At 38.3% G+C, this 53,568-nt stretch overlaps 1 protein-coding gene across 1 annotated transcript; it reads left to right on the top strand.

The window, feature by feature from the left end:
• The first annotated feature begins 2,138 nt into the window (after positions 1-2,138).
• Positions 2,139-39,847, top strand: rnf152 (ring finger protein 152). The gene is made up of 2 exons (XM_015013413.2): positions 2,139-2,506; positions 37,803-39,847. The coding sequence occupies exon 2, from the start codon at positions 37,908-37,910 to the stop codon at positions 38,556-38,558; it is 651 nt and encodes a 216-aa protein (XP_014868899.1). The 5' UTR covers positions 2,139-2,506; positions 37,803-37,907; the 3' UTR covers positions 38,559-39,847.
• The last annotated feature ends 13,721 nt before the right edge of the window (positions 39,848-53,568 follow it).

Below are 53,568 nucleotides of genomic sequence, written 5' to 3'. Positions count from 1 at the left end.
TTAAACTCCAAATTCTGAAAAATAATCAGAATTCAGAAGGAAAAAAAGTTTGAATGCAGCGATTAAGTCAAAAGTCAGAAACAGAATTTTGAGAAAAAATCGAGGTTAGTCATAATCCTGAAAAAATGTCAAAATTCTGAGAAAAAGACTGATTTCTGAGATACAAAGTCAGAATTCTGAGATTAAAGTCCAAATTCTGAATAAAAATGTCATAATTCTGGAAAAATTTAAATTTTGAGAAAAAGTCAGAATTCTGAAAAAAGCAGGAATTTGTATAAAATGTCAGAATTCTGAGGAAAAAAATGTCAGATTTTTTTAAGTAGCACTAATCCGTTTCCGTACATGTAGGGTTTGATCACAGTCATTTTTTTTTTGCAGGATAAATAAAAAAAAATTGATAAATAAGGACAGAGAGAAACTTGAAAATGACCCCAAGAATCAACTTGTTGGTTCCTGTAAATCAATTTGTCTCTGAATGATTCAGAAAAAACATGTCTGTGAGGTGGAGGCGATAAATCTTTCTAACAAACAGCGTGACGTTCTCTGAAGCAGGTTCCCCAGAGCTGCCGCCGCATTTAGGCACCAAAAGTCAACATTAGCATTTCAGAGGCTTATCTATTTTCATTAACTCACTCTTGGAGAAGATTTCCCAAAGTGTCCTGCAGCCTGAAGCAATATCAGACATTTATCGACTCCTGGGAAGGGATGCCATATTTGAAGCTTGATGCATGAGAAATTTAAATCCATTATCCTCCTTAATTAAAGCTAATATTTCAAAGAGTGCTTACGTTGCTGCGATATAGTCGGTGAACTCAGGTAGCCTCTAAAACATTAAAGCACATCGATTTTTACTCACCAGTCCCTGCATGTGTTGTTGCTGGTTTCTTATTAAGCATAATTGCTTCTGTTTTTAATTACTTTTCAATCACAACATGTAATTCTATTGTTTAATGTGATGGTGGTGAAATGGAGCAAATCCAAACCTCCTGCAGGAACACTCAGAGCAACACAACGCCGACTGTTATAGTCTTAATCTCCTTGGAGGGATTTCACAATTATAATAATTTTCATACCAAGACTTATTCTTTTTGATATTAAAAGTTAATTTAAAGAGCAACGGAGTGAAAATGCATTACAGAAACTTTTAATATTTCAAATTAAATTAGATTTGCCAATAAAACAAAAAGATAATTTAGCTTCTTATGCTGCAACATTACAGGAAATAAACTATTAAACAGAACTGAGATGTTTTTTAAGCTTTACTTATAATTTAATCTGTTTGATTTTTTAAAGTTTCATTCTCTGTTAGTGTTTCTGACTCCTGGTTCTAGTATTTGAATTATCACACCTGCTGTTTGTCACTTTACTGTTGAGGTGAACACTACCTCAGTTTTGCTTAAAATATATTATTTTCTTACACTAACAGGTTATGAATAAAGTATTTACACCTTTGCACTGAAGAGATTGTAATCAGCCAGAGGAACGTATTTTTACGTTTTTTAACAAACTACATTACATCAATTATGACTGTAATTTAACACCTTGAAATTGGGCCTCTGTCTCTTTAAGAAGCTCCTGCTCTTTCTGAAGCTCCGCCTTCAGGAAGTCATCCCAACATGTCTCCTCCACTGAGCAGCAGCTCCTTATAATGAGCTCAGCAGTTCATTATAAGGTGTTTGCTAATTGCTGCTGGCTAGTCTGAAGGAGCTGAGCGGGGGAGGAGCTTCGTCTTGAAGACGGGCTTGGCCCATCCAGCTGAATGGTTGCCATGGAGATTAAAGGATTTCTGAAACATGCATAAAATAATCAAATCAGCTCTCCAGGAATGTTGTTGGTGAGGGAATAGCATTAGAAAATTATGTAAATCTAAAAAATAAATAAATAAATAAAAATAATAATTTTTAAAAAATCGATTTTAAATAATACTGAACCTTTAAATTCACTTGTTTTTATCTACAACTTAAAAGAAGAAAATATTTCAGTATATAACAGACATATATATAAGGGTCCGGTTGTGGAGTGAGCTACCTTTTTGATTTGGATGCACCTGAATCAGAGCTGAAACTAGGTCATTATTCACGGCTGTTTTCAGATGGAAACCTTAAATTTGAGCAGCGAGACCCGCTCTGAAGCATGCAGTTCCTCAACGCCCCATCAGGATGGACATTTCTTCCTTTTCCATCCAGCCTGCCAGCCTCCGGAGCGCAGCGGTGCAGCAGGGGTCCAGGCTGCCCGCCGGAGCCGCTCTCAGCTCCGCCCGCTTCCTGTCTCCGTCCGCAGACGCGTTTTAGCGCATTAAACCCGGCGGCACAAACAGGAGGAGTGGAAGCAGTGGGAGGGCTCTCTGCTGTGTTGTTGTGATTTTTTCTCCCCTATCCTCTCCTTGTGGGTGGAAAACACTGGTGAGGAGCCACGCCGCCCACTAAACAAGCCCAAACGCGCACCAACTGGTTCCCAACCCGGAGCGGAGCCCCGACACACGGCCGGCTGGACGGACCAGAGGACGGTGAGTGCTCATGTGTTCACATTTTATCCGGAATCTCAACAAACAAGTTGTCTCTGCGTCGTTTTGCACCCAACGTGACATTTAGTGGTTTTGTCTGCAGACTTTTGCATGTGCATCCTGTTTATTTGCTGCCGCGCAGCGCGGTGGTTACACTCCAGATATTAAGATGCATTGGGACGCAGTTTTAATCTCTTTGTTTCGCTGCTTTCAGGCTCCTCATAACCTCAGGTCCTCTGACCATGTTTCCACCCTGATTGTGGCTTTCATAAGCTTCATCTCTCTTCCGCCACTTTGCAGACGCCTTCCCCTTTTAAGACAATCAGCTTTTTGTTGTAAAATTGATTTAGATTGGTTATTTCTTATACGTTTATGCCACAGGGAATATCTGCGATGCTTATCTTAAGATATAAAAGCTTATTTAATGTGAAATCTGCTCATATCTTGGTTTCTGGATCTTCTTCCTGATATCTCTTTGGCCCCTTTAACAGCCGCCGGACTCCATCCAATATTTAAGACACTTTAATTCTCAGTCAGAGTAATAGGCTGCAGGATTAGTGTGTTCTGATGAGTTTGAGCCCATTTCGGTCCTTGTTCTACAAGCTGTAAACCTTTACTGCTTGGTGAGCACTTTCCCTCTTCCCTGGGTTTTCTTTGTGTCCCTCTGTGGAGGCGACAGTCAGCAGGTTGCTCTCTATCAGATGGAGCAGTTGCTCGGTTGTTTGGACAAGATGTGCTGTTTGAAGATTCAGGTCAGTGGCGCAAAAAGTGCGGATGCGCTATATGCGACGAATAAGGGCGCCATGCTAGAGGGGGCGCCACAATATGGCAGAATAATTAGTTCTAGTTGGCATTTTATGTATTTGTTCAATCCAGATAAAGAATTTAGCTTTTGATTTCCTACCAATGTCTCTTTATCCCTTCAGCAGTGGGAATGTTATACTTACCTCTTAGACTTTTATTCCTATTTTCATAATTTTGTCTCAAATTTCAAGCTTTGCACAACCACAGAATTTGAAGCTAAAGCTATTTTTTTCTGCAAAATAGTTCAAATTTAATCAGGTTAGTTGGAGAGCATCTTCAACAAGACTTTTTAAGTATTGTTACAGATTCCCCTATTGAATTTTAGTTTAGACTTTGACTAGGACATCTAACACATGAATATAATTTGATATGAACCATCTGTTGTATCTCTGGTTGCATGTTTAGGGTGGGTGTGTTGCTGGAAGGTGAACCTCCACCCCAATTTCAAGTCTTCTGCAGCCTTAAGGTTAATTCATAGGAGGCTGGTTTAGTTTACTTTAACTGAACTCCAGTCTGTTTGTGGAGCTGTGAACTCTGGTCCGCCTACAACTCTAGGACTCGGTTTGGTTGTAGTGAGCTCCGATGTGGTTTGAATGTATTTGTGAACGCCGCCCGGACCGGCAGCTGCTTCAAAAGCAGGAAGTGGACTACAGTGCAGGGCATTCTGGGTAAATACAGGAAATGGCTTGTGGTTTTTTACCAAACACAAAAGGAGAAATCCTCCAACCACTAAAATCTAGCTCTACTCCATTTTTGTTTGCATTTTAAGAAGGAAATTGTGCTCAGTGTCTTCTTCAGAGGTTTTCATGTTTCCTTCAGCGGTTCTTGGTGCAGCGCCCCCACAGGCGAGGAGGGGAACAGGTTTTTCAAAGGGTGTTTTTGATTTGACTCAGTGCAGTGAGAAAACAAACTGCAGCTTCTGAAAATGTAACAAATGTTACAACTTGGGTCCCAAATCAAACTGAGTCTGCTTGGCTACCAGGTGGAAAAAAATATTCTTACAGGATATTTTCTCTTACCTGCATGTGGGTTTAGTGTATAATAAAGTGGCTGCTTTAGTTTTATATGCAGCCTGCAAATTTTCATTCTGGTCACGTCTGAGCAGAGGACGTTCTTTTATTTGTTTGCTATGGCAAATCTTCAGTCAGAATTTCATCTGCATTGTGACTGAGATTAATTTACAAACTTGTGAACTCTAGTTACTAAATAGGTCATTTTAACAATTGTACCTTGTTTTTTTCTCTGAACAAGTGGTGATAAGACAATAAATTTAGTAGTTTGCAGTGAAAAGTATGAAAAAGTCTTAAGGATCTAAAAATGTCTGTAGCGATGAATCATGATTAATCAATAATTGTCAACTAATTTAGTAATCCATTAATTGTTAACTGGACTTTACAGACCTAAAAAGCAATTTTTCTGAAAGAACAACCCATTCAGACCAGTAAGTAATCCAAAACTGTACAAAAAATATAAACATTTTGGACTTAAGATGAAAAAAATCCCTTTCAAAAGTAGTTTTAGCTTCACATTTTTCAAATTCAGTAAAAAAAAAAAAATCACCTATTAAGCACCTTTTGCTGTCCAATTATTAATCAGTTAATCAAAAAAATATTCAACAGTATCGTATATTGATTTTAGGAGGATTTTTTAGCTGCATCATTTGCTATCAAGCATTCACTGAAGGAATGGTGTTACTGCATTTTTGCAACAAAATGTTTCTTTTCTTACTTAAAAAATAAGTAAGAAAAGGGGTTTAGTTGTTTAGTTGTTTAGTTTATTTACTTGTTTAGTTGCATCTTTTAATTTATGTCTAATACTGCATAAAAAAATTGTGGTTAAATGAAAAACCAGCAGAATGTGCCCATTTTTGTCTGATTAATTGATTAATCATCAGAATAATTGATTAATTGTTAGTCATAAGGTGTTTTTGTAAAGAAATGCAACACTTGAGCTCCAACATCAGGCTAATAAAGAAGCTGTTATACTGAATTTACTTTTAAAGTCTTTTGCTGTTTGGCTCTTTGTTGCTCTCAGTTGGACCTAATGGATTCCACTTCACATCAACACCATTTACCTGCTTCAGTACTCTGTTATCGGTGATCAATAATCTATAGGAGAAATCTGCTGCTACACAGAGTCTTTGTTTCCAAATGAACTTCCTAATTTTCCTTAACATCATGATTCTGCTAGAAAACACAAGCAACTTGCAGTAGATTTGGATGTAGATTTTTGCAAACCTCATCCAGGCTCTTCCTTTATTTTCACGTCGGTCTCCGAAACGCTCCTGATTATGCAGATCTACGGGATTCTGAACTCTCAGGAGGAATATGTCTCTTAATATCGCCCACACTTAAAGGTATTTGCTTTATCTCACTGCTGCCTGACTTGTGTGAGGAGCCAGAGGATGTAAAGACAAACATTGCTTTTAAATTTTATTAAGGAGCCGAGCTGAAGATGCGTTTGCTGCTTTAAATTTCTCCCGCTGAGGTTAACCTGTCCTGGCATCTTACCCACCTGTGTTTCTGTTTTTGTTTGTTTTCTGTCTCTGTTGGATAATGAGGAAGATTCAGTTTTACTGTGGTAGAAAAAAACAAGATTTTAGCTTCTGAAATTGTATTACACTGAAAAATATATTACTGTTTAATGAGATTAATCGTGATTAATCGATTATTCAAATAATCGTCAACTAATTTAGCAAACGATTAATAGTTAACCGAGGTGTTCAGACTCAAGGTTATTTATTAAACAAACAACACATTCAGAGCAGCAGGTCAGCCAAAAATGTACAGAAATACTTTTTGTAAATAAAATAAAAGTTCTTTCTTTGTATGTGAATCTGTTCACATTTAACAGGATGAATAAAAAATAAGCAGAATGATGCAATTTTTTACTCTGATTCATCGATTACTCTGACGATTAATTGATTAACAATTAGAATAATCAATTACTAAAATAATCGTCAGCTGCAGCTCTTTTATTGTTTATTTATTTTATTTTAAGCATATTTACAATCCATTTGAAGTTTAATGTAACGTTATGAAAATGGTTAGCCTGTAATGCTAACGAAACGGGATGCATCAGTACAATCCACACAGAAATGACAACAGGCATGTCAGCAAAAGTTTTTATTTAATGCTCAGGCTGTCCGTCCACTCGGATGTGGCGTCTTGGAAGACCAGAAATTATACGTATTAATTGTCATTGTAGATAAAAATCAGGAGTAAATTTCCATTTAAAAAACTCAGAAATGTTGAGATTAATATTAGAACTTTTCTAGCAAAGAGTGAAAATTTCTAAGATCCAAAAGTTTAACATTTTTGAGAAAAAAATCTCAGAAAAGTTGTAGAAAAAAAACAAACAAAAATTTGAGCTCGTAAAGAAAACATTTTCAACTTTTGGAGATTTTCTGAGTTTCAAAATATATATATTTATTTATTTATTTACTTTTAGAGCTCAGTGATTTCCAAATTGTTTCTGGAAAATTTCTGACAATCTAAAAATTATTGCTTCCTGTTTTTGTCACTGTTGACTGTGTGCTGTGTTTCTTTGACTTTGTATTTTTGTGTTTTTATGATTTAATGCATTTTGAACTGCCTTGTTGCTGAAATGTGCTACACAAATACACTTGATTGATTGATTGATTGATTGGCCCTAATACACCATTGTATGAAACACAACCTGACTCATTAATTCTTTATTTTGTATTTGTTTTTGCCACCATGTCATTTTAAATTACCACTACATCGTTGTTGTCTGGAAATGCTACAGCGCCACCACTTGGCGTGGTGGACCTTCTACACCATTTGAGTGCATTTTTAGTTAAAACTGTGTTGGTTTCTGTGTGAACAAAAGCTATAGGAAGGTTTTTTGATGTCTGATTTCCAGTTGAATTTGTCAGGATTTAGTTTCTGCCCTCTGCTGCTTGTTGCGTTAACCTTTCTGGGTCTTCAGTTCGCTCCTCCTTGCTCGCCATACATCATTTCCTGCTTTATTTCGTCCCTGTTTTACAGAAGTCTTCCTCCTTGTCCTCCTCCTCAGTCTCCTTCATTAATTTCTCCTCTCCCAGGATGCTGGCAGGTCCACTTCCACCTTCCTCTGGTGATTCATTTGCATCTCGGCTCCACACGGCTGCCCAAGTGTTTTCTGGGAGTCAGGTGGCTAATTGGTTCCCATCTGTTGGGAGAAAACGGCCTTTACGGTTTCTTGGGTGATTTCTGTCAAGAGTTTTTAGCATATTGATTGAGTTTGTTTCCTCTCTACCGAGATTTAGTCCCATTTCTCCCTGGAGTGTTTATCTTTTTTCCTGTTTTAGTTAAAGGTTTTGAACATCCATCCATTTTCTTCCCTAGTGGGTCGGGAAAGGTTTGGACATTTCTTGGTTATTTCACAGCGTCTTAAGTTTCTCTTATCTAAGTTGTTGCTCGCGTGTTTTTATGGTTGTTTTGAGCTTACGAGAGCATAAAAGACTCGTACCTTCCCTCCGCTATGTTTAATAATTTCACAATCCTTATCTGTGCTGTGAGTTTCGCTCTGCGTGAAGATAAGGCTGAGAGAAGGAAGTTGTTTAGTCTCGCTCAAACCCAGCAGACCAAAACAGGAAGTGACAGGAAACCCTGAGTCGGTGCATGTGCAGCAGACAGCCAGTCAGAATGACTACAGACAAATCCTCATGACGGATGTTATATGAGAAAGTCAATATTTACAGTGTTGACTCTTAGCTTTGCAGAACAACTCATGCTTGTTGAAAATTTTCATATTTTACCTTGTCACAACGTCAACTGTCAGTGTGTGCTGTCTGCTAGAGAGGTGGAGGATCGATTATTCTGACGATTAATCAATTAATCGGATTAAAAATTGGCCTTTTTAAAAACAATGTGAGAAATGCCTTAAAGTTTGCTAATAAACAAATGATTAAATTCTGTATTTAAATAACTTTATTGCCAATAATGCGATCATGTAGCACTCGCTTAGTAAATCTGAACCAGGTGAAGCTTTAACTGCTTTGCAAGGAGATTTGGGTGAAACGTATTTACAGACAAAAGTGTTTTTATCTTAAATGCAAAATGTAAATGCTTTAAACTTCTCCCGCTGAGGTGAACATGTCCTGGCATCTGATCCACCTGTGTTTCTGAGGAAGATTCAGACTCACTGTGGTAGAAGAAAACAAGATTTTGACTTCAGAAATTGAAAAACATATTACTGTTTAATCAGATTAATCGCGATTAATTGATTGTTGACGTAATCGTCAACTAATTTAGCTACTGATTAATTGTTAACTGGATACACAGACTCAAAAAATGGCAATTTTTTGAAAGACCAACATATTGAAAGCAGTAGTTAAGCCAAAACTCTACCAAAAATACAGACATTTTGTATTTAAAATAAAAATCCCTTCTTTGTCTGTAAATCTGTTCTACCCATAAGGTGACAGTTTTAGCTTCACATGGTTCAAATCCTGTAAATGCAAAATGTATATTTTTCTACAGTTTTGGCTTAACTACTGCTGTTGTTTTTTCTGTCTGTTAACGATTAATCGATTACTAAATTAGTTGACGATTAATCGTTTCAGTCGTATCTGCATGTAACTTTGCTCCCAACTATTCAGCCATTCAGCTGCTTTTTAATAACTTTGGTTAAGAAGTTTTTTTTTTTTTGCATTTTTCCAGTTTTTTATGGAATAATTGTATTAACACTGGAACTGGACGATATTTTAAATATCCAGAATAAATAAACAAAACATCAGAAAAAACTAATAAAATGAATTATAAATGAAACTGTCCTGCATAGAAAAGGCAAGTTGAGACCAAAACACCAGACTGAAGAGTTTTATCATCCAGGTTTTGATTGGGAAAAGAAAATCGATAAATCAGACAGATAGAAACGATTGAATTTGTTTTAACTTATCATTCAATTAATCAATTAATTGCTTTATTGTGACGGACTGAACTGAAACAGACAAAATCAAACTGTAACAAACCTTACAAATGGAAAGAATTTATAATGTAAAACAAATAATAAAACATAGAATTAGACTGTCAATATCAGAACCGATACAGATATTGATATCGGATCGGTTCATCTCTGAATTCAAGACATTTGTGCTAGAAACTAGACTAAAATTACTTGGTAAGACTTTGTGTTTTTGCAGTGTAACGTCTTTGTTCAGCTTTACATTCCCAACTTCTCTAACGGATTGTGAAAGCAAGGTAAATGATTTGCCTCCGACAATACGCCACGCATTAGCCCTCACCATTCGTCACTGTTTACAATCCACCCAGCAAGCGGAAAATAACGGCATCCATCATCAGCAGAGACGCTGCCCTCTAAACAACAGGGCCACCGGGAGCGACGGTGATGGATTCAGATTGGATCCTTTTCAGGAATTCCTTGTCACAGGTTCCCTGCGTTCATCAGAAACAGAGTCATTAAGGCCCGGTGGATGCGGCTCTGCATACTTAGGATTACAGAGGCTGGATGGAGAGCTGGGAGCAGGAATGAGAAAACAGCAGCAACAAATCCCCGTATGAAGACACTGGAGCTGCCTTTCAGAGGCTGTTGGTGCATTTTTACAGGAAGTGTCTCCGTTTTTGAGAGTTTTTTTCTGCCACTATAAACCTCGTCTTTACCTCATTGTTCCACGTTTCTGGCTCTCCCTCATGGGAAATTAAATTTATCCAAGTAATGCAGCGCTGAGTTTCAGTCTCTCTGTGGATCACAGAAGGTCAGCTGGACAGCACAAATATTTCACTTTTTTTTGCAAATAAAAACCTGAAAAGTGTGGCATGCATTTGAGTGAATACTCACCTTTCACTGCAGTTTTAACTGGCAGATGTTCAGTGATTTTTAAACTTACTTTGTTTTTCTTTGCAAGAACAAAATATTACCAGGTATTTTTGTTTAGTTTCTAGTGCAAATATCTTCATACTCTTGAAATAAGACAAAACTAACTTACAAGTAACTTTTCAGAAAGATATAGGAGCTTGTTTTAAGTCAATAATTTCTTAATATTGATACAAAAAATGCTAGTTCAACTGCCAGATTATTTCACTTACAACAATAAATTTTCCCATGTTATAAATTAAATAATGTGCCAGTTTAAATCATTATTTATTTAAAACAAGCAAACATCTTGCTAAAAAATTACTTGTAAGTTAGTTTTGTTTTATTTCAAGTGTAATATCTAGCAATGTGATAATAAAACAGCTTAAATTTTAGCACATGCTGAGTTATTGTTTTTTAAAATCAGTTTTTTTTCTGTTTGGTTGATGAAATCACTGAATCCTTCATTAGAAGACGATTCTGTTTGCAGTTACCATGGAGCGATTTAATAAGGCATTCATAAACGTTTCCCAAAATGTCTGAGCGAAGGCGGCGCTTCCAGAGTCACAGTCTAATGATCCGGGGATGATTGACGATCGGTCTGAAGGTGTGTGTCGCTAAGCAGCGGGATCAGCTGATGATCCATGGGATTTATATCTGAGCCAGGTGTGAACGCTGATTGATGTTTGGTATTTCAGACTGCGTTCGAAAGCCTGTGAAGGTCTTCATCATACAACATGGCCCTGCAGTCGTTCACTTGGCCTCTTGACCTTTAATGGACTGCAAACGCTCACCAGTTAGCTTCGCTTTACAGGTCTGAGCAAATTCTGACCATCTGCTTCATGGTTTAGACAAAAGTTAATCTTCCTCGTCATGTCGCAGTTTGATCGGGCATCAACTAGACACCTGACCTACTTATCTTTTATTCCAACATCTGGAGCTGTCTGCCTCGCCTCAGCGGCGCACACAGGCCTTCATTATTTATCACGACTTCCCACAGTCGGTTACAGCTGCTCTTCATGAAATCATCAGAGAAAATGACTGCAGCAGCAGCACATCACGGCTTTTATGGAAGCAAACACAAGCACTTTTTCATAATCGTTTGATCCGCAACGTATGATGGCATATTAGGGCCGCTGTAAGATGGGGTAAATTTCCATCAAAAATAATCATACATTGAAATTAATCCCAGAAATGTTCAGGAAAAACTCTGACATTTCAGAGTTTGAAAAATCGGAAATTTCCAAGAAGAAAAAAAACCCCTCAAGTTTTGAGATTAATATCAGTACTTTTCTAGAAAAAAACATGGAAATTTCTGAGAACAAAGTTGAAAATTTGCAAAAAAGAAAAAAAAATCCTATATTTAAGGTCTCATCTCCTTAAATGATAAATCATTTAAGGAGATAAATTTCCTCAATTTCTTTTACAATTTTTTTTCTACAAAAAACCCTCATTTTCTAGAATAGAAAAAATTTGGAAATTTCTCATTTCAAAAAGTTGAAAATTTGCAAGAAAAATACTTGTATAATTTCAGATTAAAAAAAAAAACCCTGTGGAGATTTCAAATTCACATTCTGGAAATTTTTGACATTTGAAATTCATTAATTTCCATGTTTTCGCAAGAACATTTCTGAGATCTTATAATTAAATATAATTTTCTTGTAAGTCTTTGACATCTTTTCAAATAAACATTTCTGGGGTTTTTTTGTTTTTTTTTACAAATTTTTGACACAACGACCTCCAAAATTTCCATGTTTCTTTTTGAATTTTTTTAGATTAATATCAAAATTTCTGAGTGAAAAGATTGGAAGTGGGTTTTGGGGAACAATAATTAAATTTGGGTCGCATTTCCCTGCTGTAGCCCAAGTTACATAATCTGACCCGTAACCAACAGATCGGATCATTTTGTCAAAAACGGCTCTGGAGTTTCATTATTGTCTGTCTTGATGCTAGCTGGCGGCGCTGGAGCTCTCCATTATCATCTCACTATATTAAAAACTTTACTCCTAACAATGTTTTCACTGGAAAAACTCTCTTTATGGTTAAACTTTAGAAAACTGGCTAAAAATACAGCCTTTCACATGTGGTTTTATTTGATAGATATTACTAATTCTTCCAATCTGTTTGGCTGTTAGCCTGTGAATCCATTACAAAATTGATCCATTTATTTTCAGCAAAAATATGCAACTCCAGATCCCTGTAATGACCTCAGCATTGCAGCCTGATAACAACGGTGAACTGGAACAATCCCAGCTCTGTTAACAACAATGCCTCAAAACTGAACATTATGTCTCAGTAGGGAGATTTGCATGAAATTGTGGTTATGTCACAGTGGAAAGAGTTGTGGAAATCATTGTTTATATTTCAGGATGACCTCAGCTTTTCTGGGAGGACGTTTTGTAGAAAAGTATGAGTCACAGCACACCTGCTGTCACTGCTGCTGCTTCGTTTTCAGCGTTGGAGAGCAGGAACCCAGAGGGGTGTGGTGTGACGGAGGTGAGCCGCAGCGAGGTGGAAGTGAGGATGAGTAATCAGGAAAAGTTTAGACGAAGGGCAGATGAAAGGCAGACAAGCTCTTTGACTTTTATTTAAATTTATTTGAAGCACAGCATAAAATCTGAATATCTGGATGTCAGGTTTTCTGATGTTTTTGAGATTGTCATCTTTGGAAATGTTATTTTTTGTACAGAATTCTCTAATTTTGCTTTTTACTTTTGTATTTTTGTTCAATGTGATCAATAAACCTCGTCTTTATTTTCTGTTTGAATATCAGTTATTTTTGTTTTGTATATGTTTTTTATTTTGCTAGCTAACTAGCTAAAAGTAATAGTTCAGATTATTCCACATATTACAAAATATTTTTTCCATGTTACGAGTGAAATGATCTGCCAGTGGATCGAGTATTTTTTCCTCAATATTTATTGACTTGAAACAAACTGAAAGATTACTTGTAAGTTAGTTTATCTTATTTCTAAGATATTTTCACTAGAAACTAGAACAAAAATAGTTTTTTGAAATCTGTTTTTAACTTTTCTTGTAGGTCTGTAAAGCTGATGTACAAGATACATCACGACAAAGCCACTTTTGCCCATTAGGGGTTAATTTTTGCTTCAAAAAAGCGATGTGATTGGACGCTGGAAAAGACTATTGTTGTGCTAAAAGGAGTTAGCTTATCAGCAAAGCTATTCAAGCCTACAATAGCATCTCAATGCTAAACATGTAGCATCAGCACATACAGTAATTTAGTAGGATTAAGTCTCTTAGAATTGAAAATGTTGCTTATTTGGTCAACATTGTCACAAAATGTGTGATTACTTGTAGACACTATACTTATATTTATGTATATCAGTGCTGTTATTCTCTTTCCTTCTACCACTTATCTTTTATTTCACCACTTCATATTTCCAGCCGTGTCTTTGTGAGCTTCGTCCATTTGCACCATAATAAAGACGTAGTGTCTCTGGATTTACCACCGCTCAGCGCTGCCAGTGATTCTGTCCCCTGCTGTCAGATTTATACACTTGGCATTCGTTCCACAGATCATTGCTGGACATAAAACAAGCGATGGGTAGCGAGGATGTAAGAGGAGAAGGTGCTAAGATGAATCATTTTTCTTTTTTCTTTTTCATTTTCATCCGGAACATGATTGCTGCATGTATAGCAGATTTAAAAAGCAGTTTTCCTAACGGCGATCCTTCAGTTGTGTGTCTTTCTCAGCACTGAAGAGGTTTTTCTGACTTTACCTTTGTTGTTTTTGCTCTACTTGGTATTTGGTCTGAATCAGCACCAAGAGGATGACAAACTGGGCCGTGCTGCGTCCCCTTCTGCTACATTAGGCGCCTCAGTGGCTGTGGATTTCCATGGAGGCCGGCGCTGTCTCGCCAAGCACCTTGCTGGCGGGGAGGTTGACGGCAGCATGTGGCACCAGTTGACCCCTTTGAGATGCTTTAATTAACCCACACACAAAGAGAAACACACAGATTCAGCTACATGTGCAGAAAACCTTTAACGAGGACGCACTGAAAAACTGAGCCGATATCTGATATTATTTTACTGAGTGTTGTAGGGCTGAGCAACAAATCGATTTCATAGTTCAGAGTGATGTCAGCGCGCCAAGGGCAACCATTTATTTGGCAAGCTTGTTTTACAGCTTCTGTTTATCACACTTTGAATTCAGGAATATGTCAAAATATAACAGTCAGGCTCAGATTTCATTTTTTAATTAATTCAGAATTATGGAAGAGGATCAGTGTCACTAAAAAAAACATAATTCAGACTTTTTATTTCAAAATAAATTAAAATTCATTTTAATTTATTTGATTAAAGTTGAATTTAATAATTGACTTTTTCTCAGAATTCTGATTTTTTTGCAGAAATTTTATTCTCAGAATTTAGATTTTCTCAGAATTCTGACTCTTATCTCAGAATTTTGAGAAAAAAGTCAAAATTCTTTATTTTTTTTACCCTAACTCTTTCCCATGCATAAAGGGGTAATATCAGGAGAATGAATTAGTAATTTTCAGATAATTCTAACATAAAAAATTTAAGATTTTTTTAGTTAAACTGACTTTTTTCTTATAATTTTAAGGCGTCCTTTTTATTTGTTTCTCTTGATTGAAGTGAACCAACACCTAACCAGATGAAAGTGCAGCTAATATTGTCATCCATCAACATTTCCATCTGTTTTCCAGACGTCACCGTTTGCTCTTTATCTTCGGTATTTGATGTCTCGCTCCTCCTCGTTCCTCTTTGCAGCTTTTCTCAACCCCCCGTTTGTTTGAAGGACTTTTCAGCTGTTTGCTGAGTTCTAATGAATGCATGCAGAGCATAATCCTCAGATCTGGATCTGAAGCACATTTCACATCCACATCAAACCCGGTTGTCTAAGTTAAAGCGCTAAACTTCTCATTGATGTCTCATAAACTCCATCCTGTCCGTCTCCCTGGGTGTTCCTCCACTTCCTCGTTCGTCTTTGTCTTAATGGGACAGCTGATTGTTTTCCTCCTTGTGAGCATGTTTCCACACAATTTGAATTAATTGGATTGTAAATTGATCCCACTTTGGAGCTCAGACCCTGGAAGCCGGAGCATCGGCTGCATACAGCAGTTTAATCTGAATGCTAAATGTTATTAAAAGCCTCCACTGCTTCCTCTGTGTAGGACAGTGTGTACCTGGTAATGAGAAAAGAGCCCCACGGGCCTGTTGCACTCATTGTGCGCCAGCATGGTATAATTCAGTAATTAATTGCCTTAGTGCCTGGATGGCGCTGTAATGGTTGGGAGATAAATAACACGACCTGCTGGTTCTGGTCCATACGAGGATTTCCGAACCTAAAAGGAAAGAAGCGTCAGGCTGTAATGATTTTATAATGAGAAGAAAAGCTGCAGGCCAGTGACGCACAAATTCAGTTTGAAATAAATCACTGTCTGAATTTAAGTTCAAAGATGATTTGAGTTATTGATCAGTTTCTTCTTTTGCCTGAAATCATTTCACGCAAACTGGAGAGAAAATCCGGAAAAGAAGAATTGGTAAACACACATATGACGACTCGGCGAAAAAATGGCAACATCTCAATTACAACTGAAACGATTAATCTGATCAGTTATGATTAATCGGCTATTTATGTAACTGTAAACTACTTTAGTAGTCAATTTATCATCAGAATAAGCAATTAAAGACTAAACCAATTTAAAAGTAACATTTTAGTAAGATATAGGAGTTTGTTTTAGGTCAATAATGTCTTAATACCAATAAAAAGTTTTAGTTCCACTGGCTGATTATTTCACTGATAAAATGGGAAAAATGTCTTATTATAAGTAGAAATGATCTGACAGTAGAACTAATACTTTTTCATCAATATTAACACATTATTGACTTAAAACAAGCTCATATTTCTTGCAATAAAGTTGCTTGTAAGTTGGTTGTCTTATTCCAAGTGTACTAAGATATTTACACCAAACTGAACCAAAGTATTTGGTCAGATTTTGTGTTTTTGCAGTGAAGTGGTCGTGAGTTTCCACCTCCCAATAAGTTGCCTGAGGAAAACAAACAAAGCCAGGAAAGTGAGTCATGACGCACCTACAGACCGGCCGAACAGCAAGTAACTGTTTCTATTGGACCCAACACCGACCCGTCTTTGGTCATAACAGGATGTAACGATGGCCGACCCATTCAGGCCCAAACCTGGACCGTCTGAGCCAAGAACTATTGTTCTGCCTCCCAGGCTGATGGATGTCAGTAACTGTTTCTCATTTTCTCTTTACTGCATGATGCGCTGCTTCTTTTAGCCTGCTTCGTGTTTTCAGACAGGTTCTGACAGGCACTGGGCTTTGGGTGCCGATACTGAATCAAAAACAGTTTGGAGTACTTTCTTGTACTCACTCAGGTTATCTTTGACTGACGTTAGGATTTTTATTATTTTTTTAAAGGGGATATATTATTCAAAATTTGTATTTTGCACATTTTTGTACTTCCCTTTAGGTTTCTACTGTTTCTAAAAACAGCCCAAATGCTTTAAAAACTTTTTTTTTTTTTTGACAAAATGTCATGAGGTGTGGTTGGTGGTGATGAGGATGAGCACAGGGACCCAGCTTGAGATGATGATTAATTTAATGAAGAGAATAGCTCAAAAACAGTCCAGATCTCAGGCAGAGCGGAAACACAGAGGCTCAGCACCGGTAGCACCTGAATTCAACAAAGACTGACACGACGAGTTTAAGCCGACACAGGACTTCACAGTTCAACTGTGCCGGCAGACGAACTATCATTAGACAAGGACCCGACAAGAGACAAAGACAACAGGTGGGCTTAAATACGCAGGGAGGGTAATCAGGGAATGAGACACACCTGGGAAGCAATCAACAGGGAAGACAGGACAGGAACAGGACTAAACACAGAAAACCTCAAATAACTGCACCAAACACACAGATCACAACACAAAAAGTTAATGTTTTTTGTTGCCATTATCTAGTTACTTTTGCACCATTACCTAGCAACACCAGCCAAGGACTGCCCCATTACCTAGCAACCAGAGTTCCAGCACGTTTGGTCAGTTGGTTTTATGCGCTGTGCAATGGCTGCTGGAAGAGAAAAGTCCAGTGGTTTCTGGACTTACCATCCAGAAACCACTTGCTGCATTTTTGTTTGTGCAGCTGGTTCCACTTCTGCTTTTCAAAGATGTACGGTTGTATAATTGCGCATCTGTTTGCAGCTGTTTTCATGCATGAGTGTAAACATTGAGTTCATTCTGAAATCAACTGACTGGAATCTTATCTAAGAATGACTTTGTGCAAAAAATGAACATGTTTTATATAGACAAATCCCAACCTGTTCAAGGAAGCACATTAGATCACCTTTAAATCTAGAACAGTTATCAGCTGGAGTGTGCAGGTGATGTTTTTGATTTATTTGCAGGCGTTTCGTTTTTCTTCTTTCTTTTTTTGTTGCTACTTTGCCGTTTCTCTTTGAGACTCCCGATAACCCTTTAATTTCGTCGCACTGATACGTTTTCCAGTCCGGGCCGTGTCTGAATTTGCTCTGACAGAATTTTAAATGTCACCCATCTGAATCCTGCTCTCCCATTGTACATCTCTATTCTGCTCATCCCGCCCGCCGTGCTTCCACAGCGGCGGCTCTGCGGAGCGGCGGACGTTCCTCACAATGGAGATGACAGGATAAAAAGAGAAAGAGAGGGGTGAAGAATGAGTGAAGAGGCAGAGGAGAATGGGAGGAGATGTGAAAAGGCCATGGAAGGAGGATAAGCCACCGCGTCCCTGTCGTCTTGACATTTCTCTCTGTCTCCCCTGAGAATGAAAACCCAGATATAAATGTTCCAGACTGATGATGGAGTAGAGGAGGAGGAAGAGGCGGAAAGGTGGGGCTCCGTCAGTTTTAGTTGAAGTCACTGTGCGATCCGTTTTCATACGTTGTTCTCATGTGACGTCACACTTCCAGGAACTTTGTAGCTGACAGCCATCTTGGTAGGCATCTGTAACTAACTGTCATGACAGTTGCTATGGGGTTGCTATGACAACAATAAACAATCCACATTCTGGGTCTGATAGTTTCGTTGTTATAACTTTCTCTTGTACTTTGTCAAGACTTTCAATATCAATTTAATTTTGTTGGTCCCAAAGTCAGGGTTCATCTGCACTTGCCTACCAAGATGGCGGTTCAGCGGTGTGGATCACTTCCTGTTACGACCAAGTATTGAAATACTTCCAGGGAGGGCCCTTTTTTCATTTTGTATGTCATTATAATTGCAGAAATAGTGTATGATTTAAAAATGATAGCAAGAAAAAGATAAATGGTTTTAACACAATTTTCTAGACTGCTAAATATTTAGATTGTAAACGAAATATTTAATTTTGAGCTTAATATTTGGTTTCAAACTAAGTATTTTTATCTAAATGTGTAGATTTCTAACTACATATTTTATTTGAAGTTAAATATTTAGCTCTAAATTAGATATTTTGCTAACTAGATATTTAGTTCCAAACATTGAATTTTCAAACTAAATATTTATTTTCCAAACAAAGATTTTAATAGAAAAACTCAGAATGTAGCTTTCTAATTAAATATTCAGTTTGAAAGTTAAATATTTTAAATATTTTTCTCCAAATTAAATATTTAGTTTGAAACTGTGACATTTATAAATATATGAATAACATGTTAAATATGACTTTGAAAAATAAACGCCCATTTTTATATGACTGTTTAAAGTAAATTATTGCTATTCATTTTTTTCTGTTTACCTTTATGAACATTATGCTTCTGCAGAAGGTCAATAGTGACACAAAGACATGAATATTGAATTATTGAATATTATATTCATGTCTAGCAGTGAGGGATGTAATTAAAGGGTTTCGGCGTCAGCGGTTTGCGCCGGACTAATTTGTTTAAGAAGCGCTGAATCCGCCGCTGACGTTGCGACTGTCGTGGCGGCAGCTGTTGCCGGTCGCTATGGCAACAGGAGGGTCCCACAGGTGTCCGCCTTAATATAAGAGCGCTCCCGGAGTGAACCGCATTTATATTCAGCAGTTTGCAGCAGGTGCTGTTTATCCTCACCTGCTGGATGCGCAGGAAGTCGGGCGTCCATCTGCAGCAGGTGTCTTCCTGCTCCGTTTTAAATTACCGCTCTGCTGATGAAGAATGGGGCTGACCTTTACCGTCCGCCGGGACAGCCGGCGGGACACTCCGCCTTTTTATTTTATAAAAGCTGCGGCCGCGTTTTGAAGAGTTCCTGCTTCTGGAAAAGTCTGGAAGGAAGTTAAAGTTCTGCTCAGGTCGGGATGAAAAGAGGAAAGAAATGAGAGAAAGAAAAATATTTAGATTTTAAGAATTTATTCTGTCTGTCGAACATCCATCCATCCATCCTCATGTTTTATCATTTCAATGCTGATGACATTCATCTTTACTTTTCTATTCATCCACCTGAATATTCAGTTTTCCTCATATGAACTGTTTCAGTGGGTTGAATTAACGTTCCTCTGGTTTCTGTCTGAACTGTCGTCCTAACCGCTGAAGCCTTTTGACCTAATTTAGGTTTTAACAGTTTTTTCCTCTTCCTGCCGTTTCAAGCAGCAGATTTATCTTTGTTACCTTCTTTCTGTCATAATGTGTGGCTTTAAAGTGGACCTAAATACAGCAGGCAGACGTGTTTTAGTGGATTTTAATAAAATAATGAAAACAGAAAATCATGGAGATCACAGGGAGCCAGAGCAGAACAAAAAACTCACAGGAACCAGGGCAGAGGGAGAGTACACAGCAGAATCTAACAGAGTAGGGTACTAACTAGTTACATTTCCATAACTTTTTTGTAAAAAATTACTTTTAGGAGTATTTTTACTATGCTGTACTTTTTTTTACTTGAGTAATTTTATTATGAAGTATCGCTTACGTTACTTGAGTAAAATTTCTGGATCAAAAACAATGTTTTTTTATCAAAAGAAACAGATTTGCAAACATTTTCTTTTACCTGATTTTATTTTTTTGCTACTTATATGAATTATTGTAATTTTTAAAATACCTAAATTTATACTTAACTTTATATTTTGGTCCATCTGATGATATAATTTCTAAACCTTAAGTAATTGATCATTTGATCAGTTGCTCAGTAACTGAGTAGACTTTTTTCCAAATATGTTTTTACTTGTTTTTACTTGAGTAAAATCTTTGGGTTCTCTGCCCACCTCTGGAATCCAACACTAGAGAATAACTATGGATCATAATTAAACTAGAGGAACAAAGAATAACTAGACACAAGAAATAAACATAATAAACTAGAATCACTAAGGAAGGACTGAACTAAAGTAAAAGTAAGAAAATAAGCGAAGGAATACTGAATGAACAAACCTCAAACCAGCTCCGGATCCGAACAGTTTAAGATTTTACTGCAGGTTATCAAACCTCTTCCCAGATCAGTCTAGAAGAAAACCGTCCAGTTTACTGTAAGTGGAATAACTTCCACTCCTCCCTCTTATTATTCAGCCTCTCTGCAGCGTTTAGCGCAGCAGCTGCGCTGTGTCAGACTGCTGCTTTTGGGATTGGTTTTCTCTGCGTGGCGCTCGATAAGCAGCACAGCTTTATCTGCATCCAGAGGCCAAACCTCGGCGTGTTTTGGGACCGGTCCTGCAGCTCTGCCTCCACCCGGATGGCCGCTGATAATCTCCGCTCCTCAGGTGGCCTGGCTGGAGCTGCCGGATCCAAACAAGCCCCCCTCCTCACTTCCATTCTCACTTTGCTCGCCGAATAAACGACGTTCCGCTTTGATGCTTTAAAAAAGAAACTCCAGATGGTGAGCAGCCGATAACCAGGGAAGGTGGCCACGCATTTTACACTCAATCTATAAATTGTTTTGCTCGTTTTCCTAAGTTGTTTTTTTTTCAGGGTTTTTCAGGATTACCATGCCTGTCATAAAAAATCAGTTAATCACGTGTTAAATTAAAACAAGCTCAATAATTTCCATTTGTATGATTTATAATTTTTCTCCTTTTGTATCAAAAAATTGGATGACAAAATTCTCGATGTTCTTTCTGGTCAGGGGACAGTAAACGCATCCTAAGACTCTGGCATTCACCCGATGGCGTATTGGCAGCCCTGACGGATCGCCAGAATGTCTTCCTGTCTCTAAAATAAACGGCAGAGCTTCGGTAGATGTGGTAGTTCAGTGTTGGAGCGCTCGCTCGTTCCTCCACCAGTTAGATCAAACTCAACACCAAAATGGAAAAAGAAGGAAAAACGAGACCAGCGTTCACTAAATCAGAGGGATTTGTGGCTTGACTCCATTTTGGATCGATATTCAGGCAGTTTGAACTCGTTTTTTAAAGCTCTTTTAATAAATAAAATCAGGCCTTTAGTACATCTTTAACTGTACTTTTTTATAAGACATAAGTAGTTTTCTCTGTTTTCTGATGACCCTGGGACACCCAGACAAAGAAAACATGAAAAATAATAAATTAAAGGTGACCTGTTCCACTATACAAAACATGTTCAGTACATTTTGGAAAAAATAATTCGTAGATAATGAGATTTTAGTCTATTTTTATCTCCTGTCAGAATTAGCTGTTTTAGAGACTACTGTCACTAAAACAGTTAAATCATTCAGATTTAAAGTGGCAGTAGTCACTGGCCACACCTACTAACTCAACATTTACACTGTGAAAATGGCTCCAAACAGACGTGCAATTATACAACCGTATGGCTTTGAAAAGCAGAAGTGGAGCCTTCTGCATAACCAACCAAAATGCAGCAAGTGGTTTCTGGATGGATTGACAACAAAACTCTTATCTTTTTCAGCAGCCATTGTACAGTGGTAAAACCAGCTGACCAAACATTCTGGAACTGCTGTAGTTGCTAGGTAACGGGTGGAACTCTGCTGTGGTTGCTAGGTAACGGGTGGAACTTTGCTGGGGTTGCTAGGTAACAGGGAAGTGCCTGCTGAGTTGTGACGTTACTTTCCGGAGGTTTTTGAAACGTCTCGTTTTCCAAACACCAAAAAAACATTTTCTTATTGCCAACTGGGTGTTTTTTTTAATCTTTTTTATTTATTTTTTTTAAAGTTCTTGGACTGTTTTTAGAAGAAATAGAGATCAAAATGGAAGTATAAAAACTTGCAAAATGTGAATTTTGTACAATATATTCTATTTAACTGCTATTATTTTGTAGAAATAAGTTTTCACTTTGAAATAAAAGGGCTTTAAGAAAATTTATTTTTAAATTCCCAATTTCCTCAATCATGATTGATTCCTAAAAGAAACAAAAAGGCTAAAATATCCAAGGTGCTGAATACTTTTTATAGGAACAATTTTTAACAAACAGGAGCCTGCTGGGGTGATAAACAGTCTGGTTTTATTTTAGCTCTACAGAGTGTAAAGTAAATGTGGCTGTGTGTGTCTCCATGTGTCCCTCCACCTAAAAGCTTGATCCGTGTTTTGATGCTGTCGGATTTATCGCCGCCCTGGTGACTGAAAGGCATCTGTTGTCCTGACACTCGATGCCAAGCAGCTGATTTATGACCTCTGTAGCGCCGACTCTCCCATCTGTTTGTATTCGAGGAGTTTTTTTTACGCGCTCGGATGATTTGCAGCTTTTCGGATCAACCCCAGTAAAACAGCTGATTTCCTGGAGGCGGTTCGCCGCTCCTTTCCCTCCGTGTGCCAGGCGCTCCTCTTCCTTTATCTCGTCCTGGCATTGATTAACTCTGCGGGCGTCTTCGGAGCTTGTTAGTCTGTCAATTTTCTCACCAACTGCTGGAGTCATTAACATTTAGGGTTACTGTGCAAAAATGCCTCAGCAGGTGTTCCTGCTGCTCATTCCTCTCTGCACACCTGTGCTGCTGTCAGATATGGAAGTGTGACGGAAAGATGCAAGAAAAACAAAACAAGCCTGGAGCCGCTGCAGCTGCTGCTAGTAAACTCCTAACTTTAAAGTTACGGTGGGTAAATAATTTCCACATTACGGGTGGATGATATGGACTTATTTTGTGGTACTATTAGGCTGTTTTTAGGTAACTGTGGTTCTGACTGCATTACACAGAAATAATAACCACACAAATATAGATACTGCACTGGAAAAACGTTCCTGTTGTTGGTATTTGTTGATATTTATGGATACTTTCATTGAAAAAACAGTGGAGAAAATGGTAAAACATCATTTTTGGAATTTATTGTGACAAAGATAAACACAAAATCTTTTCAAGTATTTTTATCTACTTTCTAGTCCAAATATCTTCATGCACTTGAAATAAGACAAACTAACTTGTTAGCAAGTTTTCACCTAGACATTGGAGCTTGTTTTCAGCAAATAATTTCTAGATCATTGGTTATATTTGTGTTTTTACAGTGTAACACTTATAAAACTTCCAGCTGGTAATAAGCAAACAGTGACTAAATGATGAGTTTGGTTTTCTGTGAAGCACAAAGTGAATAAAACTCTGTAAAATCTTCCCGTTGTGCGCTCACGGTGCCTGGTATCTGCGGGTTGCAGGGCGAAGCGTCGTGTTTCCGCTGCAGCGCTGACGCCTTTCAGGGAAGCTTCCTGCAGCGACGCAGCGGCTGGCAGACTATTGTGAGGCGGTTCCATTAGAGATACCTTGAAAGCATGCGAGCAAATGTAGCCGTGTTTGGCCTCCAGAGATGTTTCTGAAGGTCAGACATGTCAGCTGTGTTTGCACAGTGTTTGTGTGTTTAATGTTTGACATTTCTTTCTTTGTCCGGCTCTCTCGGCGGCGCAGCTCTTGTCTCGTGTGCAAAGAGCTTCAAAGGGAGATGATGCTGCAGGCGGATAATCACAGGTTCGTCTGGGACGCCGTCCCTGTGGTGACTGCTCAGGTGGAAGTGGAGGAAGAGAGAGAAACCGGACTTACAGCACAAAAATTAGCCAATAAAACGTCTGGTTTTATGCAACTGATCTTTTGTCACAAAGTATTTTTTTCAGTTTCTATTGCAAATATCTTATTGCACTTGAAATAAGACAAAACTAACTTAGAAGTAACTTTCCAGAAGGAAATATGAGCTTTTTATAAGTCAGCAATTCCTTAATGTTAATAAAAAAAAAGTTCTGGTTCCACTGGCTGATTATTTCACCATATAAAAAAACATTTTTCTGTGTTACAAGTTAAATAATCTGCCAGGGAAGCTGGTGCTTTTTCTTCAACATTTACCATTACTAAATTAGTTGACAGTGATTTTAGTAATCATTCAATCACAATTAATCTGATTGTTTCAGCCCTTAAATATATTCACCAGAAAACAAGCAAAGCATCACATCTCAGAAGCAGGAAGTGACTGATTTTCACCTCCTGAATCATGATTGATTTCTCTCTCTGAAGCTGCTGATTAATGCGTTTGGTTCAGCTGCGCTCTGAAGCCATCAGTTACATTTAACTCTAATTAAACGGGTCGTTAGGGAAACTGACAGCGTGAGCAGCTGAGCTTTATTCAGTTTGAAATGTCTCAGGAAGTTTCTGTTGTTTTGTTGTCTTACAGCTCAGGATGTGGAGATGTTGGTGCAAATTAATTGGAAATAACTGATAATTTGGAGGTTTAAGCTCTAAAAACTGGTTGTTCAACCTGACAATCATTCTGAGGATCAGAGCCACAAAAAAACCTGAATATAATTCTGACATCAATCTCAGAATTTTGACTTTAACTTCACAATCCTGATTTCAAACTCATTATTCTGACTGTATTTGCACAATTTGGACTTTCTCAGAATTCAAATTTTGTTTCTCAGAATTCTGATTTTATCTGCAATTTATTTGCAGAATTTTTACTTTTTTCTCAGAATTCTTACTTTAATTGCAGAATTCTGACTTTTTTCACAGAAGATTAAAGCCAGAATTCTGAGAATAAAGTCAAAAATATATCGTTTAATTTAGTGGCCCTAACTGCCTTCCATAGTTTTCCGTCATAATTCCTGAGTGATAAGACGCAGACTGCATCTTGCATCCTGTCCTTCTTGGATTAAGGTGGGATTAAGCGCAGCAGATGACCTGGACACGCTGACGGCCGCCACCCGCAGTAATGAGCAGCACCTGATGCCGCGGCATCAACTCGCCGTCCGGCTTTAATCCTGACAAATCGCCGCCCGGCTCCTCCGCTCAATCCCTTTTTATCTGCCTCGCCTGCAGATTCTGCAATCCATATCCTCCACAGCAGGGCTCATTATCTAAAGCGAGCGTTGATGGGGTGCGCTTGATTTCCCCTCTGCGTGAGCTGGCGTGGGGCGGGAGGCGGGCGGGGCGGTTTCTGTGTGACGCGGGTCCCGGAGGTGAGCAGCTTCTGCTTCAGGTGTTCATGCAGGTAAGGAAGAGCAGCATGAACACCTGGATGACTGTCAGCACAGACAGACCATCAGCAGGAGGGAAAACATGCAGAAATATGAAAGATGGTCACCATGGCAACGGTTGGTCTGAATTAGACTTTCAAGTTAAAATGATCTTTAGTTTATTCTAAACTCTAGAAAAGATTTATACGGTTTTAATAAATCCACCCATTTCTGTATCCTTCCTTCCTTCCTTCCTTCCTTCCTTCCTTCCTTCCTTCCTTCCTTCCTTCCTTCCTTCCTTCCTTCCTTCCTTCCTTCCTTCCTTCCTTCCTTCCCTTACCAAAATATAACACTAAAACTACCACTATAACTCATATAAACTAAACATTTAATTAGTAATAAATAATAATAAAAACTGGCAAACAAAAAGTCACAATGAAATAAAACTAAACTATTATAAACCCCAAACTGCTGTAAACTCTGATATTTATTTGTGTCTTGTTGGTTTTATCCATGAATGACCGTCTGATGTTTTAGTTTCCGGTCTGCGGTGAGTCCTGATGGATTCGTCGTGAGTCGGAGTTTCATGCCGATCAGTTTATCGACCCAAATCCGCCTCATTCGTCCCCGGTGAAATATTCCTCTGTTTGGGCGACGCTCCCATCCTCGGAGCTGTTGCTCACGCTAACAGAGATAAACGGGGGAAGAGTAATGATGGCGTGAAAACAGCTGACAGGAACATGGCAGCCATTTTGTCTGAGTCTGATCTGCACAGGAAGTCCTGACCTCATAGTTTCCTTCGCTTTTCTCTGACGATTTTTCCAGAAGCTTAATGTTCGTTTTAAAACATATTTTATAGATCAGATGATCAGAGTTTGTTCCTTCAGATGTTTCTGGATCATTTCTGCTGCTGCTCTGTTCACAGGAAAATTATCTAATTTGTTTCAACTCAAAGGATTTAGGATTGTAAACCAACCAACCAACCAAAAACCAACCAACCAACCAACCAACCAAAAACCAACCAACCAACCAACCAACCATCATTTATTCTGCCTACTAAATCTAATTTAATGCCAAAATATGATTCGTTTATATTTATCTCTTTACTTTGCCGAAAGCAAAGTAAAGATATATATGTGGATTTGATCAAATAAGAAAATGTACTTTACTGATTGGAGATGTATCCCATGTGGATGTTTCATTGAGAAATAAAGATGTAGTAGCTGCAATAATATACAAGCAATTAATATTTTTTGTAACTGTTGATGCAAACTATTGAATTTTCAGGCCAAAGTCTTGACAGTTTAATAATCCGTGACTTTCCAGGTGTCAGACGAATGTTGCTTTACTCCTATAGATTCTTTTAATCAATTTCCTTTGCTGGTGACTCTTGGAAAAAATGCAGCTTCTGTTTGAAATTACATTTGATTCAAAATGGAAGACAGAGATGATGGCGGCCGTCACAAAGGGACGCAAAGACAGGGAGGGAAATTATGAAAAACACAAAAGACGTCGTCTAAAGATCGAAGGCGGAGGAACATTACTGTGATCCTGAATAATCACAAAATCAATCAGCAGACCATAATCTAGAACAACACGACCATGAAATGATTCAGTGACCTCAGAGGGAAAGTAGGACAATCAGAGAGACGGAGAGAAAACAACCTGGCTTGAAATGGATCAGAAACAAAGAAAAAGTTATAAAATAAAAACAACTTCAAGGGAAAAAAACGACAAAACGATGAGATGCAAAATCTCCATCCATCCATCCATCCATCCATCCATCCATCCATCCATCCATCCATCCATCCATCCATCCATCCATCCATCCATCCATCCATCCATCCATCCATATTTGAGTTGGACCTTTGGAACAAAGTAGGAAATAAAACTGAGATTAAATTGTTATCCCTCTGGTTCCTGTGTAAAGCATTTCTTCTTCTGGACTGAATTTGTTTTTTGCTGTTGCTGGTTTCTCTGGTTGTTTTGATGTTACTGGTTTCTCTGGTTGTTTTGCTGTTACTGGTTTCTCTGGTTGTTTTGACGTTACTGGTTTCTCTGGTTGTTTTGACGTTACTGGTTTCTCTCATTGTTTTGATGTTACTGGTTTCTCTGGTTGTTTTGACGTTACTGGTTTCTCTGGTTGTTTTGCTGGTTTCTCTGGTTGTTTTGACGTTACTGGTTTCTCTGGTTGTTTTGATGTTACTGGTTTCTCTGGTTGTTTTGATGTTACTGGTTTCTATGGTTGTTTTGCTGTTACTGGTTTCTCTGGTTGTTTTGCTGGTTTCTCTGGTTGTTTTGATGTTACTGGTTTCTCTGGTTGTTTTGATGTTACTGGTTTCTCTGGTTGTTTTGATGTTACTGGTTTCTATGGTTGTTTTGCTGGTTTCTCTGGTTGTTTTGCTGTTACTGGTTTCTCTGGTTGTTTTGCTGTTACTGGTTTCTCTGGTTGTTTTGCTGGTTTCTCTGGTTGTTTTGATGTTACTGGTTTCTCTGGTTGTTTTGATGTTACTGGTTTCTCTGGTTGTTTTGATGTTACTGGTTTCTATGGTTGTTTTGATGTTACTGGTTTCTCTGGTTGTTTTGATGTTACTGGTTTCTCTGGTTGTTTTGATGTTACTGGTTTCTCTGGTTGTTTTGATGTTACTGGTTTCTCTGGTTGTTTTGCTGGTTTCTCTGGTTGTTTTGACGTTACTGGTTTCTCTGGTTGTTTTGCTGGTTTCTCTGGTTGTTTTGATGTTACTGGTTTCTCTGGTTGTTTTGATGTTACTGGTTTCTCTGGTTGTTTTGACGTTACTGGTTTCTCTGGTTGTTTTGCTGGTTTCTCTGGTTGTTTTGATGTTACTGGTTTCTCTGCAGCTTTCACCAACAGGAAGTGAACTGTTTTGTCAGTATTGGTGATCCTGCAGTGATGCTGACTGTCACTCCTGCTGGTAAATATCTCTAAGATGTTCCTTCGTTGGACTCAGTATTACCAGGCAACAGCTCACATCCTTGTTGTGGTTCTTGACTCTCCTTAAATCCATTTATATCATTTTGGTGTAATATAATTTTGCTTAATTGTCATTTTAGGTGTTGCATTAAATAGAAAATAGCTGTTCTCCATTAGATTTAGTGGGACTTCAGCAGGATCACGGCTAACGGCAGTGAAACTTGCCTCACATTATTTAACTTACAGCAGGGAGGAAATTAATGCATGAAGGTTAAAGTGGTTGTTGAATTATACAGGAGCTGTCAAGGGCTTCTTATACAGTGTAGGGTTGGGACTACATTATAAGATACGTAGCCTGAACTTATGTAAAGATTGTTTTCCTGCCAGTTTTTTTCCTTTTTTTCTCTTTTTGTTGTTTATTTGCAGAGGGACAAGTGTAAAGTGTAAACATATTCTCAGAAAATCCTTTTTTTGCCTGTATCTTATTTTATTGCTGTGACTTGCTGAATCATCCATTTATTCAGCTGTTTATGAGGTTCATTAGTCAGTATTTGGACTGAATTTAATTGCTTTTCTGCTCAAATACAGTTTTATTGTCAAATCATCCTTGATGGAAAAAATCTTTACATTTATTTTTATTTTTTTGGACAAAATTTCAATCAAGTTCTGTTTATTTGCCCATCACCAGTTGATAACATGACAACTCTGATCGATTAAGGCATTTTCCAAAACATACTGGCCCAATCTGTATTTAACTGTACAGAATCCAACTGGATTCAGATTAAATTAACTTAATCCAATCATGTCAGATTCAGATTGAGGTAATCAGTCACCAAACAATAATACTGTTCAATTTCATGCAACACCATGCAAATGCTCTGTCTGCGCTGATGAAGATTCATTCACTTGAACTGTTGGATGCTTGGAACTGAAAGTGAAACTGACAACATGAACTACTTTATGATTACCTGGGTGAACAATTATGACCTTTTGGTAGGGCGGCGCGACAAACAGATTATTACAAGGAACTTTTCAGCAAGATATATAATAATTTCTTGAAATTGTTGAAAACTTACAGTTCTACCTGTCTATGTATAAAAAAGGAGATTTCTTCCAAAAAAACTTAGAAATTTTGAGATAAATTCAGAAATATCTAGAAAAGAAATTTGTACATTTCTGAGTTTGACAAGTTGACAATTTGCTAGAAAAACCTCACATTTTTAAATTAATCTGAAGACATTTCTAGAAAAAAACTAAACTTGCTGAGTTTCCAAAGTCAAAAATGTTCAACTTTTGGAAATGTTTTGAGTTTCAAGTCAAATGTTTTTAACTTTCAGAGCTCAGATATTTCATTGTTTTGTTTTTTTTCGAGAAAGTTTTTTACTTTTCAAACTCAGAAATTTCTGAGATTTATTCAAAAACCTTAAAATTTTTTCTCGCAATTTTTTTCTTTTGGGACTCAAAAAGTTTTTATTTAATTTAGATAAATCTCAAAATTTAGAATTTTTTCTAACAAATTTTCAACTTTTGAATCTCATAAATTTACACGTTTTTCAGCAGAATGTACTCTTTTTTTCTATCTACAACTCGCTGTCGTACCTGAAACAGTTTGAAGACGGCTCTAAAATGTGCCATCACCTCAGGTAATTTTTCCAACCACTTTGGGTCAAAGTTTTGACAAACCAGCGGCGATGTGCCGGCCTCTGTCGCCCGGCAGCGTGCCTGACGCTCTGTTTGCGTTCTTCAAGGTGGAGGATGAGCAGAAGCCGATACATGTGATGAATATCCAATAAGGTGTGTTAGTTATTTATTTATCTCAACCTGGAACGCTTCCCTGCTGAGTTTCATTTTAAGCTTCTGCAGAGGGAATGAACACTCAGTTTGTCCTGCTGTGCATCTCGACGATGTGAAAATATTCCCATAGTCACAGGAAGTGAGGTCGTGATGCATTCACTCCCTTCGCTAAAAGAAGAGCAGCATTGGGTTTGATTGAAGAGTTTAGTTTCTGATGTGCTGAAGTGTTGGCACTGCCTGGGAATTTATATAATTCTCATTTCTGTGGTTGGGTTGTTCAGCAGATCAGGGCGATTCCAGATAGAACAGAAAAGGAGTAAATTTCCCACAAAAAACTCAGACATCTTCTAGAAAAAACTCTGAAATTTCTGAGTTTGAAAAGTCAAACATTTGCTCAAAAAACTTGGAAATTTTGATGTTAATCTCAGAAATTTTCTAAAACAATTTTTTTTTTCAAAGTTTCAAAAGTCAACAATTTTTGACTTTTTTCTAGAAAATTTCTGAGATACATATAATAGTCTTTGTTCTGGAAATCTTTTGACTTTTTGAATTCTGAAATGTTGTTTTTCTTGAAAATTTTGAGATTAATCTAGAAGTATGACTTTTTTCCTGCAAAATTCCCAGGAAAGTTGGAGATTCCAAACTCCAAAAAATTCCTTGTTTTTCTAAAAAACTGCTGGGATTAATCTCAAAATGTTTGAGTTTTTTCCTCTCTGAATCGACCATCATAATTACTTTACACAACGTGTTTCAGAAGAGTTCAGATGTTGCCGTCCCTGCAGTCTCCTGGACTCCATTAAATCTCCAGCTCTTTATTAAGGATCTTCACATGTTGATGTGTAATCTCACCATCTTCATCTCTCATAAAGTCACAGCTGTCTGAGTTTTGTCGTTCTGAAACAAACCCAACATGGCCGTCCAGTGTGTTTCTAAGGCGATGAGGCTGAATGCATTACTAGGTACGTTTTCCTGTGTTGATGTAGAACCGCAGACCACTGCAGGACACATTACGGCAATTTCCATCTTGACAAGCCAACGAGTGTCAGCCCTGACACGATGCGCCTCTCCCCGGTTTCCACCTCCCATGGTGCAACAGGAAACCACATCAGCTCCTGGAAGACGCGTCTTTGGCGTGCTTTTCTTACTTCCTACTTGATAAATAAAATATTTGGCAACAAAAACGTTTTGGGCTTCCAAAGGAAACCATCTCCAACTGGTCTGACTCCAGCTAGTAATGTAAAAACGTTTTCATTGATGAAAATTTATATTTACTATGACTGCAACAAACAATTATTTTCATGATTCTAATCTCGTAGAACATTGTGCCAATAAATAAAGATGATTTGGGGGGTGATTGTGAGTTAATGGAGCCAAGTTGTAGCATTAATTTAATACAGTTTCTGCATGAATGTCCCTCTGTTCATGCCTTTTACAAATTTTATTCTTTTCCTCTTTTATTTTTCTCTTCAAACATCAAACTAGGAGCTCACTGTTTTGCTATTTTTTATAAATGGGTCTAATAATGTGAGAAAATCACAATTTTCAGTTAATTCAATCAGTAAAATGTAATTTTTTTCTAAGCACAAGTTTTTAATTATAAATGAAACGCTAGATCAGTCAACTTTAAATTAACTCATTAACTGATATAAACCATGAAATGCAACATTTCTGAAGGACAGTTTGATCTTTTTCCATCCAGTTGGAGTTAATTGATCCGGTTTTATTTTAGGTTCTGCATGGCTGCTTCAGCTGTTAGACACTTTAAAGGAGTTTTATCTCCAGTCCAGATGGAGATATCTGGGTGAGGGGGTCACCACGCCGTCTTTGTGCCTCCATGGAGGAAGCCGTGTTTTGGTTTCCTGACCTATTTATCTTCATGCAAAAATCCCACCAGCTCAACAGAGTCAGGCGGAGACGGGAGAATAAAAGGAAGTAAAAGCAAACGGAGATGAATCGCTCACTAAAAGCCACGCGTACAGCAGTCAGAATCCATTTATCTGTCATGTGTGCGTGAGCTGCTGTAAATCACTTTCAGCTGCTGAGGTTTACGATTCCATTTTGTGAAATATTATTGTGTTTCCTCCGCCGCGGATCAGGTGAGAATAAAGGACGACGGAGGTGAAAAGGAGAAGTGAGCGCTTCTGTCTGTGAATGCAAATCTGGACTCAGTGCAGATAAATCAGCTGGTCAGATAATGTAAAACTGGATGAAATCGGCTTATCGCGGGTGGCATTTATCAATATTTATGCTGGCAGGAGGGTCGCAGCAAGGACGGTGTACCATTTTCTTAGAGAGAAGAGAAAATATACTTTATTCTCTCAGCTTTTGACCTCCGGAAAACTCTCTGGGGATTGTTGTGCAGGAGTAAAACATTCAATTTCAGTCCTAAAATGTGTTTTCTATTGGCAACCCAGTACAAAATCAATCAAGAATAATTTTCCTCTAAAAACTTGAAAAATCAATTTTATGCAGTGAGAAAAAAAAATCTCACAGTCGGCCGATGTGGTTTAAAAACATCAGACTTTTTTTTTCATCCCAGATAAGATTTTTCTCACTTTCTTTTCTAGAAAATAAATGAGAAATATTTTCAAAAAAGTGGCTTTTATTTCAGTTGTCCCTTCTATGAGTTGCACTACAGGCTGTTATTGAATATAGTCATAGTGTAAGCAGAACAACATCTAAAATAATGTGAAAAAACTTGGATATCAGGATCTGACACAGACTTGTTTCAAAGTCCGGCTCCTGATAATAATTTGATGCTGATGTGTTAAGATCAAGTTAATCTCTAGCAAATTTTTGACTTTTAAAACTCAGAAATTTTCTTGTTTCTAAAAAAAACCTCAGAGATTAATTTCAAAATGTTTTTTTCTAGCAAATTTTAAACTTCTCAAACTCAAAGTTTTTTGCTGAAAATCCGTGAGATTAATGTTAAAATTTTGAAGGGTTTCTTACAAACGTTTGGTTTTTGAAACTTGATTGAAAAGTTGAAAATTTGCTAGTAATAACAAAAACAATGTTTTTTAGATTATCCAAAGAAATATTCTTGAAAAAACGTTGAAATTTATGAGTTTCTAAAGTCAGAATTTTTCCACTTTTTGGAAGTTTTTTTCTAAAAAGTTTTGGAGATTAACCTCAACATTTCAATTTTATTTGCATTTCAATCTCAAAAATTTCAGAGATTTTCCTGAAGATTTTTGACGTTACTTTCAAAATTAGTTTTTTTTTTCTAAAAGTCATTTGGCTTTTCAAACTCAGAAATGCCCTTGTTTTTGTTTTATGGCAGAAATTTACTCCTTTTTTTCTACCGTGATACGGCGTCTTAAGACACACATCCATAACGAAGTTGCACGTTTGAAGCTGCATCCCTCTGTGCGTCACCGCCGCTGACATTTCACCGGTTCAAACCACCCGAGGATTCCCGCATGAAAACAATCTTCTGCTTCGTGCTGCTTCCAGTCATTTTATTATGTCAGCCGTATGGAGCTGGATGTGCGGTTATTTTTACCTCCTGTCCGTGTCCTCAGGTGTGCGGCGCTTCCCGGTGGATCAGACGGCTGCTGCTCGGTCACTCTTCGTCCTCTAGCTACAAAAGCAGAACCTTTCACACAAACTGCATGAAAAACTGGAAAAGTTTCCCTCAGACGTTTGTTACTCTGGATATTTCTGTGTTTGTGTCTACAGTTGGTGGGTGTGAGAGAAAGTGGGTCAGCAGCTCGCCCTGGTTACTGCTCAGTTGAACCGATAAATCATATCATTACGCTGCAGACAGAGTTGGTCCTCTGTTGTTTTACGACCTCGGAAATGTTTCCAAAAAACGCAGAGGAAAAAGGTTTTTCTCCATTTATCTCAACGGCTACGTGTTGTTCTCAGCTAATAAAAACTGCTGCTAAAATGACCAAATACAGCTAAAACCAACAGAAGCTGCTCAACTGGCTGTAGCCTTGTATTGATTTTTTATTTATTTATTTATTTATTTATTTATTTATTTATTTTTACAGCAGCTCAGTTCATTCATAAATTTAACAAAACCGGCCATTTATAGTAGTAGAATCGAACTATTTTCCATTTAAGCTTCTGGTTTTAGAGCATCTTGTTTTACATTAAAGGAGAACTATTGTGGAAAATTCACATTCTACAACTTTTATTATTCCATTTGGGTCTCAGCAACAACACCCACATGTTTATAGTAACAACTTCATGTTTTTTGGTGTCTGGAAAATGAGCTGTTTTCAAAACCTCTGGCTTGTTAAGTCATATTCAAATGCCACAGCCGTTACCCAGCAACCTAAACAGAGTTCCTCCCGTTACCTATAGCAACCCAAGGAGTTCCTGCATGTTTGGTCAGCTGGTTTTACCGCTGTATGTGCTGTACAATGGAGAGGACAAGTGTAGAAACCACTTGCTGCATTTTTGTTGGTTGTGCAGATGGCTCCACTAATGCTTTTCAAATATGTTTGGATGCATAATTGCACATTTATTTGAGCTATTATCTACTTAATTTACCTTTGGGATCAATAATCAATGGATTTTGCGTATTTTTAATTTTATATTTAATCTCTTTTCAGCCATTTTTACCTGTGAGTGTAAAGGTTGAGTTGGGGGCGTGGTTTATTTGGATTTAAAGTGACAAGACGCCCTTTAAAAGCGTATTCTGAAAGGAAGAGACTAAATTCTCATTATCTAAGAATGATTTTGTGCAAAACTTTGTGATGAACATGCTTTGTATAGACCATAAACCTATCCTAACCTGTTAAAAGAAGCATAGTAGGTCATTTTTAACATCATTTTACCTCATATTGTTGGTGTTGGCGTTCATAAATCAGGTATTTTAGCTTCATTTTTATCTTTAACATGTAGACAACGTGTGGCTGAGGCAGAAAAAGGAAGTAAGTCACTTGAAAAATGATAAGTGTGAAGATTTTGTGTAGAGGAAGAAAGGATTCTTAGTCAAAATGGAGCAGCAGAGTGTTTGGGAATACTGGGCCACAAAGCTTTTTAGTCAGATCAAAGCTAATCCATATTGGACTTGGTAAAACCCTCGACTGTCAGTGGGAATCCTCTGCCTTCCTCTCCGTCTGTTCCATCTTCCTCAGCGCTCCGTGAAACCGGTTGGACTTTCAGCACCTTTTCTCTACTTTGAGCCGGCGTGAAGAAACTAGGTCAGCCATGGAGGAAGAAGTGAGCGGTCTGGCCTCCAGACTCGGTTAAGGAGGGAGTGTTTTGCCTCCAGGGAGGCAGAGGATGGAGAGGCTTGAGCTGCGGGAGCCGATGCCACTGACAAGGTATTGACCTGGCAAGCTAACAAGGATCCGCTCAACTCTTGGTGCTGAAGTAAAGTCTTTACTGGCTGCAGGCGTCATGGCTCCTATTTAACACTGAGGTTCATTCCCACCAGCTGTCTTTAGTCCACTTTAATCCAACTCTAAAAGGTCCGGTTTGTTTGTTGAGGTGTGAATGTGCAATCATACCAAAAGACTGAACTCTGCTCTGCCTACGAACTCCATCTTAGTTTGATTAATGTGAACTCTGGTGCGGTTTGAATGCATATGTGAACACCAAGCGGACTGGATACCGCTCCAAAAGCAGGAAGTGGATTACAGTGCAGGGCATTCTGGGTAAATACGACCAAAACAAACAAGTCTAGTGCTAACTGGAGAAAAAGACAAACGAGAAATCCTACAAAATCTGAAATCTGACACTGCTCTATTTTTGTTTGCATTTTGTGAAGAGTGAAGTTGCGTTCATGTTGACTTTGGAGGTTTTTGTGTTGTTTCCTTCAATGGTTCTTGGTGCAGCGCCCCCACAGGTGAGGAGGGGAACAGGCTTTTCAAAGGGTTTGGTTCATTTGACTGAGTGCAGTGGGAAAGAAAACCACAGCAGCTGAAAATGTAACAAACCAATCGAACAGAATCTAGGTGTGAAAACACTCTAAAACTGAATCATAACGTCAAAATGCTCTTTATTTGTCAGCTATATGTTTCAATTTTGGAGCAATATTTAAAATATACATTTTCAGAAAACCCAAAAAAAGTGCATTAAATGCTACTATTTTATAAAATTTAAACACACTGTGAACTACTTCTCAGTTCTTTGCTCCTAAAACAGTTGTAAATGGCATAAGGAGGAGCATTGTTGTGATTACGTCCTAGAAGTTTCACACAGAGCAGGAGCTTCTTAAAGAGAGAAAAACTAATCATGTTTAATTTTTACAGTATTTTTATAACGGCTGAAGGTGAAATAGTTACTAGATTGTGATATAAAATGACCCTCTGTGTCTGGAGAAGACATAATGTCGCCCTTTAAGAGAGAGAAAGAGACTTAACTAATCTGTAGCAATGTTGGAAAGAAAAGTGGGCTAAAATTCATTCTGTGTTCTTCTTGTATCCATGCACAGCTTTTCCAAATTGCTTTTATGTTTGTCTAATAAATTATTATGAAATGTGAGATGGTATACTTTCTTTCTAAAGTGAAATTCTTTATATTCAGGGAGGATTTCAGTAGATATTTGATGTTTTTTCTGGTCCTGTTATGTTTTTCCATCCAAGGTCGAGTTTGATCTGCACTTAAATGAACCTCGCCAGCAGGACTGAATGATCTGCTCTGAACATGTTTGATGTGAAACCTCTTCTTATCTCTCTCCTGCTGCATCGGTGTCCCTACGGGGCGCCATGAGAGCTGTAATTACCTGAGATCTTGTTTCTGATAAGGGACACCGACGCTCAGTATTGCGGGACAATCAGTGGTCACCTTTTTCTATTTCTATCATCGTTTCTCTCCATCTCACTTCGTCCTCTCCCGCTTTTTACGCCTGAAGGGACAGCGTCTCTGTCATGATGGCAGCGTAGAAAAAAAAGAGAGAGAGAGGAAAATCTACTTGTTTTTCTTCCTTTTTTTCCTCCTCAGCAGTTTTCACACTTGACAATTTGGGCAAAGAAACAAAACGTAAAGGCGGCTTGGCCCTGTTTGGTATTCATTGTTTCCACGGTAGTATTTTGACAGGGCTTAATCATCTGTAAAAGCAAACTATCGCCGCTTCTGCATGAATTAACGCCACAGACGTGATTATGCAAGAACAGTCGGATGTGGAAGGAGGGTTCCTGGAGTATGTGGCCAGAAGGAGAAAAAGGAAACAGCCACAGTCGACACAAATACCGAAGGATCTTATGAATACACTGCAGTCACCTGCTGGATGATACAGACGTTTCTGCATCATTCACAAGACTGCCAGTTGTGTCTCATATGTCATTATAGGGCTGCAACGAACAGTTATTGTAGAAAACAGCTATTCTATCAATTGTTCTGACGATTAATCAATTATTCTAGCGGTTAATCAGATACAAACCTGCCATGTTTTTGTGTCTTGGATTAACCGATTAACTGACGTATAATTAAATTGCAGAAAGTGCTTAATAGGATTTTTTTTCCTTTTTTCCATAATTTGAAATTAATCTTAAGGTAGAACTGCAACTTGAAGAGTTTTGAATTCAGCAGATTTGCAAAGATTTTTTTTAAATCTTAAATTCAAAATGCAAAACAATAAACCATGCAAATTATTGAACTAATTTTAATTCATCATGCGATTAACTGATTTATTTCTTATTACAACAGGCCTTGTCTTGTGATTAAGAGGCTTTTATTTTGACATGCAGTTTCTAAAGACTGGTCTTTCTTCTTCTCTTGCAGATGGAACATTTCGCCAACTGAAGGGTTTTGACAACAGTGAAGTTGAGGACGATTGCAAAACATCCCAACCTGCTCTGCATTGAAACCCGGGCTACCGGCTGCTGGATGCACCTTTCCAACATGGAGACTCTTTCCCAGGACTCCATTCTGGAATGCCAGATCTGCTTTAACTACTACAGCCCCCGGCGGCGGCCCAAACTCCTGGACTGCAGGCACACCTGCTGCTCCGTGTGCCTGACCCAGATGCGCAGCACCCAGAAGGAGATCCGCTGCCCTTGGTGCCGCGGCGTCACCAAGCTTCCCCCCGGCCTGTCCGTCTCCCAGCTGCCAGACGACCCGGACATCATCACCGTCATCGCTATACCTCACGCCTCGGAGCACACGCCTGTCTTCATCCGCCTCCCTAGCAATGGTTGCTACATGCTGCCGTTGCCGGTCACCAAGGAGCGGGCGCTCGGCCTGCCTGGAGACCTGGGTTGCCGCTTTCTTCCTGGCGGCCAGCAGAAGGGCATGACGGTGGTGACGGTGCCCGAGCAGCAGCCTCTGGGCCTGGCGATGGGCCTGGAGGGCGTCGGGCTGGACGGCAGCGAAGGCGAGAGGAGAGTTCCCGGCCCTGTTGGAGGAGGGAAGGGTTCCACATGGTCCGGCGTTTGCACGGTTATTTTAGTGGCGTGTGTGCTGCTGTTCCTGTTGGGAATCGTGCTGCACAACATGTCCTGCATCTCCAAACGCTTCACTGTTATCTCTTGCGGCTGAGGGAGGTCGATTGGACGTCCTGCGGACCTCTGCCCCCTCCTCAGTGGCCCAGACTCTTCTGAGGAGAGGAGACTTAGCTTAACATCACAGGAAAACCAGGCAACAACGGAGCAACGGGGAGTAGTACCGATGAGGGAACAACGAGGGCGAGAAGGAGGTTTACAAACTGTCTGTCAGCATTGTTTGTTGTTTTCAATTATGAAAACTGAAATGGATATTTTCACCAGCTCTGTGTTGGTTCTAAAAACTGCCACATCTTTGTGTTTTCTTCAAGAACGTTCTGAAAGTCACTGTGGATCTGTTTTTAGACAGCTGATTGTGTTTTCCTAGAGTGACGTAGACACCCATTACACTCGAAGTGACTGGAACGCCTGTTTGCTCTGTGGTTTGTAAAAGTTCATCAGTTATCTGTGTTTTTATTGGCTATATTGAGGCTTGAGCACTGTGTCTTAAAGGTGACCTATTATGCTTCCTTCAACAGGTTAGGATAGGTCTATGGTCTGTATGAAATATGCTTGTCACTTTTTTTTTTTTTTTTGCACAAGTCATTCTTAGATGATGAGATTTTAGTCTATTTTGAGCTCCTTTCATAATGAGCTGTTTTAGGGCGTCTTGTCTCTTTAAATCCAAATAAGCTGCTGCTGGCCACGCCCCCCTACTCAACATTTAGACTCACACAAGAAAATGGCTACAAACCAATACGCAATTATCCAACCTTACATATTTGAAAAGCAGAAATGGAGCCTCCTGCACAACCAATAAACCAGAAGTGAATAACTAAACATTTGGTCTTTTCCAGCAGCTATTTTACTGATACAGTGATAAAACCAGCTGACCAAATGTCCTGGACCCAGCTTGGTTTGTTATGTCACATTCTAGAGGGTTTCAAAATGGTTAATTTTCCAAACACCAAAAAACACCAGCCTGGGATTTTTTTAAGCACTTGTGCTGTTTTAGAAGCAATTGAGATCCAAATGGAAGAGTAAAAGCTTGCAAGATGGGAATTTTGCATAATAGGTCCCCTTTAAAATCCAGAACCTGGACTGTTCTCTGATTCGGTGGGAATCAACATCCACATCTTCCCATTTGAGTTTCTTTGTTTTCCTGTTAAAGAACCTGTTTAGGCCGAATTGTTGAGCAGTATATTGTACAGCTGAACTATACACAGCTAGCTCTGAGATGCTTTAGGATTGTAAAAGTGTGAATTTTTGTTTAAATCAGCCAATAGAAGTTTTTTATTGCTTTACTTATATTTTAATTAAAACATTTGTTTGTTCAAGCCTCACAAATCTCAATGGTTTTTTTTTTTTTTTGTATATTAGGTTTTGGCTTTTAGGTTGCACCAAACAAGCAGTTTAATCCTGAGCTGCTATCCTTCAACCTTTGGATCCTTCTTATCTCTAAAACTTTAAATTCTCCGGCATCAGTCAATTATTTCCGGTTTTTATCTAGCAGAAATCCTATTTTTCACAGCTGACTGAACTTAATAGCTCACTCCTTTTCTTTGTTTATCCTCAGGAATCTCTTTTTCCTTCAAATCTTTATGGATTTATTGTCACAGAGGTAATTAACATTCCTCAGGGGCCAATTGCAGCCAGCTTTTCTGCAGCATGCCACTTCGGTTAACTACAGCCAGCAAGCGCTTGCTAATGAAGAGCTCCACATGCTTGGTGTTTATTTCTTTACTCTAAGGATCATTGAAGGGTTTTGTTTATCTCCAAGTGCCTAAAGACTGGACAAAATTTCTAAGATTCTCACTTTTCCTTTCATTTTCATTGTAGATAATTACTTACATCACACTAGAATTATCAAGCAGTTTTTCGTTCTACTTTATAGCCCATTTAAAGCTAAAGAAAAGTTATAGTTTTTGTTTTACACTAATGCTAAACCTCACACCATCCACAATGAAGGAGAAATCTGAAAATAATTGAAGAAAGCAAACTAGTTCACATTCACACTGACAAAAGTTACCGCCTCCAACTTGTGCTAATCACCGCTAAGCTGGACGTGACGCCATAACTTGATTGTTTGCCCTGCTTAACATCAAAATGTGTAAATCTGCATTTTCAGAATGTTGGCAGAGGGGTTCCTGGAGTTTCCTGTTACTTTGGTTTAAGTGACATTATTGATTTATAGGTTTTCTTTACAGCTGATGTTTGAAAAATCATGTGAACAGCGAAACGAAGTTGCAGCTTACTTTCATGCTTTACAAGAAGGCAGCAAATTCCTTTAGTTTAGGAAGACAAATTTGGAGAACAAAGTAATTTGAATATAGTTGAAACCAGAAGTTTACATACACCAAGGGTTCCCAAACCTCTGCATGCCATGGACCCAAACAACATTAGCTTCTGGCTTAGGAACCTTTTACCACAGATGCTACAACATATCTAAAGAAACAAGTTTTTCTCACTTTTATTCACTATTCATGCTAAACAAATGCACTATTCTTGCATTTGTTTAGCATGAATGCTGCCTCATACCTTCTGATTTTAATTGGCCATGAGGTCTTTTCCTCATCCATATAGTGCTTGCTGTCCTAGCTTGAGGAGTAAAGTAGCTTAGCAGCCAATCAGAAACATGAGCATGCTAAAAAACGTTGAAAGAAATTATTTTAAGTTATATTTTGTAATAATAATTGAAGAACAGATTAGAGTTTATGATTTAATTTAATTCAGTTTATCTTTATAGCACCAATACCAAAGCAGCTGCTACATAAAGGCTGGAAGAGACTCTGGAGGTAATTTTACTTTCTAATATTCTGATTTATTTTCTACCATCCCATCCTCAGAGTCAAACGTAGCTCGCTGCAGTTTCCCAGCTCTCACTTTCACTGTAGATCATTTGCATTTCTCCCATATTAGAGCTATAAAATTCAGTTTTTTCCATATCTCTGACACGCAGCATTACTGTAAATGCTTTTCAGAGGAGCTGTTTTCCTGTGTCACTGTGTTATATGAGCACTGCTGAGGATGTATCCTGGATTTTCCACATAAGCTGAGCAGAGGTTGTCATCCTGTTAAGCCCGGCAGAAGATCAGACTGCGGAAGGGGGAGAGAGTTAAAAACAGTGAAGGTTCCTATTTGTAGGAGGCAGTGTTGGGTGCAACCGAGTGAATAAATACGTATATCAATTTTTCAGTGAACAGCCGCACAGTGTTTCTGACAACTTAAAACCTAAATATTTGAAAAGATTAGAGGGAAGCGCTGTGTGTTAACTGAAACTGTGATGTGTCAGAACACAAAACCTGTTTCAAAACTGTTTCAGAGTGTGAACTCGCGACTTAAGCTGCTTTACAAGAACACTGTGTTTATTAAAGGTTAGTTTCCAGATTCAGGCTAGAGACTTTCTAGAGAGTTTATCCTTTAAAACTGGTAAAAGAGTTTTAAAGGGTATTTATGAATTTTATTCTGAAAGTACAAGTTAAAAGTTCTTCTGGATGTGTATCAATCCTGAGTACTGAAAAATTATTCTCAGTTACAAGGCAACTATGAAGGAATAACATATAAAAGAATGACATCAGTGCCATAAAGACCACAGATACGGAAAATGTCGAACCACTTGTTGCTATGGCGATTCTACTATGTTAAGAACAAACAAAACAGACACAAATCAATGTCTCAAACAAACAGCTGCTGTTTGAAAACCAAAAGTCATTTCAGAAAAAATCTCAGGCTGCTGTCTGCCAAACCCTCTGGTGGCCATATACATTCATTTTTACATTTCTTTTCCATTTTATAGGTAAAATAAGAATGCTCGATTCCAACTTTGTAAGAAACATTCAGTGGTGACATGATGGGAGTGAATTGTAGTTTGCGTGAGCGATCTCTGCACTCTGGTGGGTTTTAAAAGAAAACAGAATTTGTTAAACCAGAGAGAGGTGCACTGGGTGAAAACAGAGAGAAATGCCTATGTTTGATATGTAAACTGTCTGTGGAGGAGAAACTGTGGACATGAAAGTGGTTTAAATCAAAAAGCTTTCTGGATATTTCACAAGGGTGAAAACTAGAGTGTGACATCACCTTCTGAGAGGAAATCTTATTGAAATACATAAAACTTACAGTGGGATTGTGTAAAAACAAAAGTTATTTAAATACTAGTTTATTCTGGTAAAGTCCAGCTATCTATAACTTCCTAAAACTTTAAATGGTGTTTCCACTTGAAAGTGTGGCTGAGCAACGGATCTTCAAAGAGGGTTGTGTTTTTCTGTCTACTATTGCTAAAATCCCTTTGCAGTACATGGGTTAATTCACGTTTATGTTTTAAATTTTCATAAACAATGCAGAATGGATCAATAATGCACATTACAGAGCACCATTTCCTATCGAGCAACACTTTCAGATGGGTTTTATTGTTTGTTCTCCACTGTTATGAAGAGGAGCAAACCAACAATCAGCATCTAGACGAGGAGTTTGAATTATAAAAATGCCAAAAAGCATCCAAAATAGCTTTTCTGTTGGCCACAGAAATAATAATTATTTTTCTACTGTGTTTGTGCAACCATTACTGCTTCACAAACTGAATGCAATCAAACTGAAAAATGGCAACGTCAGAAAAATTACCCTCAATCTCTGCAGCTGCTAAATGTGAGAGATGTGAAAAAGCAATTTCGGTGCTTCAGGTGTGGATATAATGACAGGTTAATTAGTCTGCGTGTGTGAGGTTCTTGTATTTGTTCACCTGCGACCCTCAGTAACTGATGGTTGGGGTTGTGGGGTTGACAGAGTATGAAGGAGCTCATTTCCATCCTGACAGCATGTCAATCTCTGCTTATGAGAGCTTTACATGTTCGAAAATTTCCATCAGACCAGAAGAAATTAGAACATTTTTCCTCCATAACCTGAAGGAAAAATGACAGAAATTAGTTTGGAATAGGTTGAACTGCAGCCTGAACAGTAACAAGAAAGCTGTAAGTTATTTCAGCACCTGGCTGGATACTTCCTCATGGATTCTAATGTTTATTTATGGACCCTTGCTAAAGAGGTTTTTAAAAGTTCACACTGCTAAGATGGCAACAGTTTCAAGCATTTATTCAAGCATTATTGGGAGCAATATAACCAACTCTTGAAAATACATTTCTCCAACTAACCATCCTTTCAGACAACCATCATTTCAACCAACCATCCTCTCAGACAACCAACCAACTAGACAACCAAAAAGCAACCAACCATCCATCAAATCAACTTTCCTTCCAAAAATCCTAATAACTAACTAACTAACCAGCCAGCCAGCCATTCCTCCAACAGACCAATCACCAAACACCTTCTCTGAAAAATTTAAAGGTCTGACTGGAAACATTGACACAGGACGGTCAATGAGTTTTCCACAGTCTAGAGCTGCAAGGTACAATTCTTTTATGGTAAGTTGATTTGCCAAGAAGCTGCCTTGAACCCTAAAAGAGTTAGAGAATTTTTATATGGAGGAGTGGGTTGAAATCCCTGCTGAGATGAATGCAAAACTGGTAAACAGCTGGAAGAAATGCTTAAAGTTTCTCCACCAAGCTAATTTATTCCGCTCAATGAGATGCAAACGGCTTTAAACTCTCATGTAATTTAGTCCATTGAACTCAAACTGTTAATTTCTTTTAGTAAAAGACCAAACATCCCTCTGCTATTAGTCTGTCAGAAAACATTTGTTTATTGTCTTCTGGAAGCAATAATCACCAATATTCTCCTTCACTTCCTCTGCCCATTGTGCAAACCAACCTGAAAAACAAACTAATACACAATATGTACAATATGCTCCAAGACATTTGCCACAACTAATCTTCAGTTTTCTCCATTTCACTGCATAACTTTAGTCCAAAACTATCTGTGACTTCAGTTAAGTCACTGCAGACCTCACAGGGAGGAAAGCTCAGGCTCTCATCAGGGGATGGTAAATGAATAAAAACCAGGGCTTATAAATTCGAGAGCACTCATCAGCTCCTGTGCTTTTGTCTCATTTTCTTCACAGAGGATGCCCATGAGGTAACGCCGGGGTGTAAACAACAGATGGTTCAGTATATCAGCAGCAAGCCCTCGCCTCTTCAACATAAGTCCTTTACTGGAGTATTGTTTAGTGTAAAAGGAGCACAAACTCCTTACAGCCTCCAGCTTCTGCTTTGGAAATCTAGATGACACATCTTGACTTTTTCAACCCTGATTTTTCATAACTAATCAACTGAATTAGTTTTTTGTGCATCTGTCTCTTTCTATCATTAAGAGGACGAGGGATGGCAATGATATCTATCATACAGACTGGCCCATGGCTGATTAGGGCCCCCCACACCACAAGGGCTCTAAAGAAGTAAAATTAGTAATTCAGTTCAGGCAGTGAGGGTGTTACATATTTAAGATGTGGCGTTTCTCTTTCAGGCCAACTCAAACATTGACTGTATAATGTACTTATTTGGCGATACATAAACATTAACCCAAGTAGTCAACATATGTCTGCTAAAGAGCCTCTGAATGACAGAATTTGCTTTAAGATGGTAAAATCAAATCAAATATAAAAATTATCGACAAACTAATTTTCATATCAAAGCTAACCTTCGTAAACTATTAAAATTGTAGCCTCATTTTTCAAGAGGGAATAAACAGGAAGCAGAAGAAGTATAGGCTATATCTGCTTCAAAACAAACTGAAAATGTCTTTCAGTAGGCTGCTACGTTGAAACCAGGACTGCTAATCCACCTCATTTGCTTTTGTTGCTCCTCTTTAAATGGCTGCCTATGTAGGGTTAGAGTTTGAATTCCTCCTTCTGTCTCTGCTCTCTGTATTTATGAAACTCCTCTGGAATTTGGGATCATATTTGAGGTATTATTTGAGCTTTTGAGGTACTAATTAGATGTTCCCAGTTATAAAAACAATACATTGTTGCCACGAGTATGCATTATAACAATTGTCTGAAAGTGAAAAAGTAAGAGCAAGAATCTTTCCAGCTGCATAACATCCAAACCAAAGGGAAAAAATTGTCCAAACATGCAATACAACTCAACCAAAAACATTTTGAGTAAAAGTAAAATAACAAATTCAAACTAACTTTTGACAGTTGGCTTACATTTTTTCTGACTTTTTTCGTATAACAAGCCACAATAAGTTGGAATCCTATCAGATGTTTTATGTTGTTTTTTTCATTTTTTTTTCATTTGACCTAATTCTATTCCGTACAAAAACTCAAAGTGATTTTGGTAGCTGGAATTGTAAAGTAATTTAAACAACAGGAAGTTCTATCAGCCAATCACAGCTCGAGTTTCAGCCAATGGGCGTTTCCTGCCGCTCCAGAGAATTCTGGAACGTTCCATTAGCGGCCGGGGCGGAGAAGCTAACTCACGTTCGGTAGTTTCCAGGAATGTTGAAAATATCAACATTTAGATTAAATATCGTTGTGGGGATACCACGGTTGGACATTTTGGGCAATTATTTAATAAAAACAATGTCAGTATTTAAAGTGGACATCCTCCAGCCGAACTTATTGAGTCCAGTCATGGTTTAAGTTGCTAGCTAATTTCAGGTTAGCAGCAGGAGGAATGGACAGTTGTGTGTAGCTTCTGTATGCTTTTGAACACTTGTGGGATTATTTGGCAGCTAAAAGGGAAAAGAAACGCTGTAAATGGATCGGGGTGGTAAACGAGCTCAGGACGGTCTGTTCGTTTCTGACCATGGGACGCCTGCCCACTTTACCCAGGACGCCACTCTCAGACAAGGCTTAAATTTAAGCTACAGAAACAAAAATGCAGTGAACTTTTCTGAAGACCCACGGACTGGATGTGGAGAAATTTCAACTGCAGTGGTGAGTCGACCGATTTTTAACCCTCAATATTTTTGGACTGGTTTTACTGCACTTGTTTTGAGTACTAACATATTGTATGCTCTTCATTTTAAATATATGCAGTTAAATTGGGGTCATCAAGTTTGGTGAAAAAAATTTAAAATTGCATTTAAAAAGAATAAAATAAATCAAATTGAATAATAATTTTCAAGCTGAGAAAAAGATTAGAAACTGGAAAAACAATTTTGAGATTTTTGTTTTAGTTTTGGATTTATAATTTTTTTGTTTTTAACTTCCATTGAGACCAAGTGTCGTGCTGAGATAATTTGCTTTTATCATTGAGACAAGTTGTTGTTCAAAACCATTTAAATCAATGTATAATATGAATGATGATCTAAAGACATTTCCTGTTCACTGGTTCCTGAGAGCAACAGGGGCACTGTGTTGTTGTCAGTCATGGTTTCACAACCCCCATCTTCTGAGGTCCAATGCCACAAAAAAGAGCCAGAATTTTGAAACTGAAAAAGGCTTACTTCAGTTTCAAATCCCTTTTTTAGCTTCTAACAAATTCCATATACATCACGTATGGATTTATTTTCAGATGTCATCCATCCAACTACATTTTCCTCCACAAATTGGAGCTGGAAACAGTATCAAGTCTCAGATCTCAATGAAAAATGTTTTGCTGTCTATCAAGTTTAGCCTAAATCCGATCAGATTTTTTGACTGCCAGCTGTGACACAAGCAGACTTAATGCAGCTGTGACAGAATCGGGTAGAAATTAATAAATTTTTTTTATACCAGGAAATATTTTATTTTTACCATCACACGTTGTTTTAGCATAAAGTGCTTTAAACAACTTAAAGAAGCAATCTAGTGGAGATGCAAAGCACTCTTATTCTTAGTATCCCTTAGATTTTTGAAGAGTTAGGCGATGTTTTCCCCCTGCTCTCCCAATTTATCTATGCCCATATTGATTGCAATGGTTCCTAGCGATGCATGGCCGCAGACAAATGATTGGGCCACACTGGAATATCGACTGTAGAAACCTTTATTATGCTATCATCACACAAGCCTGCAAGCCGTTTTCTGCAGGCGCTGCATATTTTATGCTCACAATCATAAAAGCAGACAAGCAGAATTATGCACTAACACACACAAACATACACCTGCATCCCTCCATCCTCAGATACACACTCCACACTTGTTTCCTTCGCCCCCTGTTGAAATGAAGCGTTGAGTGAGACTGGCTCTGTGAGAAACGCGCTGCTTTCCCGCACACGGCCTTTGCTCCGACTCGTCTAATCCATCAGATGTGGTAAAAACGCTGGGCCAGCCGTTTCCACTAAATCCCCTTCCATCAAAGTCATCAGACGAGCGCTACATCTGTCCCACCAACATTTACTCAGCTCCGGTTTTCTCACCTTTTACAGGTGATGCCTTGGATTCTTTAAAAGCAAATCTTTCCCTACTACAGCAGGTGAGAATTTCCCAGAGATCTGTCAAATATTATTGACCCAGTTTGGGTGTTTGGACCTGAACATGCAGATGCTATCAGTGGAAATATATGGACAAATTTCTCGCTGTTTAGAACTACTATTAGTTTTAGCTGTCAACTTGTCATCATAACATGCTAAATCTAAATGTACATATGATGTATACAAGAAAAAGGATTTAAGTGCTTTGCTAGTCATATATAGTCGTCATGTGACGTCACAATTCTGGGAACTTTGTTGGTGACAGCCATCTTGGTAGGTGCCGTATCTAACTATCTTGGCAGTTGCTATGACAACAATAAACAAGCCACAAGCTTAGAACTGACTCTTGCCTCATTCCTGTCTAACTTAAAAACAATTTAAGTACATTATAACTATTGTTTGATTACAATTTTTGAGTACTCTACCCACATCTGTGTAATAAGACAAGTAAATATTTACTGTTTCACTTACTTCTGAACTCGCAAAATTAGCTTAGCTGATGTAGCTTTTGTCTGCTAGCTAAGTCGGACATGTAGCGATGTTAGTACATGTACTTACTCTGCCCGTCAGAACCTTGTTAATCACACAAAGAGTTCGTACGTCCTTTACAAAGCTGTTTAAATGTTGATTATATGTGTCAGTGGATTTCAGGCCCTGAAGCTACACACGCCTAATGTTCACTAAGTAGTGAACTATTTCATTGTATGAGATGGGAGGCAGCTTGTCCACATTCTTAGACATTTATTCATTATCTGTCTCATACGGGCGATCCTGACTGCCATTTTGTTTTTATCTTTCTCTTGAACGTTGGTCAAGAGAGTCAATGTGCTTTCTTTTTGTTGGTCTCGAAGTCATGGTTCATCTACGCTGTATGCTTCTTAAATTAATAATGCATACATCTCCAGGCTTTATTTTAACGAGATTGTAAAGAAATTGTCTTTTCGTCCTGCTGCGTTCTGCACATGCGCAAAATTTCTGGATGTGTCAACGTGTCTGTATGCTAACCCTTTGCAGTCCCTCTGTTTGATGACGTTTCTTTTCCAAGTTGTTTTCACTTGTTTTCCAAAACTATTGTGGAAACTCCACATTTTTGCAGCTATTAGCATTGTCGCTTGTCTGGACTTTGAATTTCAGCATGGTACCTTGCACTGTTGGAAGCAGGTTTTCCTTACTTTTTTAGTTTTTTCCATCAGCCAAGCGGCTAATAGAATAAACATCAGTGTCAGGAAATCTTGCATTGGTGACATTAGCTGCCTATTTTCCTCTTTTCTCCGTTTGTCATCTCTGCTTCCATCACTCTGTGACCTTTAGCAGTCTGGGTAACGTCATTAGTGTCTGGTGTGAACATCTGCTGCCATGAGACTCTGTCCAACTGGCTAAATATTACATTAGCATGAAAAATGCAAGTTTGTAACATTTAGAATATGTTAGCTAGCTATTATTTTTGTTCTCCAAAAATTCTTTGCACCCACTGATATTATAGGAGCCTTAATTTAATCACATTTACTTGCGTAAAAATGTAATTGTCTATAGAAGTTAAAGTTTATTTTATCAAAACATTATTGTTTATAGCAGTGACTTCTGGGACAATTCATCATCCAGATAAATTTATTGTGACAGACCCAGTCTTGGCACATTTATGTTTTATAAATCTCCAAAACTTTACCTTTAAAAAAAATTCTGACTTTCCTGTAATAACCAAAGTGAATTTATATTAAAATTGAAAATTCCCAGGATTAGGAATTGCGATTCTCCAAGGAATATATTATTTTTTTCTGCACCTTTTGTCATTAGTACACCCTTGAGCTGAATCATGTGGCTCATGATGTAAACCATTCCTACTGGTGCTACAGTATCTCAGCAGTGTCAGATACACCTGATTCGTATTTGTGTAGCAGCTGCTACTGCTAGCATCCGAGCCTGGATGTCTGCCTCCCAGAGAGCCATCGATCTGTTTACGCCTCTCCGCCTTAATAAATGCACCATGGAGGCTGGATGGGTGGCGTGACAGATTAAAGGAGGCTACGCTCACAACAAAAATGTGTAATTCTCAGAGCAGGTGTCATGCAGCTCTCTGTTTAGATGAGCAATTTCTGACCCCAAATCCGGCTTTATCCGGACTTCAGTGGATGGACTTATCCATCAGAAAGACCTGCAGGTTTATCCAGCTGTTACAACTGCTGCTCTGTCTCTGTAGATCTTAGGAAAGCTGAAAAAGCATAACATTTAGATCAGTTAAGAATGGGGAAGACAAAATAGATTGTGAAAAAAATTTATTTTTGTTTTTTACACTAGATTTCTAAAAAAAAAAAAAAAAAAAAAGTAATTTAACAATATTTTATTTCTTTCACATGTTTCATTTTATCCTTTTGAAGACAAATATTTGTTGTTTTGGAGTCTTTTGAAACTAAATCTTGCCTAAATCTACTCAGAGAGGCAACATGAAATAAATCAGGACATTCAGAGTCAATGTTAGTCAAAAAAAAAAAAAAAAGTCATTTTGCCAGAAAATGTCATATGTGAAACGGGACATTATTGTTACTGTAGGTAGAAAAAAGGAGTACATTTCTGTCAAAGAAATCTGAAATTTTTAGATTAATATCAGAAAATTTTATAGAAAAAAACATGGAAAGTTTTCAGCTCCAAAAGTTAAACTCAGAAAATTAAAGATTCATTACAGTTTAAAATTTATTGATCTCTAAAAATGTGTTCTTGCGTTATTATGCCATTATTACCATTAACCTAGTTGAAAATGGTCTCAAAACAACAATATGGAAGTTTATCGCTGAAGTTTCTGCGACAATTTGTCGTCCAGCAAATTTGTTATCTGAGCAGACCCAGTTGTGTCCCAACTTTGAGATCGAATTTTCTGAAGGTCATTGTTTTACCGATCAATTTGGATTCACACTGGAATGAATAATCGGTAAAACTCCACTTTCTGAATGAGGTGAATCAGAAGATAAAGATTTATCTTAGAGAGCAGCTGCTGGTTTCCTGTGAAGTGCTTGGAGGATCCAGAATGACGTCTGCTGGCAGCTTCCCTGTGAAATCCTGTAATCCCAGACCGATGATGACAGCTCCTGCTCTTCATCCTCCTGTTTGATGGCGTAGCCTGAGGCGAATCCTCCGCCCTCTCCTTCACCCGGCGATGGCGGCTGACCTCTGAAGCACTTTATCAGGACTTCTCGCCCCTTAAAGCCTCCTCAGACCTGGCCGCCGCTGACTGCTGAAATGTTTTTCCGTGGAACTAATAGAATTAAGTTCTCATGTAATGAAAGGAAATGGGATTTTAATTTGTGTGAAATAGCTGCAGGGCATTGCCTTGGCAGAATCAAATATTCATATTTCCCCCAAACTAAAACACAGGAGTTCAGAATCCTACAAAAAGGTACTGCTGCTGCTCAGACATTTATTTCTGTCTCAATGTCCTGCTCAGATCAGATGAAGGACAGAGCAGACATGTCAAGGACAAACTCTGAAGAAACTGAAGCCGTTTATAGGAAATCTCTATCTGGTTATCTACAGAAGTCAGAGAACTGAAACGGCTGAAATAAAGAAATGTTTGTATATATTTTGACCTTCATCTAACAATATTTTATTAGGAAAAAAACAAAAAAGAATATATATACACATTATTTTTAATTCATAAACATAATATATATATATATTATATATATAAAAAAAAAAAAAATTCCCTTCGCGGGTGGTCTCTTTCATCCTCTGAGCTCGGGTCCTCTACCAGAGGCCTGGGAGCTTGAGGGTTCTGCGCAGTATCTTGGCTGTGCCTACACCTCAGATCTACCTTGTGGTAGATCTGAGCCTCTATTGCTCTGGTGTTTAGTGCCTGTTCCTGGGCGGCCAGGATGAGGGCCTCTGTGCTGTCCTTGAGTCCAGCTTTCTCCAGCCATTGGTAGGATTTCCTGATATCAGCCACTTCAGTTATTTGTCGGTGGTACATCCCATGTAGGGGCTTGTCTTCCCATGATGGTTCCTCCAGCACCTCGTCCTCTGTTCCCCATTGCTGAGCACATCGTCCATCAAGGCTTTGTCCTTGATGTATTTATGGATCTTGGATGTTTCATCACTCACTAGTCCTCTGCCTCCTTCCTTACGGCTTGTGTACAGTCTCAGGGTGCTGGATTTGGGGCATTCAATGATCCAAGCGGTGCACAGGTTGGTGTGTCGGGTTTTGCAGTCTCCCTGCCATTGAGAGTACACTTTAGCTGGTTGGGTGGAGAAGAGCCGGTTGAGTTATGGTGTTGGTAGGGATGCTACATTCACATCTTGAATGTGAATGTAGCACATATATATATATATATATATATATATATATATATATATATATATATATATATATGTATGTATGTATGTGTTAGGGTTAGTTAATGTTATTTACATTTTTTAGTGAGGATTGACAACTGAAATAAGAAATAAAAATGTGTCTGACTGTATTTTAAGCTTCCACTAGCATTATTTATAGGAAAAAAACAAAAACCAAAGAAACAAAAATCAAACAAACCAAGAAAAAAAAATTACATGTATATTTAATTCATCAACTAATCCTACGTACAGAATATTAATGCCTATATGAAGTCACTAATAAAGTCTGGCATTTTGGAAGAATACAACCAAAACAAACATGCTAGTTTAGTGCTAGTGGGAGAAGACAAAAGTGAAATCCTCCAACCACTAAAATCTGACGCCAGTCCAGTTTTGTTTACATTTCGTGAAGAAGGAAGTTGCGCTCAGTGTCATCTTCAGAGGTTTTTGTGTTGTTTTCTTGAGTGGTTCTTGGTGCAGCGCCCCACAGAGGCAAGGAGAGGAACAGCTTTTTCAATTAGTTTGGTTGGTTTGACTCAGTGCGGCATGAAAGACAACCGCAGCAGCTGAAAATGTAACAAACTGTAAGTTTAGTCCCCAATCGAATCAAATCTACTGGTGAGAAAACACCACAAGGTGCCATTGTCCTATGAATACATAATCAGCTCAAATCATCAACCCTCCACCGGCAGGGTTGACAGTTTCTGTGAGATGTGTGAACTAATATACTGTGTTTGCTAGGAGGAAGAGAATATTTGGAGGAAAAATGTCTACAAATATACGTTTCACTCTTCATGTGTCAGATTGGCTTGACCTGCTCTTCTCTCCAGAGCCTGGGGGTTTTCTTTCCGCCCCCTAATTTCCAGCAGAGCGAAGTGTTTTTCTATTCAGCATTAGGGGATGATTCAGTGGGTTTGCCGCGGTTTACCCTCAGTAGGATTAGAGCTGCAAGGCTTCTTATTATCTTGAAGCGTTTGAGCTCCATTGTCTGTTAGGGAGAGCAGTGGAGCTTAAGACAAAATTAGCCCCATAGAGCCTTTCGGTGGCAAAGCTCTTTCCTGGAAATGGCCGTGGGAGAAGTCGACAGCGGGGCAAATGTGAAGGAGAGGATGCCGTGGTGTTGCATCTGGATGTAAGGGATTAATTTATACTGCTGGATGGCGCAGAGAAGGGCAGTGAGGAGGAAAGAGGCTCTGGGATGTGAGCTGTATGTGCTGAAAAATGACAAGAGATGTATGCTGAAGAGATGAGAATGCAGTAGAAGTGAGTGCAGATTCTCCTCGTCTTTGACAGTTTGGGAAACTACAAAATGACATTCAAAGAATATAAAACATTTCAACTTTCTTTTCCATATATTGTCATTGGGGTACAGTAGCAAAAACAAGCAAATTACATCAAAATTCAGCAGAAATTTTCTACAAAATGAAGCATTTTAAAATCTAAAAGGTAACACTGTTTTCATG

The sequence above is a fragment of the Poecilia mexicana genome, unplaced genomic scaffold, assembly GCF_051168715.1.
Source record: "Poecilia mexicana isolate PSO_F unplaced genomic scaffold, ASM5116871v1 scaffold_20, whole genome shotgun sequence".
Lineage (NCBI taxonomy): Eukaryota > Metazoa > Chordata > Actinopteri > Cyprinodontiformes > Poeciliidae > Poecilia > Poecilia mexicana.
This window is presented reverse-complemented; position numbering and strand designations above follow the sequence as displayed.

Coding starts and splice junctions, on each gene's coding strand:
- rnf152 (XM_015013413.2), top strand. CDS start 37,908: ATGCACCTTTCCAACATGGAGACTCTTTCCCAGGACTCCATTCTGGAA.